The 72089-nt window shown below is 35.0% G+C and overlaps 1 non-coding gene across 1 annotated transcript; it reads left to right on the top strand.

Moving 5' to 3' along the window:
• The first annotated feature begins 45963 nt into the window (after nt 1–45963).
• Nucleotides 45964–46070, top strand: LOC131174279 (small nucleolar RNA R71). The gene has a single exon (XR_009144527.1). It is a non-coding gene; the product is annotated as a small nucleolar RNA R71 (small nucleolar RNA).
• Nucleotides 46071–72089: the final 26019 nt, after the last annotated feature.

Genomic DNA, 72089 nt, shown 5'->3' with positions numbered 1-72089 from the left:
AGAAAAATTAAGCACAAGTGAAGTATGTGAGTTTTAAAAAAAAATTCTCCCCTTAGTGTACTCTCCCTTTCAAAAATAATTGATAACTGAATAAAAAATTAAAGAAAGCACATAAGGGAGGGTTTCGAACAAATGAATGCAATGTTATGATGTCATGAGTCCTAAATAAGTGATAGTGCAAGAAGTATTATTAGATTAAAAAAGTAATCCAAAATATGAACCAATATATCATAAAATAATAGAAAAAAAAGCGATTTCAACATCCACTAGCTATCAACATCAACAAGCTAAAACTATACATCCATTAACTAATCTATCTCCCCCTTTCAGTATCATCAAATACAAATATGAAAAGAGAAGATAACACTATGCTAATGTATAGAAAAAAGTACTATTTAGACAAAAGAAAAACAAGAAACTAAAGAAGTCATTGAAAAAAGGTGGTGGAGTTGATGGAGGGAGCACAGAGGACATGTGCTATAAAGGAGAGAACATCTAAACCATCTGCTCCTCCATACTTTGCTGTCTCTCCTCCATACACATTTGTCTATCCATCTTCTCAAGTTGTCCATCCTCCATCTAAATCTAGCGATCCTCCATCTGGATAAATCAAAGCTCCATGTAAGCCAATGCATCATATAGGTTATGGAAAGATCGAGATGACTCACCTTAATCTACTTCTCCACTCATCCTAGCTACTTTTGTAGCTGTGCCACCCTGATCAATAGGTGTTGGGTCTGTGGCTCTCTGAGTCTATGTCCTTTAAGATGGAGTGGGTCTATTGTTTGCTGATTTCTCAATCCTGCAAGTGCACGGATCGCGAATAAGTAATAAAGTAGTGAGTAGAGTATCGTCCCATGAGGAATTTAACTAGTAATTACAAGACTACACAATGATTTCAGCTATCTAGGCTATCAAATAAAATGGAGAGTGAAATTTGTCTATTTTAAATACTGGGAATAAAAAGGGTAATGAACTTAAAAAGGAATAACCTATTTCAAAATAATTCCAGAATTAAGATTTCATACTTTAACCTTATTATGGATGCAATCTTATCCATTTATTGGATTGAGAATCATTTGCCTTGATGGAAATTAATCTTGAAGTATCTTAAATCCTCCCTCAAGGTATCTAAGGTGTATTTTAATTAGAGCCAAACCCTAATTTCAATGGTGATTAGTCCTAATCAAAACCCTTTAAGATCTATGATTAATTTTGAAACTCCACAAAGGTTACTAGCCTATTTCCAGGTTAGATTTCTTAGGTTCAAAATCTTGATTTTCTAATATTAATCTTCACCTTTCAGTTCTTCAATTAATACCTATAATCAATACTAAGTGGGTACCAACACGTAGCATGCATTAAGATTGTAAGAAATTAAATCAAGGAATAAATCTCAAATCCAATAAATAAATCTCAATATTCGTCCATGATAATGATTACAAGCGTTACTCTCTTAATTCTAGAATATGGAAATTACCCACTCATGGTGAGTTCAGCAAACATAATTAAAATAAAATAAAAGAACAATAAAAGTTTGCTTAAAGAGATAGAATAAAAGAATCGAAGAGAATTTGCAGCTTTGATCTTGTGGAACTTCAGCTGAAGGCTCCTCCTTGATACTGATACACTACTCTTTTAGGCGGCTATGGGAAAATGATAAAGGTATTATCGTTTCGCTCCCATTCTCCCTTTTTGCTTTCTGCTGCTTCTATTTATATTCAGTGCCTAGGCCTAGGTTTTCAGAGTCCCTCGCAGCATTAGAAGTCTCTTCTCTCTATTAAAAACTGGTGTTGGAGCTAAATCAGGAAACTAGCTGTCGAATGGTACACAGCCTGTGTGTCACTACATGGCCCAGGGCTATGTAATTCACTAGAGCTTCAAAAACTACAGCTCATATTGGCATAGGAGATTACCCAGGGTATTGCTAGTTACATGGGTCCAAGTACATGACCCGTGTTCTTTTGCTCTTTAAAGAATTCTTCAATCTGGGCCAGGCAAAGACTTACACGTGTCTTCATGGTTTACATAGGTTGGGGTACACAGCCCGTGTACTTTGTTTCTTCCTTGACTCTTTAGTTTTCTCGTGGCAGTATATTACACAGGTCCGTGGCTTTGCTTACACAACCCGTGTAAAGTGTATCAGCAACACTTCTCTTTCCTTTGGTCTTTCCAAGCTTTATTTTGCACTCATATGCCTTGGAACTTCATCCAAACACTTAAAATGATGCAGAAAACATGGAATTTAGAGCTTGACAATGGAATTTACAAAAGTTGATGAAATTAATGATTATGCACGAGATTACTTTTCTAAATGCTGTGAAATAATATACAAATGTGCTTAAAAACATCTATATAATATAAGTGTATCAAAGACTCTCAAACTCAAACTTTTGCTTGCCCTCAAGCAATTCAAAACCTTGTTATATAACACATTTTAGGGGATAACTTAGGAATATAACCAACAATTCAATATACACATAATTAAACTCCTCTAATCCTTCATACTAATTACCCTCTTTCAAGGCATAAGGGTTCCAATAGCTGCCTGCTTAGAACTTCACCCTCCTTCATGGTGTTTGAACTAGTTATTCCTCAATGTAAGGCTATTGATAAGTGAAAAATGACCTATTTTATCATAATTGATTTGGGAAACACTTACTCTCCCAAATTTTCCTCTATTATGGATAATTGTGATGAAGTACTCAATTCCAGCTCCATAGGCACATCTCAATTCCCTATATCTACTACTATAGCACACACTTTCAAAAGATTAAAAGTTCTTTAGAGAGGTTATATTGGGGTTAAGAGGTGATAATTCGGCTACCAATGAAGGGTCTTAGGAAATGCAAATATGAGGGTAGCTTTTATGCACAAAGTTTTAAGTATACCAAGTTTATTCTGCTAATTTTGTATGGGAAGAGGGGGGTTCTTTAAAGTGCTAAGCATACATCTTTCTTTTCTTTTTTTTTTTTTTTTTTTTGTATCTCTCCTTTCCCCCAAGCTTTTGTTGGGTTAGAAAGGCAAGATTTTCCTTGATGCACACTCACACTCTTTTGGGTTTTTCACACCTTCTTCCTATGTCTTCTTTTACACTTAATATACTTATCTTTTGCGCACTAGGCTTCCTCAAAAAGGGTAAGGTGAGTATTTAGGCTAGGGGCTAGGTGAATTTTTATGGGTAAACAAGGAAATTTTTATGGGTAAAGAATAGGCTCAAATTGGCTACAAGGGATATATATATTTTTTGACTAGGGTTGTTGAGGCTTAATGAGGCTATGTCAAAGAATGCCTTAATCATCTCTTTATTAAGTATATGCAAAGATTTCGCCTCGATAGGTCTAAGAGACATGTTCTAGAGCTGGTGAGACATTTTTAGGTTTGTCTGCATTTTAAAAAACTTCTCCTAACTTTACAAGTTTAATGCGATAAATTAATAATTATGAAGGGGTTTAACTAGTCTAGCTCCACTAAGGTGATTAGGCTTTTCATAGACAACATAGTAAATTCCTTTTTGCCTATCTAGATACGTTCATTCCTCGATCCCATGGAGTCCAATTATTAGCTTACTAGTAATTGTGGTTATAATTCTAAGTTTCACAAGTTCAAGGTTCAAAATTTTCAAAATATTTTAGAATTTTGATGCATAAGTATAGTATGGATATAATTAAGTAATGTAATGATATGCAATGCATGAAATACATCTGTACCCCCAAACACAAATATGACATTGTCCTCAATGTTAACACAATATGCAAAATTAAAAGGTAGCACAAAAATGATGAAAAAGCATATTATGTATTAAGGATTGAAAGTTTGGACAACAAGCAAGTAAAAGAGACCTATGAGTGCAGTTTAGGACTAAGGTATACGAATTTTTACATTAAAGAACCTATCCTACAGTCCTAACTCTAAAAAGTCTTTGATGGTAATGATGGTTCTTCTTCATTAAACCTTTCAATAATTATATCTAGCTTGTTGTAGGCTTCTTGGAGGCTATCTTCGAGCACTTGCATTCTGTTATTGAGTGTAGTCTCCATGCGCTGAAGGTATGCAATGATGGGGTCCATCGGTGGTGACGTGTAGGGAGGCACACGAGCGGGAGACTTGTGATGGAGTAGCTCTTGGGCTTTTCCTTGGGCCTATGAAGGTTCATTGGGGTTTTCTCATGCTTCTTCCCTCCTAGGGATGACATTCCCTTTGACATTGATCAGGTAGTGGGTGTTATCGATCTTCTTACATATCCTCATGAATATGCAAATGGTCTGGTCAATCTTAGAGGTGCCCAAGATGGAGCGTAGCCTATAATGTCCTGGAACAAATCTGAAGTGGAGTGTGATGGCTATGATGAGGCCCCTAAGCACTATATGCCTTGTCGACTGGTGAGATAAGCAGCGAAGGTGGTTGCACAAGAAGAATCCCATGCTACGATGCTGCCCGGTGGCCATACAACAAAGGAAGAAGAGCTCATTGGCGTTCAACATGCTTAAGCTATCATCGTGGCCCATGATGGTGTGGGCGGCTAACTGGTGTTAGTAATATGCCCTAGAGCATATCATTTAGTATGTATCTTGTACGTATTTTTATTAATAAAAGGCATTTTCACTTTTCCATTTACATAATATATTTATGTGTAATAGAAAAGGTCCATTGATATGTTGTTAGAAATTTTATTCTTAAGTTGTTAAGAATATGAGTGATAGTATTTCTAGCACAAAGTATCATAAATAGGTTCATAATCGAGGATACTTCATTATAAGGACATGAATTATCCAGAAAGATTATATTCATGTTTGTTCCCAAGTTATTTATATGAGATGTAAATAAGATGGAATGGTGAGTCTCATGCCATATAACAAACATGATAGGCACTTACAAATGATAAGTAGGCCGAACCAGTGACACTTCTGACAAGCACATGGAGTTTACTCTTGTCAATGCATTGTCATAAATCATATCAGTGCATATAATCTTTAGACCTGAGAGAGCACAATTATTTGTATATAGGTGATTTGAGTTTGATACTGCTTTCATACTTGTACTGTGTATGGGTATATGGGCATGTGTTGGCTCCTACTAGTTATATATGGAGGTAGGTGTTGATCAAGATGGAATCTGTTTCTCTAAGTAAATAGAGATAAAATGCTATGTTCATTTAATTATTCTTAATGTTTCAAGTTCTTTGCCAGGACAGATAGATTTAATCAGAAAAGAGTTTCTGATGAGAAAATCTTTTTAATCAAGAATTGGAATTAAAAGAGAACATAATATTCATAGCAAATAGAATTTGACATAAACCATGACTCCAGCTTGAGTTGGGATTTTGTAACAGAGAGATTCTAGTGCATGGTAACATATGATTATAGGTTCATTTAAGGTAAACCTTATTACTAATTGGGTGGCCATGGCATGCTATGCTAGGTGTTAACCATGGTCTATGAGGTGCATAAAATGATTTAGAGAAATCATTTATGGTAAGAAAGAGTTCTGATGATATTAAGAGTTGATATCATGTCTCATTGCCAATTAGTGATGAGCCTAGTAAGTCACACACATACACAAGTTATCACCTAATTAAATATGATTTAATTATTTAATTAATTAAAGAGTTTAATCGATTAATTAAATAGGTTTGGTTTGCAATTAGATTGCAAAGTTCCTAGCATGACTTGAAACCAAATCTAGGTTATTGGATGTATAGTATAAATTAAATTTATATTTAAAGTGTTTAAATATGAATTTAATTAATGAGAAATTAATTAATAAATTTTAATTAATTGATTTATATTTGATATAAATTGATTAGAAGAAGAGAAATAATTATTTTGGGTTGAAAACTCAAAATTAAGACACAGGGGTATTTTGGTCATTTCACAGGATGACATGTGGCACCATGAGATGGTGACACGTGGCATTATACATAAGCTTGCCAAATGTCTTTTAATCATGTAAGATGATTAAAATCAAGATTAAATATAGGTTTGACACTTGGCACAATGTAATTGGGTCAATTAAACCTAGAACCAATCAAAGGGTGACATGTAGCAAAGGTTTAAGTGGTAACCTAGCTACATAAGTGTCGTTATGAAAAAATAAAACACACAATGTCACACCCTACTCCCCTGTAAGATGTAACATGATCCCGTAGTACACCTAATGAATTATCGTACTTCGCCTACCGATAATCCATTAAATATACTACAAGGGATTTTAAAACAATTTTCATGAAATTTAAATCATCGATTAAAATCTGGTGTTATAAAATTTTTTTCAAAATTTCGGCAAAGTGCCGGTTGTATTTTAAGAAAATAGTTCTTCAAAAACCTGCAAAGAACACACTCCCAATATGTTTTCTCAAATACAACTTCAATAACTTCATTTGAACCCATAATTTAATTCTCAATAATCAAATCAATCTCCTCATAAAAGAAATATTTCATTGATTATAAGACTCAAAATTAATATTACAAAACTATTCAGATAAATGAAATTACAAATTTACATTTACAATAATTTACATTTAATTACATACCAAAATATTTTACAAGAGTTTTTATATAACTGCTTAAATAATTTACATACATATTATTACATGCATACATCAAAACCTATGTACATGGGTATACCTATGATATACCTGGAACTGATCTGAATGTGTCTTCAAAGAAACTTACTCACTGCTCTATGCTATTTTTACCTGCGACAGCATACAAAGTTATCACTGAGTGGTGAACTCAGTGGTGCACAACTATAATTTAAAACATAGTACAATATACATTGACAAAATTTACAGCAAATAATTTGGAAATCTGAATACTCATCAAATTCCAAAACTCAAAATATTCATTGCCAATAATATGAATCATTTGTATAAAATGACTTTGTTCACGAAATTCAATTTATCAAATCATAACTAACCATCTAAGGTAATTCCAACAAAATCAATTATACGTAAATCATAATTGAAATCACAATTCTTTACTATTCAAAAATCATTCTGTATCTCAAAAACCATGTTGTATCTCAAAAACCATGCTGTATCTCAAAAATTATTCTTTATCTCAAAAATCATTCTTTATCTCACTAACTATGCAAGACTAATCCGAACGGGCCATATTCGAAGTGATTCTAACTCCCTATGGTCGGAGAGGTCGAATCAGATTCTAACTCCCTATGATCGGGGAGGTCGAATCATCGTGCACAGTACACACCACAATAATGAATCTTCTGCAAGGGCCATAACAATAAAAAACTTAGATCTAACCTCAAATCAGAGGAAAATCTAAACCTGTGCACATACCATGGTAATCAAAACACAACTAACTCCATTGTCTTCTCAACAAATGAGAGAGACGGGTAATAACCTAGTCAAGCATCTATAGTGAGATATAAAACAATATCACAATCCTTTTAGTGAGCATAAATCACAATATAATTCGATTAAAATTCAATTCCAATATCCAATAATTTTTATGCTCATCACAATTCAAATCATAAATTTGCATTTTTCCATGAAAATTACCATCACAATTCAAAACATGTTCTATCACAATTTTCCAAAACATAATTTATTCAATCCATAACAATGCTTAATACTTGTGGAAATACCATTTCACAAAGCTAAATTCATACATACTATAACAATTTCTATAATCATTGAATTAAATCCAATGCTTGTTAAACATAATACATAAGAAAAATATGTCATTTAATCATGTGAAATATTCAGGACAAAATCAGTTAAAAACTAGTTGTGCACAAACCTCTGATAACTGTCTCTTGGCTCTGACTCAGTGTTTCCTTCCCCTTCCCCGAGTCTTTGCTAACTGAGAAACACAATTTGAAGTGTTTCAGTACCCATTTAAACAGTCTTTAACGATAATGCTTAATAATTAATTCATTGAATTCTATTATTTCCTTAGTCAACCTAAAATGTTAACCCTCGATGCATTCTAGGTGAATTAGGTTTTAATGTTACCAATACTTCACATTTGTAGCCTTTTAGTATTGGTACATGTTACCAAATTCATTTCCATGTATATGGCGTTTTATTGCAATTTGTCGGATCCCGGTATACTAATTTGACCTAGCCGGATGACCTAGTTCCCTCGGCTTTCGGGTTTTGGTCAAAACTACAAACTTGTAGATCTATGTATTATTGCACACGGGGCAAAATTTCAAGTCATTCTGAGTTTCCTAGACCAAGTTATGGTTATTTTACTATTGCTGGTCAGAATGTACCAAAATTGGTCACTTTAGGTCATTTTAGGTGATTTTAGGTTCGGCCAATTTTTGGACCCGAACTTGTGCAAGCTGTTTGACTTGCTTATAGTCATTTTTGGGCTTTGCTATCTTCATAAGAGTTATAGATATATGTCTTAACTATTCATGGTCAAACTTTTAGGTCAATTGGACTTGTTTTGAGTGAGTTATGGCCAAAATACTAACTGCTGCCAATGGTCAATTTTCAGGCCTTAAATGCACTAATCCGGATTTGGTCATTTTTCAAGTTGCCTTACAAGTGGAATTTTGGTAAGCTTCCTTCATGAAAGTTAGCACTTTTTGTGCCTAGTTTTACCTCCAATTGGTCTCATGCCAATTGGAGTCACACACTTAAGGTTCTAGGCCCAAAACATAAACTGCCTTATTGCATTTCATTCATTACTCATCAAGGTCACTTTTAACACTTATCAAACTAAACATTCATGCCAATTCTGGTTTGTACCATAACCTAAACACAATTCACAACATATTGTTGGTCATTTTGGCAGCTTATAATCGCACTCAACATGCACCATATAGTGCAGAATTTTTCAAGCTCAAATTACACACAATTTAACTACACAACCTAGCTCATTTACATGTCCAAACTCACACCTTTATACACATGTACAAGCTACCATAACAAGCACCATAGTTCAACAATAAAATGCCATAAACCAACCCATGAAATACATATTTATGGTTCACTAAATCAAGCTTCTGATTCATACATCATACTCCATAAATTTCCAAGTTTCCAAATTCAAGTACACATTTACATATACTTAATATACATCACCCAAATAAATTCCTACACACATGAACATTTAATCAACCCATTAATCTACCATTTACAAGCAAGAATAAGTTGTTCTCAAGGAGTTTCCATGGCTGCCAAAAATACACCTCTCCCTTTAAACATCAAACCTCAAAAATCTCTCCATAATTCAAGTACCCATAACATTCCTACTAACTTTAATGAAGCAATAACCCAAAAACACAAACTTACCACTTTGGAAACTATTCAAAATCTCTCCAAAACTTGATCTTCTTGCTGCCTACCTACTGCCCAAGTGGTGTAGAACAGTTTTTGTGAAGGAAGCTAGTGAAAAATATGGCTAAATCATGGTCGCATGGCTTGGTTAAGCTTTGGCCAAGGAGTTTCTTCAATGGAGGCTCACGGCTGGTTCTTTAGCAAGGTGAAGAAGAAGATGCAATCTGCCCAAATGAGGAGATAGTGGTCCACTTTGATGGGTGAGTGGAGCACTAAGCTTAATTTAATATTAGTTTGACCTTAACTTTCCTTATTCCCACAATTAACTCCCCATTTTTGCTATTTACATTATGTACCACTAATTTAATTTTTCATTATATTTTCCAAGTGTAATATCATGTGTTTTTAATGGACATTTATGTCAAAAGACAACTCGGGGTATCAAATGACCACAATGCCCCTGTTCGGGTTGCATTCTCGATTTTTCGGTAACACCGGGTTTTGTCTATTTTTCGATTTCTCACTTTTTCTTTGTACTAATTAATTAATTTTTCTTTGATATTTCTAATGATATTTATACTTCAATAGATATTTATTTAAGTCCTAAAAATATTTTACAGGGTTCCCCGCGGTCGAGGGCTAGTGAACGATCCACGCCGAGACTTCCTGGTGCGGTCACCCATCGCTCAGGTTCTCGGCTCGCTTAACTTGGTTACATTTCTTTGCTATTATTTTTCCTTTGTTTTTCTTGTATTTTCTTTTCTTGTATTTCATTATTTTATGCCTCCTCACTCAAATTGAAGTGTAGTTCTAGGCATTCTAGCTGTCCGGACCACACTGGTCACTGGAGCAGTAGAACACACTACCGAACTTAGGGGTGTTACAATTCTCCCCCCCCCCCCCCCCCTTAAATAAATTTAGTCTCGAAATTTTACCTGGCATTAGTCTCTGAACAACTGTGGGTGCTGTCTCCTCATATCCTTTTAACGTTCCCAAGTAGCTTCCTGGGCTGAATGATGGTTCCACAGCACTTTAACCAGGTGTATCTGTTTATTCCTCAGCTGCTTCACCTCATGTGCCAGAATTTCTATGGGTTCTTCTTCATATGAGAGGTCTGGATTTACCTCAATCTCTTCAACTGATAGTACATGAGGTGGGGAAGATCTGTACCTCCTTAACATGGACACATGGAAGACACTGTGTATCATTTCTAGTTCTGGAGGTAATGCCAACCGATATGCCAAAGGACCCACTCTTTCCAGAACCTCATATGGTCCGATGAAACGAGGATTCAATTTCCCCTCTCTGCAAAATCTCATAATCCTCTTCCAAGGAGAAACTTTGAGGAATACTTTATCACCCACTACATATTCAATGTCTCTTCTCTTCAGATCCACATAGGACTTCTGATGGTCTAATGCAGCCTTGAGTCTATCTTTGATCAATCTGATCTTTTCCTCTGTCTGCTGAACAATCTCTGGCCCAATCATCTTTCTTTCACCAACTTCATCCCAACATAGGGGAGTTCTGCACTTCCTGCCATACAAAGCTTCATATGGAGGCATCCCAATGCTTGATTGGTAGCTATTGTCATAAGCAAACTCAATCAAAGGCAAGTGTGTATCCCAACTACTTTCACACTCAATCACACAAGCCCGTAGCATATCCTCCAATATTTGAATTGTTCTTTCGGACTGGCCATCTGTCTGAAGGTGGAATGCTGTGCTGAAGTTCAATCTAGTTCCTAAGGTTCTCTGAAGACTACCCAGAATCTAGAAGTGAACCTAGGATCTCTGTCTGATACAATCAATACTGGCACTCCATGCAGTTTTACAATCTCATTTATGTACAATCTAGCCAATCTTCCCAGGCTATAGTCCATCCGGACTGGCAAAAAGTGAGTAGACTTGGTTAGTCTATCAACTATAACCCATACTGCATCATGATTATTCTGTGTCCTCGGAAGTCTCATCACAAAATCCATAGTTATTTGTTCCCTTACAATATTTCATAGGGTGCCACTTGTATGCTAGCTTGACACTTATTAATGTATACAAATTCTGTTAGTGGGATGTATCTATCCCATCTCCCTCGGATTCAAGGACACAAGTTCTCAGTATATTCTCGAGGGCTTATCACATATTACAGGTTATTATTATCATTTCATTTCATTATTTACAGGAACTGAATGAGTTTCAGAATTTACCTGAATTACTCGTTTCGATTGTCCATCCGTCTGAGGATGATAAGTCGTACCAATATCTCTAAGCTTATAGCAATTACTGTGGTACAGGTAATTCACATTAATGTAACTGAGTCACTAACTCTAGCTACCTTACAAGTGTAGTCGTTTGATAGGCTAGTTCTGAAGTTTTAAATTTCTGACTAAAATTTTTACATTTATTTTCGGTAATAGTACTCTATTCGGGCGTAACTGTATCAATTTATAGATTACTTACAAATATTCTTACTTTATTGTACCACGAGGAAGCACGTAGCTCTACACAATAATCCCGTATCGGTACTGTAATCTGCAGCTTACAATACAAACATCGAGAACATTACATAGTCACTACATTATAACCTCATGGACTAGGTTTTCTAACATCTTATCTTTCTCGAATCCACTAATATCCTAAATCGATTCTGATTACGATACCTCTTGACAATTACTAATAGTAACATCTTTGCCCTCATCTAGAGCAATTCTATTACTGTAACTTACTATTAGGTCCTCTTGCCTTACATTAAGTAGGCTCACCAATTAGCTTTATAATTTATGATGTGTTAGAAAATACTTTTAGCTAACAATTCTTCCAAAATTAATGTCAATCATACTTGTTATTGTAGTTTGATCCTAAAAGACTAGTCACTAACGCATTAGAATTTATTCCCCTGTAAAGGAATAGCAACAAAACATAGAATTCTAACACTAACATAAAAATAAGTTGTGCTAGGATCAAATAATAACTCATTGTTTCCTTCAAAAATTAAGAACTTACCAGTAGCTACATCCGAAGTTTCTGCTCTTTCTCCTTGGCGCATAGTGGATGCTCTGACTGGTGCGCTACTATATTCGGGTTGATTCACTATGTTATAGTGGTGAGGAGTACCAACTCTATTTCTATCTCGACTCTGACTGACGGTCTGTGAACTCCGGAGAGCAGATCAAGGTGCTCTAGTACAATCTTTAGCAAAGTGTCCAAGTTTTCCACAATTGTAGCAGGCTCCAGAGGCTTTACGACAAATACCTCCTTGTAGCTTGCCACAATCATGGCAGAAACGGGCAGAATAGCAACTTCTGATTGTTCGACTAGTAGATCTTGGTGTTTTCTGCCCTAATGATCCACCTCTGTCATATCTCTGAGCTCGGGGTTCCTCAAATTCTTTTCTCTTCCCCAAATTACTGTTCGAGCTCTGACCATAGGTTTCTTCCTCTTCTCCATTTCATGTTGCCCTTGTGGGGGTTGGGTTTGTGCTTGAGTTTGAGCTGACAGAGTATCAGCCATTTATTGAAAGAAAGTGGCCATTTGCTGGGCCATTTGTGCAGTAATTTGTACTGGTAAAACTGGTACAGTCAGGCCTTCGACACTTTGTGGAGCTGGGGCCTCAACTTGTACTTCTGCCATCACGGACTGTTCTATTATCTCATTCTTCTCTTTCATATCTTTTCACAGGTTCCTGTACAACCAACACAAGCAGATTCCTCTCCATTAGTTCATATTTATGATGTAAATGTACTATATGTATCAACATTTGAGCAGTTGTAGTTACCGACAAAAAGATTTCAAATTCACAGTTCGAAATTTACTTTAAAACCATTGCTCTGATACCACAAAGCATGTCACACCCTATCCCCTGTAAGATGTAAGATGATCCCGTAGTACACCTAATGAATTATCGTACTTCGCCTACCGATAATCCATTAAATATACTACAAGGGATTTTAAAACAATTTTCATGAAATTTAAATCATCGATTAAAATCTGGTGTTATAAAATTTTTTTCAAAATTTCGGCAAAGTGCTGGCTGTATTTTGAGAAAATAGTTCTTCAAAACCTGCAAAGAACACACTCCCAATATGTTTTCTCAAATACAACTTCAATAACTTCATTTGAACCCATAATTCAATTCTCAATAATCAAATCAATCTCCTCATAAGAGAAATATTTCATTGATTACAAGACTCAAAATTAATATTACAAAACTATTCAGATAAATGAAATTCCAAATTTACATTTACAATAATTTACATTTAATTACATACCAAAATATTTTATAAGAGTTTTTATACAACTGCTCAAATAATTTACATACATATTATTACATACATACATCAAAACCTATGTACATGGGTATACCTATGATATACCTGGAGCTGATCTGAATGAGTCTTCAAAGAAACTTACTCACTGCTCTATGCTCTTTTTACCTGCAACCGCATACAAAGCTATCGCTGAGTGGTAAGCTCAGTGGTGCACAACTATAATTTAAAACATAGTACAATATACATTGACAAAATTTAAAGCAAATAATTTGAAAATCTGAATACTCATCAAATTCCAAAACTCAAAATATTCATTGCCAATAATATGAATCATTTGTATAAAATGACTTTGTTCACGAAATTCAATTTATCAAATCATAACTAACCATTTAAGGTAATTCCAACAAAATCAATTATACGTAAATCATAATTGAAATCACAATTCTTTACTATTCAAAAATCATTCTGTATCTCAAAAACTATTCTGTATCTCAAAAACCATGCTGTATCTCAAAAATCATTCTTTATCTCAAAAATCATTCTTTATCTCACTAACTATCCAAGACTAATCCGAAAGGGCCATATTCGAAGTGATTCTAACTCCCTATGGTCGGGGAGGTCGAATCAGATTCTAAGTCCCTATGGTCGGGGAGGTCAAATCATCGTGCACAGTACACACCACAATAATGAATCTTCAACAAGGGCCATAACGATAAAAAACTTAGATCTAACCTCAAATCAGAGGAAAATCTAAGCCTGTGCATGTACCATGGTAATCAAAATACAACTAACTCCATTGTCTTCTCAACAAATGAGAGAAACGGGTAATAACCTAGTCAAGCATCTATATTGATATATAAAACAATATCACAATCCTTTTAGTGAGCATAAATCACAATATAATTCGATTCAAAGTTAATTCCAATATCCAATAATTTTTATGCTCATCACAATTCAAATCATAAATTTGCATTTTTCCATGAAAATTACCATCACAATTCAAAACATGTTCTATTGCAATTTTCCAAAACAAAATTTATTCAATCTATAACAATGCTTAATACTTGTGGAAATACCATTTCACAAAGCTAAATTCATACATACTATAACAATTTCAATAATCATTGAATTAAATCCAATGCTTGTTAAACATAATACATAAGAAAAATATGTCATTTAATCATGTGAAATATTCAGGACAAAATCAGTTAAAAACTAGTTGTGCACAAACCTCTGATAATTGTCTCTTGGCTCTGACTCAGTGTTTCCTTCCCCTTCCCCGAGTCTTTGCTAACTGAGAAACACAATTTGAAGTGTTTCAGTACTCATTTAAACGGTCTTTAACGATAATGCTTAATAATTAATTCATTGAATTCTATTATTTCCTTAGTCAACCTAAAATGTTGACCCTCGATGCATTCTAGGTGAATTAGGTTTTAATGTTACCAATATGTCACATTTGTAGCCTTTTAGTATTGGTACATGTTACCAAATTCATTTCCATGTATATGGCGTTTTATTGCAATTTGTCGGATCCCGGTATACTAATTTGACCTAGCAGGATGACCTAGTTCCCTCAGTTTTCGGGTTTTGGTCAAAACTACAAACTTGTAGATCTATGTATTATTGCACGCGGGGAAAAATTTCAGGTCATTCTGAGTTTACTAGACCAAGTTATGGTCATTTTACTATTGCTGGTCAGAATGTACCAAAATTGGTCACTTTAGGTGATTTTAGGTTCGGCCAGTTTTTGGACCCAAATTTGTGCAAGCTGTTTGACTTGCTTATGGTCATTTTTGGGCTTTGATGTCTTCATAAGAGTTATAGATATATGTCTTAACTATTCATGGTCAAACTTTTAGGTCAATTGGACTTGTTTTGAGTGAGTTATAGCCAAAATACTAACTACTGCCAATGGTCAATTTTCAAGCCTTAAATGCACTAATCCGGATTTGGTCATTTTTCAAGTTACTTTATAAGCAGAATTTTGGTAAGCTTCCTTCATGAAAGTTGGCACTTTTTGTGCCTAGTTTTACCTCCAATTGGTCTTATACCAATTGGAGTCACACACTTAAGGTTGTTGGCCCAAAACATAAACTGCCCTATTGCATTTCATTCATTACTCATCAAGGTCACTTTTAACACTTATTAAACTAAACATTCATGCCAATTCTGGTTTGTACCATAACCTAAACACAATTCATAACATATTGTTGGTCATTTTGGCAGCTTATAATCACACTCAACATGCACCATATAGTACAGAATTTTTCAAGCTCAAATTACACACAATTTAACTACACAACCTAGCTCATTTACATGTCCAAACTCACACCTTCATACACATGTACAAGCTACCATAACAAGCACCATAGTTCAACAATAAAATTCCATAAACCAACCCATGAAATACATATTTATGGTTCACCAAATCAAGCTGCTGATTCATACATCACACTCCATAAATTTCCAAGTTTCCAAATTCAAGTACACATTTACATATACTTAATATACATCACCCAAATAAATTCCTACACACATGAACATTTAATCAACCCATTAATCTACCATTTACAAGCAAGAATAAGCTGTCCTCAAGGAGTTTCCATGGCTGCCAAAAATACACCTCTCCCTTTAAACATCAAACCTCAAAAATCTCTCCATAATTCAAGTACCCATAACATTCCTACTAACTTTAATGAAGCAATAACCAAAAAACACAAACTTACGACTTTGGAAACTCTTCAAAATCTCTCCAAAAATTGATCTTCTTACTGCCTACCTACTGCCCAAGTGGTGTAGAATAGTTTTTGTGAAGGAAGCTAGTGAAAAATATGGCTAAATCATGGTCGCATGGCTTGGTTAAGCTTTGGCCAAGGAGTTTCTTCAATGGAGGCTCACGGCTGGTTCTTTAGCAAGGTGAAGAAGAATATGCAATCTGCCCAAATGAGGAGATAGTGGTCCACTTTGATGGGTGAGTGGAGCACTAAGCTTAATTTAATATTAGTTTGACCTTAACTTTCCTTATTCCCACAATTAACTCCCCATTTTTGCTATTTACATTATGTACCACTAATTTAATTTTTCATTATATTTTCCAAGTGTAATATCATGTGTTTTTAATGGACATTTAGGTCAAAAGACAACTAGGGGTATCAAATGATCACAATGCCCCTGTTCGGGTTGCATTCTCGATTTTTCGGTAACACCGGGTTTTGTCCATTTTTTGATTTCTCACTTTTTCTTTGTACTAATTAATTAATTTTTCTTTGATATTTCTAATGATATTTATACTTCAATAGACATTTATTTAAGTCCTAAAAATATTTTACAGGGTTCCCCGCGGTCCAGGGCTAGTCAACGATCCGCGCCGTGACTTCCCAGTGCGATCACCCATCGCTCGGGTTCTCGGCTCGCTTAACTTGGTTATATTTCTTTGCTATTATTTTTCCTTTGTTTTTCTTGTATTTTATTTTCTTGTATTTCATTATTTTATGTCTCCTCACTCATATCAAAGTGTAGTTCTAGGCATTCTAGCTGTCCGGACCACACTGGTCACTGGAGCAGTAGAACGCACTACCGTACTTAGGGGTGTTACACACAAGCTGCTATTCCAAAAGGTGCCGCCACCCCTTGGCTGCCTCTCCCTTTTTTCCTTCTTCATCTCTCATTCATTCCAAGAGATTAGCAAACAATCTCTTGAATTAAAAATACTAGAAATCGTTTTTGGTGTCCTTTTTACATCTTTAATCTCTTAAGAGGCAGAACTTGATTTTCTAAATAATAGAAAAAGCTTTAGAAACTGTTCAAGGGCTACCATAGGTGTTCTTGGTGTGGACAAGCTAGAGGGAAAACATCTGGTGTCCTGAAGATGAATCTCAAAGGCACAAATACACTGCAGTGCATCAAGAGGTTAGTGTGTTTGTTCTTGATTTAATCTAGAGTTCTAAAATTAATCTGATTAATTTTAAAATCTTAAATGGCAAATACAGATCCAAAAACATATTAAAAAAGTTTTAATATGTTTATCATTGAAATCAAATAGATAAAAATAAATTTTGCATGATGCATGTGACCCTAGGTGAAAATTTTTGAATTCAATGGTATAAACTTGTATTTTTCATGCTTTCGCTCCTTCAACCGGTGCATGTACCTCAAAGCAGGGTTGGTGATATCCGTAGATTTTGACTTACTAGAGTTGTAAACCTCTGTGTTCGGGGCTATGGAACGCCAGAAGTCAACACTATTTTAGACCATCTGGTTTTGCAGGATCTCTTAGTGCCTAATGCTATCGAATCCAAAGATGGTGTTAAACTTGTCCATGTTCATTACCTGATTGACACCAAGGAGTCAAAGCTCAATCCTGCCCCTGTCCTCCCTGTCAGTGGGCCATAAAGTGGCCTTGAAACTTCCAAGGAACTCCAGTGCGGTGTCCTAGTAGGCAGGGAATTGGAGTTGGGTTAATCTGGTCCACCCAATGTTGTTAAGGAGCCCATTGATTTCATTTTGCAGCCCTATTTGCTCTAGCAGCCTGAAGTCCATATCTTTCGTGGAGATTATTCTTCGGTTGTTAAGCCAAGCACATAGTTCTCTATGGGTGTTATTGTGGAATCCCCAAGTGATTGAGAATTCCTGTTGTGCTGGCTATTGAGGTTATGGTGGTTAAGGTTATGGGGCAGCTTGTGGTGGGGGTGGTGGAGGTGGGGCTGCTGCCATTCTTGGGAACTGAGGTGATGGCTGAGGAGGTGAGGGTGAGGAGTTGCCTCCTTGCCTTAAGGAGGAGCCCATTCTTCTGGCTGATCTCTTTGCAAGAGCCATTGGTGACTTTGGGAGAGGGAAAACTAGGGTTTCATGAGGGGAGAGGAGATTTGAGAGGTTTTTAAAGGTTGGGAGGCATGGAGAGGAGGATTTTTGAAATAGGAGGCAGTTTAATGGTGAGAGGTGAATTTAAAGGGTTGTTGTGACCCTTGGTTTCACACGTTTCGCACCCCAGGTATCACAACATGATTCACATGTTATGTATCACTACACGGGTCCGGATATGTAGTCCCATGTAACTATCTGTCTAGAATTTCTTACTTCTGCTAATTTACACAACCCGTGTAATTCCATTCAGGGACCTGTGTAACTTCCTATCCCTCAAGTTGCCTCGCTGAATAGGTTATACGACCCATGTAAGTTACTTAGGGGACCCGTGTAACCTTCTATCCCACTTAATTTCAAAAACTTTTCTCTCCCTCTATGATGCACGATGTGTGTAGCTCTACACGGGGTGAACCCATGTAAGTTTCTATAGCCTATGCAGTCATAGTTTCGGGCTCCAGAATGTTACATGGGGTGTGTAAAGTTCTTACATGGCGAGTGTAATCTTCTAGCTTTTCATTTTTCTCTTTTATATGCTTGATTCATGCTAGAGTTTTCCTATTTATATGAATGAGATGAATGCAAGTATTAACAACATAGTTACTTCCCTGGTTTTGTTTAATTTCCTCTTGTGTGGATTTGACTTGACAATTCCTGTCACACCTTATCCCTGGTAAGGCACGACATGTTCCCGTAGCATACCTAATGAATTACCGAACTCCACCTATCGATAACCCATTAGTTATGCTACAAAGGATTTTAAAACAAACCATAGCTTGTTATCTTATCAATTCTTTTGCGAAAAACTGCATGAGAATAGTTAAAATTCCATGTAAACATTCATTGAAAATAATGATAGACTAAATATTGCAAAAGTTACATTTTCATAAATCTCAAAGTAAAATACAAAATAGTTACAAACTCAAAATGTGATAGCAATGCAATGCTTTTAAATACAAAATGCTCAATGTCCGTACATCCATAGATATAGGTACAAAATACATCCAAAGGAATCACAAGGGTATACCTAACATAAATACCCACAAACAATACCAAAATGCTACTTTCAAGTCTCTCACTCGGTAGCCTTCTCCTTTCCCTTACCTGCGATAGCATAAAGAAGCTATCGCTGAGTATATCACTCAGTGGTGCACAACTAATAACTTTAAAACTTAAGGTAAAACACAATTTGTCAAAGCATAATAAATTACATTTTTCTTAAGCAAGAAAACTTCACAATAGTTCTAAGTCTATAAGAGCCATTTATTGGAATAACATTTCAAATGAGAAAATCACACTACATAAATCACAATTCACAAAGCATTAGTGTTGCCAACATCAACACACAGTTTATGCCATGACACAAAATTTCATGATCAGTGCCGTGTTGTACACTACGACAAAGCAATCTCAACCTCACTAACCGTTATTAATGAGGGAAGGGCTAGCTAGCTAATGAGTACTCATGTAGTCTTACCCCACTAACCGTTATTAATGGGAGACATAATCAATATCAATTATCAACCCCAAGTAGTCGTTACTACTAGGGAGTTCCGAAAGGGACTGTCATGCTAACTGTGGTTTCAAAATACTTTTCAAAAAATTTCCCACTTAACAATCACATTTATAAACCAATAAACACATTTAAATTCATCATAATATCCATATAAAGGTGGCACCACCCAAATTTCTTAAATGCAAAAAAAAAAATTATATTTCAGTCAAAGTAAACTTGTTCAAAGCAAACTCATTCAATTTAACACATTCCAAGCAATTTACAAGTTTAAAAACGAAGAAAAGGTTAGTTGTGCACAAACCTTCAATGCTCTCCTTTCTCTTTACTCACTATTCCTTGTCCATTCCAACATCTTTTTCTACTAAAAATACACAAATAAAATACCTCAATACCAATCTCAATTGCTACCAACAACTCATTACATGCATGTCTAATGCATCCCAAGTTAGCTTTGCAAATTTTAGAAAATTTTGGTTTTGGACAACTTGGTGCCCCAATCTTTGAACCCAATTTTTACCTAGCTTCGATTATAATTTGGTGAGGTGTTCTTCATGAAAATTGTTCATCTAAGTCTTAACTTTATTTTCCTTTTTGAATCGCCTAATCTGGAGCTGTGTAGCTCAAGTTATGCTAAAAAAACAATTACTATTCACGTCACTGTTCATACTACAGATTCATTTCTGATAGATTTATTGATCCAATTTCGTTTAGCAATTTGATCAAGTTAAGTCGATAATTTGGTCTAATGTTCTTCATATGAAATGTTCTACTATTTCTTAAGTTTCCATCGGTTCAAGAATAGCCTAAATCGGAGTTTTCTAGAGAGATTTATGGCCATGCAAAGTTTACTATTCATATGGTTAATTTGCAATTCTACACATTCGGTGATTCAAATTTGCTCAATAATTTGATTAGGTTAAGTCCATAATTTGGCCTCAAGTTCTTCATATGAAATGTTCTAATATGTCTTAGGTTTCCATCGGTTCAAGAATCGCCTAAATCGGAGTTTTCTAGAGAGAGTTATGGCCATGCAAAGTTTACTGTTCATATGGTCAAATTCTGCAGGTTCCAGATTTCTGTCTCCAAGTTCAAGGCTCATTTCGGATAGCTTAAGGTCATTTTCAGGGCAGAATATCTTCACAAAAATTCTAGCCCTATGTTTTAAGTTTCGTTTCCAATTGGTTTCACACCAATTGGAGTTGTGTAGCTCAAGTTATGGGCTTCCAAACACACTAAATTCAGTGTACAAAATTCTGCCCTAAGTTAAAATTTTCATTTCTTCAATTACTTCTACTAACCAACCTCAATTCATATTTAATTCACCCAAAATGACTATAATTTAGCATTGACACATCAATGGCACTTCCTAACACAAACCCTACAATTTTCAAACACCAAAGTTTGCAATTTTCCCTAATCCTATCATTTCATTACCTCCATTCATCAACCCAATGTCAATTCAAACTAAATAAACCTCAAATGATCATAATTTAACACTACACACTCCAATTTCACTCTTTAGCACCAAAACCCAATTTGCCCATGAACCCTAATCTTCCATAATTCAATTTATGCAATCCTATGAAATCTTACTACTCCCAATCATGCATACTACTTCAATTTAACTTAGATTGATCATCAATTTAACTAAAATACATCAAAACCCTAATTTTTTTCTAAATTAGCCAAAACCCTAGTTTAGGTTCCATGCATGTTTCCTTTCAATTTCACATGAAATTTCATCATAAATTAACTTCATTCAAAGCTTATACAACTAATCTAACATGAAAAGAAACTTACCTCAAGTGACCACTTCTAATCTTCAATTTCTTCTAACTTTTTTATTCTCTTAGCTTCTAATCTCTCAATGAAAGATAAATTTGATGTTTTCTATCAATTAGATAGAAAACCCATGGAGAAAAAGTGGAGAAAATCAAGGGTTGAGAGAGGTTGTAAGTGGAAGAATGAAGAGAGAAGAAAGAAAAGAGAGGGAGAGGAGGTGTGTGGGGGGGCAACTAAATGAGGGAGGAGGAAGATGGCTTCCTTTTATACTTATCCCAATTTTTTATTTATTTAATTAATTTTAATTGAGTTGTCTAAAGCCCATTTGTCCTAAAATTTTAATTGGGTTAAAATGGACCTAAAATTCTAGATTTTTGTTTCTTTTATTTTCCTTTCACTTTATACTTGAATTCTTTTCCTTAAAAAAAAGTTATTCCATAATTCAATTCATTAATTTCACTTAAATTAATTAACTTTTTGGTCAAAAGTCAACTCTTGAGGTGAATTGACCAAAATGCCCCTCATCGGGTCATAATCTCTCTTTTTCAATATACCTGGTGAGTCCTTATATTTTTGGGTCATTTGAATTTTTATTATGTCTATCTCAATAAATTTTCATTTTATTTTTGGTCCTCAAGGTGTCTTTGAATAGTACTAGTCACGGACCAAAAATGGTACTATTCATAACTCGGAGGTTTGGGGTGTTACAATTCCTCTCCTCTCTTGCCTTCAGTTCCTTACTTTTCCAAAATTGAGATTTGGGGTTCCTACAAAATAAAATACGCATAAACATAAAACAAAAAATAAAATAAGAAAGAAAGTAAAATAAATTTCGAAATTTTGGGTTGCCTTCCAAAAAGCGTTTGTTTATAATCTTTAGCTGAACTTTGCTTTTGTTGTTCATGGTCTGTCTGGAGGGTTGTCGAAGGTGCAGTTGGCTCCCTTCTCTATGAGTTCTCCCTGAAAGTAAGACTTCAACCTTTGCCCTTTGACTTTGAATACACCTGAGGTTTCACACCACACTTCTACCACTCCATGCAGGAAGACTTGGGTTACCTTAAAGAGTCCGAACTATCTTGATCTCAACTTCGCTAGAAAGAGTTTTAATTTGGAATTAAACAGCAGGACAAGATCCAGTTCTTTGATTTCTTTCTTCGATATGCGCCTGTCATGTTATCTTTTGGTCTTATCCTTAAAGATCCTGACATTCTCATAGGCATCCTGTCTGATTTCTTCTAGCTCATTGAGCTGTAAAAGCCTTTTTTTGCCAGTAGCCTTTAGGTCAAAGTTTAGGGTTTGGATAGCCTAATAGGCTTTGTATTCAAGTTCGACGGGTAGGTGGTAGGATTTTCCATAGACTAAGCGGAAGGGTGTTGTTCCAATGGTAGTTTTATATGCAGTGCGGTATGCCGGCAATGCATCATCTAACTTCATGGACCAGTTTTGTAACACCCTCCCTATAGTAATTCCGTACATTCTATTGTTACGGTGATTAGTGTCGGTTCGAACAGCTAAAACGTCTAGAAAAATATTTGAACTAAAGTGAGGAACCACAATTAACTCGAATATTAATAAGAAAAATTTAGGAAAATTTTAGAAATAAAATACAACAAAGTTAAATGAGCCGGTGCCCTAGCGATGGGTAACCTAGTGGGAAGTTGCGGTTCTCGCAATTAGGAGCCCTAGACCTAGGGAAAAATTCATAAAATAATTGTTGAGACTCCAGAGAAGGGTCATTGAGGTTTCTATGGCATTAGAATGCCAAGAAAATACTTAGAAAAATTTTTCAATCGGTACAGACAATTTTGATTTGTTAAGCCAAACAGAGGGCATTTTGGTCATTTCGCCTTCGGAGGTGATTTTTGGCCGACTTGTCCAGTTAAGTAATTAATTATTATGACATAAAATATGAATAAATATTGCTACAAATTAAATTGAAATTGAGTAGAAAAAAAATAAATTATATAAGAAATTATGACATCACATGATGTCATTAGTGTGCCTCCACCCAATCACATGGTGACACATGGCTATAACTCACTTAAAATGAGTTAAATGGGCAGAAATGAAAGAAAAAAAATCATATTTCTTTTTCCTTTCTTCTTCCATCCGTAGCTCTCCTAACCCTTACTACTATTAAAGCTTATCCAGGCTTTATAACCCACCCAAATCTCACTTAAAACCCTAAGTCCACTTCAACAAAATTTGTCTCCACATCTTGAGCAAGTGTTTGGCTGCCAAGAAAGCCAAAGAAAGTGAAGGAATTTTGAGTGGAAAATTTCTACTCAAGGTTAGTGACCAATCTCTCTTCCTTTTCTTTCAATATATGTTTAAGGACTTGATTGAGCTTAAAAAATTATAAGGAATTGGAAAGAAAACTATAAGTATGCACTCTTTAAAATTTTGGCAGGCTTAGAGTATGTTAGGATTTTATTGATTAGATTAATTTATAATTGTCCATGGCTGCCATTGAATATGAATTAGATGTCTTAACTCATTGCTTGCATGTATATGAAGAATTGAAGTTAATGGAGTTAGGGTTTGGGTAAAACCTAGGGTTTTGCTCATGTGTTGGTGAATGAAAGTTTAAATGGTCAATTAGTGACCATATGGCTATGTATGATGAGGAAATGAAGTGAGTTGAGGCTTGGCAATTGAGTGTGGGTGAGCTGCCTTGGCTGACCTGGAGGACTGAGCATGAGTCTAGCAGGTTTGGGCAGCAATAACTAGAGTTGTAGAGGTTTAATTGGTGCAAGGCCAATTGGACATGAAACTAGACACATAATGGCACAATTTTGGTGAAGAAACCTTGCCAGAAAACCAAACTAAGTTGACCTAAAAATTGCCCTAATCTGGGTGGCCTGCATTCTGCCTGGGCAAAATGACCAAATGAACAGTGTTTATTCATTTCATCATAAATCAGCGTATAAAGGTCCAATTGACCTAAAATGTTACCAGAAGAAAGCTGAGACATAGGCCTAAAACTTTCATGAAGAACACAAATCCAAATTCTGACCATAATCTAGTTAAATTACCAACCAAACTTAGGTTACCAAATCTGGCAGAACTAGTTTTGCCCAGAATTTTGGATTCTGTCCAATCTGGCCAGTTATGGTTTTTAGGCCATAACTTGAGTTACAAAACTCCAAATGGAGTGATTCAGAAAAGAAAATGTAACTAAACAAAATAAGGAACAACGTTCATGAAGACAATTTTTCCAAATTCCTACTATAAAAATGACCAATGGAATAGTAAACACAAGGTTTGAAATCTAAAAATTTTGAACAACTAGCACTAAGCTTAGAAATGGTATTGGCAATCAATACCAATAACTTTAAAATGCAAAATGTGGTATGTTGAGAGTATTAGAACCAATGTACTTATTATCTATGCAAAAGTCAACATTTTAATTGACTAATGAAATGAATAGTAACACCTAAACTTAAATTTCAAGAATTGTAAAGTTTAAAAGTGTAACATGCCCTAGTACACGTAGCAAGATTGGTTTGGATAGGTTGGCATGCCAATAGGGTTCAGTTAGTAGTACTACACATGGCATTATGCCATTCTGTGATTTCTTGGCTTTTAGCCATTCTGACATTGTGTTGATGCTTGGCCTTGTGCCTAATGTTATTACAGCTTATTAGCTATTCTGTTGCACACCGGGAGATGCATATGTGACCGATGGTGTGACAGCCCGAGGTACTAGATACCCAGTGCCAGTTTACCCGTTTATCTAGTCTAGTCATCCAGTATAGGTTACTTGGGCAACCAAAATTGTAAGTAAATAAATTTAATGAAATTATGAATATAACAAGTAAAAAATAAATAAGATTACCAATAATGATCGAAAAATTGTCTGCATAAGACATCAGAACATGCACTGCATATTTATTTTATGCTATTTTTTTTTATTTTATTATTGGCACCACTAAGTATTATTGCTTAGTGCGTTGCTTTTTGTCACGCGTAGGTTCTGGAGAGACAGACAGAGAGCCCAGCAGACCACAGACTGGGTGAGGTCACAGATCTGCCTAGAGTCAGAGTCACTTCTCATCTATAGTGCATCAGTGGTAGGACCTTTAGGTCCCTTTTAAAATTATGTTTTTGCATTTTGTAATAGGTAGTAGTTTGTGATTTGTAAATTATGAACTTATGTAAATAGTAAATTTATGTAATCGTATGTTGATGTACATATTTTGAAGAATTTTGTTAATTAATATAATTTGAGAATATCTTCATGGAATTTTAGTTGATTTTGAATTTGAATGAAATTGTGGATTAATGTTGAGAACTTGAAATGATTGCTAATGTTGAGACCATGTTGATGGTTATTGGAGTTTGAGAATGATTAGAAATGATTATTGGAAGTGTTTTTCACAGGTTCCGAAGAATTGTTTTCTCCATTTTTAGCCGGTACTCTGCCGAATTTCCTATAAAATTTGCGGAACCTCAAATAAATTTAGGATTTCAATAAATGACTGAAATGAATTATATTTCACAAATTGTACTTCATAACTATGGAAAAAATAAATTAGGAAGAATAAAAATGATTGAATTAAAATAGGTTGTTCCAGTACACTGCGTGGCATATCTTGCTCGACTACTCTGTAGACGGGTAAGGGGTGTCACATTTAGTGGTATCAAAGCACTTTTTAGATGTTTCTGGGCCTAGATCGAGTCCATACCATGCATTGCATTTGTAAGAGTCGAGGTGACAATAATGCAGATCTATTTGTCTTTATTATTTTGAATAGGATATGGACCCTACATCATAGAGGGTTGTTGAGGAGGAAGTGGAGAGTCATGCTCCATCTGTAGTAGCTGAGATGGGGGTAGGGGAGAACTGTAACACCCCTCACCCGACTACAGTGTAGCCGAGCGAAGTGTGTCACACTCGGTGCCGGAGCACCGATTTTATCTTATTTCATTTTTATCATAGTTTTGAAAATAACTTGTGAAATATAATTTATTTAAGCCATTTATCAAAATTATTATTTATTTGAGGTTCCGAAAATTTTAAAGAAAATCCGGCGGAGTACCGGTTAAAAATGGAGAAAACAGTTCTTCGGAACCTGTGAAAAACACTTCCAATATTTATATCTCATCACTCTCAAACTCCAATATCAAATCTCAACATTTTGTAATTTCATTTCTCAATCATTCATCTCATAATTTTCTCATATTTCAAATCTCATTCATACATTTCAATTTCATAATCATTTCCATGCATACTCAATTCATATGTAAACATTCTCAAATTACATAAGCAAAATTTTCAAATTTCCTTAATTTACATAATTTACAAAATAATTACAAAATTTCATAATTTACATCATAATGCAATATCTAGCATTTTATACAAAATACAAAATAGGATCTATATGGGCCCTATCTACATGCATTGCTGAGGAGGTGACAACCTTGAATACTTCAGATACTTCCGCAGATCAAAACTCCCAAAATTCCCAGTCAAACGTCAATTGGGTTCTAGCTTCAGTACCTGCACGAAGGAAACAATTCCATCGCGCTAAGCATTGCTGCTTAGTGGTGCAATAATATAACAAGGAAATAATATACAAATAAAGATAGAAATAAAACATAATTCAAATAATCAAGATTTATTTATATTTCACATGCGGTTTCTAAAATTTAATGTGTTATATCCTAATTTAGTCTTCTTTGAAAGTGTTTATTTGCCAATGTACAGTAATAATGTACAAAGAAAAATGATTTGAAAAAAATAAATTTATGCTTATATTGTTATATAAGCACATTTGCAATATTTATTTATGTTATAATTTTTTTTGCTAATCTTTTAGCATTTTCTCTATACTTGCTAGGTTGTCTCAGATTATTTCATAATAAGTAAATTTTGATATTTGTCCAGTTCATTTCGATTCTTTCTAATAAATAACTATCCTAATTTATTTTAGGTCATCTTACTCATTTATTTTATTTAATTTCTAATATTTTTAATTGCTAATATTCTTAACTTATCTCAATAAATTACACTGCCCAAGTAACCTACGACAGGCTGACTAAACTGGATAACGGGTCATTGGCACTGGACACCGCGGTGCCTCTGGCCGTCATACCATGGGACGCAGAACGTCAACCACGTATGCATTCAGTATGGCTAAAAAGCCATGATAACACATAATCGGGCATAAAAGCCAACATACTGGATAACGGGTCGTTGGCACTGGACACCGCGCTGCCTCTGGCCGTCATACCATGGGACGCAGAACGTCAACCACGTATGCAGTCAGTATGGCTAAAAAGCCATGATAACACATAATCGGGCATAAAGCCATGAATACGGGCATAAAGCTATGAATACAGGCATAAAGCCTTTCGCAGTACTGCTAAAATAATACCCTATTGGCATGCCAATCTATCCAATCTGACACACGTGTCTAGGCAATACAAGGGCACATAATATCATTAAATATTAATATATTGTGTTTTATGAATTCATTATTTCATGAGAAATTTCAATTATAATTCATACATTCATTTGATCATTTATATGATCACAATTCACATCAATTATCCTTTTATACCATTGTACTCAAAATATTTCTCCTTTCTATAATAATGAGAACTAATGTCTCATTCATACATTAATATAGTTCATTTATTCATTCATTATGTTATTCTTATTGATCACAATTCTAAACAATGGTTCACATGTACCATTGTATTCAAAACATTTTCCTTTCTCATTTATACATTCAAGAATCTACTTATGTAATTACAAATTTTATATTTCAAGTTGAGTTACTAATATTTCATGAATTCCATTTGTGATGGGCATATAAGCCCTAACTATCTATTCACATCAATTAGGTGACTTATTTTTCATGTTTCAAGTAATCCATAAACATTTCATGGATTTCAAATTTATGGCCTTAATTCCTTTTTAACAATTTTGACTAGGATGCATAGTTCACATTTGTCATAAAATTCTAAGCATTTAAGCTTAGAATTGGTTCTAGGTTTTCATCTTAATTTACTAATCATTTTGATTACTATTCACCTTACTAGTCAACCAAAATGTTGACTTTTTCATACTTAGTGGATATATTAATTCTAATTACACCAAGATCCCACATTTTGAGTTTTACATTTACTAGTATTAATTGCCAATTGCAATTTAAAGTCCCCTAGATGCATTTCTAATTTCAAATTTTGAATTTCAAGTTTTGGTGTCACTATTCACCTCATTGGTCAACAAAAATGTTGACTTTTGCATAGACAATAGGTACATTGGTTTTAACACTCCCGATGTACCACATTTTGCATTTAAAACTTGTTGGAATCAATTACCAAATCCATTTCCAAGCTTATTTCAAGTTTTCATGTCACTATTCACTTCATTAGTCAACTAAAATGTTGACTTTTGCATAGAAAATATGTACAATGACTTTGGCACTTCAAACATACTACATTTTTCATTTAAAACTTGTTGGTTTTGGTCACTTTCTCAAAGCTTAGGTCATTTTGGCAAAATTGCCAATTTTCGGTTTTGGTGCTCCGAAGTTGCACTGTTTCATTGGTCGATTTACTGTTGGAATTTGACAAAACTTCCTTCATAGAAAATGTTCCTTATTTTGTCTAGTTGAATTTCGTTTTTTGAATCACTTCATTTGGAGTTTTGTAGCTCAAGTTATGGCCAAAATAAGTTTACTGTTCACGTGTACTGTTCCTGCTAAAATTTTGGGTTTTGGCAGATTTTGGTCCAACTTTGGTCAGTAATTTTACCAAGTTAAGTTCATAATTTGGTCTAACTTTCTTCATATGAAATGTTCTACTATGCCTTAGGTTTCCATCGGTTCAAGAATCGCCTAAATCCGAGTTTTCTAGAGAGAGTTATAGCCATCCAAACATTACTGCTCAAATGAAAATTCTGGAAATCTCAGTACAGTAAACTTCACTTTGCTCAATGATTTGATTTGGTTCTGGTCATAATTTGGGGTAGGTTTCTTCATGAAAATTTTTTGTCTATGTCTTAACTTATTACTGTAAAAATTTCAGGTCAATTGACCATATCTACAGTGAGTTATGGCTAAATGAACAGTTACTGTTCATTTGGTCATTTCTGCAGGTGCTGTTGCAGGGTGTCCGGATTGGGGCCAACTTTTGGCCCTCTTGCTTTGGTCTTTTGGGCATGGTTTCTTCAGAAAAAAAGTGCCATTATAGGCCTAGTTTCATTTCCAATTGGCCAAACACCAATTGAACCAACACAGCCAAAGATATGGCAGTCCAAGTGGACTGAAATTTCAGTCACCCTGCTGCACTCATTGGGCAGCCTTCCATTTCAGTTTTGCCATGCATTAACTCACTTCAAATTATGATTAACTTGCCTTAAATGGTCACTAATTGACCACTAGAATGTCCATTAATCATTTAAACACAATATCTCCAATTTTCATACTAACCCTAATTGATCAAATCTCATTCTCATACAAACTCAAAAAATTCAACTCCATTAAACTCCAATTCATATATATGCATTAATTGACATTAATATACCAACTTAATTGCAATTAAACCATCAATACCCTAACCCTCTCTTGGCTGCCACCATTCATACATACTCCTACATAAGTGTTTTATTCAATTTCTTAACAATTTCTTATTCACTTGAACTTCCTAACATGGAATAAAAAGAAAAATGTAAGAGTTAGCACTAACCTTTTTTTTTTTTAGCAGAATTTTCCCAAGCAATTCCTTCAATTTCTTGGCTTTTCTTGGCTGCCAAACATTCCTACAAGGTGTGGGGGTAATTTTTATTGAAGGGATCTAGGGTTTTTGGTGCAAGATAAGCAAGGTTTCCAAGCTTGGAAGCTTGAACTATGGTGGAAACCCTCTCCTCTTTCTTTCTACGCTTTGGCTGCCCAAGGATGAAGATGGGAGTGCAGATTTGGTCTTTCATTTTGTCTCTTTTAATTAGTTTTTATCTCTTTTAATTTGGCTTGTTGGGTTGTGATTGGTGGAAGTTTTCCAAATGACATCATGTGATGTCATATTTAGGTTTTTCTTTCATTTTCTTTTCTTCTTTTCTACTCATTGTCACTTAAATTTTTAGTAATATTTATTCATATTTTAGATCATAATAATTATTTACTTAACTGGACAAGTCGGTCAAAAATTGTCTCTGAAGGCGAAATGACCAAAATGCCCTCCGTTTGGCTTAACGGGTCAAAATTGTCTGTACCGATTGAAAAATTTTTCTAAATATTTTCTTGGCATTCTAATGCCATAGGAACCTCAATGACCCTTCTCTGGAGTCCCAACAATTATTTTATAATTTTTCTCCCGGGTCTAGGGCTCCTCGTTGCGAGAACCGCAACTTCCCTCTGGGTTACCCATCGCTTGGGCACCGGCTCATTTGACTTAGTTGTATTTCATTTCTAAAATTTTTACTAAATTTTTCTTATTAGTATTTGAGTTAATTATGGTTCTTCACTTTAGTTTAAATATTTTTCCGGACGTTCTAGCTGTCCGGACCGACACTGGTCACTGGAACAGTAGAATGTACGGAATTGCTACCGGGAGGATGTTACAACTCTTCCCCTCTTATTTAAATTTCGTCCTCGAAATTTACCCAATGTAAATAGCCAAGGAGCTAATACCTCTTTATTTCTTCACCTTTCCGTGTTATCCTACTTCACTTTCTCCTTAGTCTCAATCCTATCCTCAAACAGTTATGTACTCATCCTATTTCATCTTAAATACAGTCTCCTTCTCATCTCCATTCGCTATCTCATTGTCTCTTCACTCTCTTATTCCATACCTTAACCTAAAATAAATAGGAAATACAGATCTGCATTAGTGTCACCTCGACTCTTATGAATGCAATGCATGATATGCAATCTATCTAGGTCCAGAAACGCCTAAACCAGGCTCTGATACCACTAAATGTAACACCCCTCACCCGACTACAGTGTAGCCGAGCGAAGTGTGTCATACTCGGTGCCGGAGCACTGATTTTATCTTATTTCATTTTTATCATAGTTTTGAAAATAACTTGTGAAATATAATTTATTTAAGCCATTTATCAAAATTATTATTTATTTGAGGTTCCGAAAATTTTAAAGAAAATCCGGCGGAGTACCGGTTAAAAATGGAGAAAACAGTTCTTCGGAACCTGTGAAAAACACTTCCAATATTTATATCTCATCACTCTCAAACTCCAATATCAAATCTCAACATTTTTCAATTTCATTTCTCAATCATTCATCTCATAATTTTCTCATATTTCAAATCTCATTCATACATTTCAATTTCATAATCATTTCCATGCATACTCAATTCATATGTAAACATTCTCAAATTACATAAGCAAAATTTTCAAATTTCCTTAATTTACATAATTTACAAAATAATTACAAAATTTCATAATTTACATCATAATGCAATATCTAGCATTTTATACAAAATACAAAATAGGATCTATATGGGCCCTATCTACATGCATTGCTGAGGAGGTGACAACCTTGAATACTTCAGATACTTCCGTAGATCAAAACTCCCAAAATTCCCAGTCAAACGTCCATTGGGTTCTAGCTTCAGTACCTGCGTGAAGGAAACAATTCCATCGCGCTAAGCATTGCTGCTTAGTGGTGCAATAATATAACAAGGAAATAATATACAATAAAGATAGAAATAAAACATAATTCAAATAATCAAGATTTATTTATATTTCACATGCGGTTTCTAAAATTTAATGTGTTATATCCTAATTTAGTCTTCTTTGAAAGTGTTTATTTGCCAATGTACAGTAATAATGTACAAAGAAAAATGATTTGAAAAAAATAAATTTATGCTTATATTGTTATATAAGCACATTTGCAATATTTATTTATGTTATAATTTTCTTTGCTAATCTTTTAGCATTTTCTCTATACTTGCTAGGTTGTCTCAGATTATTTCATAATAAGTAAATTTTGATATCTGTCCAGTTCATTTCGATTCTTTCTAATAAATAACTATCCTAATTTATTTTAGGTCATCTTACTCATTTATTTTATTTAATTTCTAATATTTTTAATTGCTAATATTCTTAACTTATCTCAATAAATTACACTGCCCAAGTAACCTACGACAGGCTGACTAAACTGGATAACGGGTCGTTGGCACTGGACACCGCGGTGCCTCTGGCCGTCATACCATGGGACGCAGAACATCAACCACGTATGCAGTCAGTATGGCTAAAAAGCCATGATAACACATAATCGGGCATAAAAGCCATGAATGTTGGCATAAAGCCATGAATACGGGCATAAAGCTATGAATACAAGCATAAAGCCTTTCGCAGTACTGCTAAAATAATACCCTATTGGCATGCCAATCTATCCAATCTGACACATGTGTCTAGGCAATACAAGGGCACATAATATCATTAAATATTAATATATTGTGTTTTATGAATTCATTATTTCATGAGAAATTTCAATTATAATTCATACATTCATTTGATCATTTATATGATCACAATTCACATCAATTATCCTTTTATATCATTGTACTCAAAATACTTCTCCTTTCTATAATAATGAGAACTAATGTCTCATTCATACATTAATATAGTTCATTTATTCATTCATTATGTTATTCTTATTGATCACAATTCTAAACAATGGTTCACATGTACCATTGTATTCAAAACATTTTCCTTTCTCATTTATACATTCAAGAATCTACTTATGTAATTACAAATTTTATATTTCAAGTTGAGTTACTAATATTTCATGAATTCCATTTGTGATGGGCATATAAGCCCTAACTATCTATTCACATTAATTAGGTGACTTATTTTTCATGTTTCAAGTAATCCATAAACATTTCATGGATTTCAAATTTATGGCCTTAATTCCTTTTTAACAATTTTGACTAGGATGCATAGTCTACATTTGTCATACAATTCTAAGCATTTAAGCTTAGAATTGGTTCTAGGTTTTCATCTTAATTTACTAATCATTTTGATTACTATTCACCTTACTAGTCAACCAAAATGTTGACTTTTTCATACTTAGTGGATATATTAATTCTAATTACACCAAGATCCCACATTTTGAGTTTTACATTTACTAGTATTAATTGCCAATTGCAATTTAAAGTCCCCTAGATGCATTTCTAATTTCAAATTTTGAATTTCAAGTTTTGGTGTCACTATTCACCTCATTGGTCAACAAAAATGTTGACTTTTGCATAGACAATAGGTACATTGGTTTTAACACTCCCGATGTACCACATTTTGCATTTAAAACTTGTTGGAATCAATTACCAAATCCATTTCCAAGCTTATTTCAAGTTTTCATGTCACTATTCACTTCATTAGTCAACTAAAATGTTGACTTTTGCATAGAAAATATGTACATTGACTTTGGCACTTCAAACATACTACATTTCTCATTTAAAACTTGTTGGTTTTGGTCACTTTCTCAAAGCTTAGGTCATTTTGGCAAAATTGCCAATTTTCGGTTTTGGTGCTCCGAAGTTGCACTGTTTCATTGGTCAATTTACTGTTGGAATTTGACAAAACTTCCTTCATAGAAAATGTTCCTTATTTTGTCTAGTTGAATTTCTTTTTTTGAATCACTTCATTTGGAGTTTTGTAGCTCAAGTTATGGCCAAAATAAGTTTACTGTTCACGTGTACTGTTCCTGCTGAAATTTTGGATTTTGTCAGATTTTGGTCCAACTTTGGTCAGTAATTTGACCAAGTTAAGTTCATAATTTGGTCTAACTTTCTTCATATGAAATGTTCTACTATGCCTTAGGTTTCCATCGGTTCAAGAATCGCCTAAATCCGAGTTTTTTAGAGAGAGTTATAGCCATCCAAACATTACTGCTCAAATGAAAATTCTGGAAATCTCAAGACTGATAAACTTCACTTTGCTCAATGATTTGATTTGGTTCTGGTCATAATTTGGGGTAGGTTTCTTCATGAAAATTGTTTGTCTATGTCTTAACTTGTTGCTGTAAACATTTCAGGTCAATTGACCATATCTACAGTGAGTTATGGCCAAATGAACAGTTCTGCAGGTGTTGTTGCAGGGTGTCCGGATTGGAGCCAACTTTTGGTCCTCTTGCTTTGGTCTTTTGGGCATGGTTTCTTCAGCAAAAATGTGCCATTATAGGCCTAGTTTCATGTCCAATTGGCCAAACACCAATTGGACCAACACAGCCAAAGATATGGCAGTCCAAGTGGACTGAAATTTTAGTCACCCTGCTGCACTCATTGGGCAGCCTTCCATTTCAGTTTTGCCATGCATTAACTCACTTCAAATTATGATTAACTTGCCTTAAATGGTCACTAATTGACCACTAGAATGTCCATTAATCATTTAAACACAATATCTCCAATTTTCATACTAACCCTAATTGATCAAATCTCATTCTCATACAAACTCAAAAAATTCAACTCCATTAAACTCCAATTCATATATATGCATTAATTGACATTAATATACCAACTTAATTGCAATTAAACCATCAATACCCTAACCCTCTCCTGGCTGCCACCATTCATACATACTCCTACATAAATGTTTTATTCAATTTCTTAACAATTTCTTATTCACTTGAACTTCCTAACATGGAATAAAAAGAAAAATGTAAGAGTTAGCACTAACCTTTTTTTTTTAGCAGAATTTTCCCAAGCAATTCCTTCACTTTCTTGGCTTTTCTTGGCTGCCAAACACTCCTACAAGGTGTGGGGGTAATTTTTATTGAAGGGATCTAGGGTTTTTGGTGCAAGATAAGCAAGGTTTCCAAGCTTGGAAGCTTGAACTATGGTGGAAACCCTCTCCTCTCTTTCTCTACGTTTTGGCTGCCCAAGGATGAAGATGGGAGTGCAGATTTGGTCTTTCATTTTGTCTCTTTTTAATTAGTTTTTATCTCTTTTAATTTGGCTTGTTGGGTTGTGATTGGTGGAAGCCTTCCAAATGACATCATGTGATGTCATATTTAGGTTTTTCTTTCATTTTCTTTTCTTCTTTTCTCTACTCATTTTCACTTTATTTTTTAGTAATATTTATTCATATTTTAGATCATAATAATTATTTACTTAACTGGACAAGTCGGTCAAAAATTGTCTCTGAAGGCGAAATGACCAAAATGCCCTCCGTTTGGCTTAACGGGTCAAAATTGTCTGTACCGATTGAAAAATTTTTCTAAATATTTTATTGGCATTCTAATGCCATAGGAACCTCAATGACCCTTCTCTGGAGTCCCAACAATTATTTTATAATTTTTCCCCCGGGTTTAGGGCTCCTCGTTGCGAGAACCGCAACTTCCCTCTGGGTTACCCATCGCTTGGACACCGGCTCATTTGACTTAGTTGTATTTCATTTCTAAAATTTTTACTAAATTTTTCTTATTAGTATTTGAGTTAATTATGGTTCTTCACTTTAGTTTAAATATTTTTTTGGACGTTCTAGCTGTCCGGACCGACACTGGTCACTGGAACAGTAGAATGTACGGAATTGCTTCCGGGAGGATGTTACAAGAACCTACTCCGCCAGCCCAAGCGGAGCCTACTCAGCCTCCACAGGCTATGTTCCAGCAAATGGCCGAATTCTTCAGACAAATGGTTGGGGTAATGCCACCACCACCACCACCACCTCCACAGCAGAAATCACACCTGGAAAGACTGAGAAAATTTGGAGCAGTGGATTTCTTTGGCAAGAGAGAAGATAATTCTATTGCAGCCAAAAATTGGTTGAACAGAACAGGAAGGGTTTTAAAACAACTCCATTGCACTCCAGAACAAAATCTAGAAGCTGCTGTATCTCTGTTGCAAGATGATGCTTACCAATGGTGGGATACGGTGTCTAGTGAAGTGCAGCCAGAAGTAATAACTTGGGACTTCTTCCTTTCAGAATTCAAGAAGAAGTATGTGGGTAGTGTATACTTGGAAGAGAGAAGAAGAGAGTTCATTAATCTGAGGCAGAGACAGCTGACAGTGACAGAGTATGAAAAGGAATTTGTCAGACTAAGCCGCTACGGAAGGGAGATAGTCCCTAATGAAGCTGAGAGGTGTAAGAGATTTGAAAAGGGATTAAATGACAATATAAAAATCATAATCACTGCCTTGGGAATCACAGACTTCACCAAGTTAGTGGAAGCAACAATAAAAGTTAAAAAAGTAAGAATAAGTGAGCAGACCAGAAGAGAGAGACAGCAGAAGAGGGCCCCGTGTCAGTCTAGCTCATCTCCTACAATAGGAAAAAAGTTCAAAGGTCCACCTGCACAGAGTTCAGGTCAACCATAAAGTCAGGGTCAGACCCAGGGGCCCAGGCCACAGTTCACCCCTAGGAGAGGTCAGTCCACACCATCAGTGGGCAGCTCTCCAGGGACGAGGTTTAGGAGACCATCCCCAGCATCTTCTGTGTGTCCACATTGCCTGAAGTGGCATAAGGGGAGTGTTTGAGAGTGACTGGTGCCTACTTAAGGTGTGGGTCAACAGAGCATCAGTTGAGGAACTGTCAACGTAGAACTGCTACAGCTGCTCCAACACAAGTAGACAGACCTGCTCCTGCACCACAAAAGGGTAGGAAATTTGGCAAATCTGAGGCAGTGGGACCACCACAAAGGCTTGCATCTAAGCCAACAGAGAGTCCTAAGGGCAGACCACCTGCCAGAGCCTATGCCATGAGAGCTCAGGAGGAGCAAGATGCCCTGGACGTTATCAGGGGTACGTTCTCCCTCTACAATACATCTGTGCATGCGTTGGTGGATCCAGGATCCACTCATTCATACATCTGCATCAACTTACTCGTGGAAAGGGGGATATTGGTAGGGGAGAGTGACCAAGACATTCTGGTCACTAATACATTGGGCCATAGTGTAATGGTGAACAAAGTGTATAAAAGTTGCCCGTTAAGGATTCAGGGGTATGAATTCTTGGCAAACCTGATTGAGTTGCCTTTCCATGAGTTTGACATGATTTTGGGAATAGACTGGTTGTCACGTCATCAGGCAATGGTTGATTGTAAATTGAAGAGAATTTCCTTAAAAACTCCTCAGGGTAATGAGATCACAGTTATGGGGGAAAGGACAAATTTCTTGTCCAATGTCATCTCAGCCACAGTTGCAAGAAAACTTATGAGAAAAGGCTGTGAAGCCTACCTAGCACATGTGGTAGATACTAGGTAGGCTAAGCCAGATCTGTGTGACATACCCATAGTAAAAGACTTCCCAGATGTGTTCCCTGAAGAATTGCTTGGCTTGCCACCAAAAAGGGAAGTCGAATTTGGTATTGAGATACTGCCGGGTACAACACCAATCTCTATTGCTCCTTATAGGATGGCACCCACAGAATTAAAAGAACTGAAAATCCAGTTACAGGAGTTACTGGATAAGGGGTTCATACACCCCAGTGTGTCACCATGGGAAGCTCTAGTGCTGTTTGTAAAGAAGAAGGATGGGACTTTGAGGTATTGATTACTGGCAGTTTAATAAAGTGACTGTGAAGAATAAATATCCGTTGCCTAGAATTGATGATCTGTTTGATCAGTTGAAGGGAGCAGGAGTATATTCTAAAATTGATCTCAGATCAGGGTATCATCAGCTGAGGGTAAAGGATGCAGATGTGCCAAAGACTGCATTCAGGACCCGGTATGGGCATTATGAGTTTCTGGTGATGCCCTTTTGCCTAACAAATGCACCAGCGGCATTCATGGACCTTATGAACCGTATCTTCCATCCATACCTAGATCGGTTCGTAGTGGTCTTTATTGATGATATTTTGGTGTATTCCAAGACCAGGGAAGAACATGATGAGCATTTGAGGATTGTTCTGCAAACCCTGAGAGAAAAGAAGCTGTATGCTAAGTTGTCCAAGTGTGACTTCTGGTTGAATGAGATTGCATTCCTTGGACACATAGTGTCAGCTGATGGGATTAGAGTGGATCCCAAGAAATTAGAAGCAGTGATGGAATGGAAGCCTCCTAGGAATACAACTGAGGTCAGAAGTTTCTTGGGCTAGTTGGGTATTATAGAAGATTTGTGAAGGGATTTTCCTTAATAGCTGCTCCAATGACCAAGTTGTTACACAAGAATGTCAGATTTGACTGGAATGACAAGTGTCAGACCAGTTTTGGGAAGTTGAAGGCTATATTGACAGAGGCACCAGTGTTAACACAGCCATTGTCAGGAAAGGACTTTGAGCTCTATAGTGATGCCTCGCATAATGGGTCAGGGTGTGTATTGATGCAAGAGGGGAAGGTGGTTGCCTATGCTTCTAGGCAGTTAAGGCCACATGAACAGAATTATCCTACCCATGATCTAGAACTTGCAGCAATTATCTTCGCACTGAAGATATGGAGGCATTACTTGTATGGTGAAAAGTGCTACATTTACACAGACCACAAAAGTCTGAAATACTTGCCAACCCAGAAGGAGCTCAACCTCAGATAGAGGCGATGGATTGAGTTCCTGAAGGACTATGATTGTGTGATTGACTATCATCCTGGGAAGGGAAATGTAGTTGCTGATGCTTTGAGCAGAAAATCCATCATAGCTTTGAGATCATTGAATGCCCGTTTATCTTTGGCTCGAGATGGAGCTATTTTGGCTGAGTTGCAAGTGAGGCCAAACTTGTTACAGCAGATTTTAGATGGACAGAAGGTAGATGAGAAGTTAAAGGCTATTATGAGTAAAATCCTAAAAGGGAAAGAAACTGACTATGAAGTGAAAACAGATGGGTGTCTGTACTACAAAAGAAGACAATTTGTACCAGATGATGGGGAATTGAAGGCCAGTATTCTAAAAGAGGCACACACCAGTGTTTATGCTATGCACCCAGGAAGTACAAAAATGTATCATGATCTGAAGCTTCAGTATTGGTAGCCTGGTATGAAGAAGGACATAGTTGACTATGTGACTAAATGCTTGACTTGTCAGTAAGTCAAGGCAGAACATCAAGTTCCATTGGGTTTGCTACAGCCTATACGCATACTTGAATGGAAATGGGATCAGGTCACCATGGATTTTGTAAGTGGTCTACCTCTCACCCAGAAGAAGCATGATGCAGTATGGGTGATAGTAGATAGATTGACAAAGTCAGCACGCTTTTTGCCAGTTAGGACTGACTACTCTTGGAGAAGTTAGCAGAACTGTATATCAGTGACATAGTTAGACTGCATGGAATTCCACTTTCCATCATATCTGATCGAGACCCAAGGTTTACATCGAGATTTTAGAAGAAGTTGCATGAATCCTTGGGTACACAACTCCACTTCAGCACAACTTTCCATCCTCAGACAGATGGGCAATCAGAAAGAGTAATCCATGTAAGCAATTGAAACCAATTGAACTAACACAAATATTGAACTGAAATGATAATAATAATATGAAATATATGTCAGGTCCTTGAGGATATGCTGAGGAGTTATGTCATTGAATTTGAGGGAAGTTGGGATAGTTACCTCCCACTGGCAGAATTTACATACAATAATAGCTACCAAGCTAGCATCCAAATGGCCCCATATGAAGCGCTGTATGGGAGGAAATGTAGAACTCCAGTGTGCTGGACTGAATTAGGTGAAGATAAATTGGTAGGGCCAAACCTGATGAAATAGACTGAGGAGAAGGTAAAACTAATCAAAGCCAATATGAAGGTTGCTTCAGATAGACAAAAATCTTATGCCGACCAGAAGAGAAAAGAAATAGAATATGCGGTTGGTGACAAAGTATTCCTCAAGGTGTCACCGTGGAAGAAGGTACTGAGGTTTGGAAGAAAAGGTAAGTTAAGCCCTAGGTTCATTGGCCCATATGAAGTTATTGAATGTGTGGGTCCAGTGGCCTACAGGCTAGCTTTACCACCAGAGCTGGACAAGATCCACAATGTGTTCCACGTGTCTATGCTAAGAAGATATCGCTCAGATCCTTCACATGTCATCTCAATGGAAGAAATTGAAGTATAATTAGATTTGACATATGAAGAAGAACCCATACGGATCCTAGCCCGGGAAGTGAAAGAGTTAAGGAATAAGCAGATTTCACTGGTGAAAGTGCTTTGGAGGCACCACAACACCGAGGAGGTAACTTGGGAAAGTGAAGAGACAATGAGGCAACAGTTTCCTCAACTGTTTGCATTAGGTAAATTTCGAGGAAGAAATTTAAATTAGAGGGGAAGAGTTGTAACACCCTCCCTATAGCAATTCCGTACATTCTACCGTTCCGGTGACCGATGTCGGTCTGGACAGCTAGAACGTCTGGAAAAATATTTAAACTAAAGTGAGGAACAATAATTAACTCAAATATTAATAAGAAAAATTTATGAAAAATTTTAGAAATAAAATACAATCAAGTTAAATGAGCCAGTGCCCTAGCGATGGGTAACCTAATGGGAAGTTGCGGTTCTCGCAACTTGGAGCCCTAGACCTGGGGGAAAATTCATAAAATAATTTTTGAGACTCTAGAGAAGGGTCATTGAGGTTTCTATGGCATTAGAATGCCAAGAAAATACTTAGAAAAATTTTTCAATCGGTACAGATAATTTTGATCTGTTAAGCCAAACAGAGGGCATTTTGGTCATTTCGCCTTCGGAGGTGATTTTTGGCCGACTTGTCCAGTTAAGTAATTAATTATTATGACATAAACTATGAATAAATATTGCAACAAATTAAATTGAAATTGAGTAGAAAAGAAAAAAAATGAATTAAATAAGAAATTATGACATCACATGATGTCATTAGTGTGCCTCCACCCAATCACATGGTGACACATGGCTATAACTCACATAAAATGAGTTAAATGGGCAGAAATGAAAGAACCTTTCTTCTTCCATCCGTAGCTCTCCTAACCCTTACCACCATTAAAGCTTATCCAAGCTTTATAACCCACCCAAATCTCACTTGAAACCCTAAGTCCACTTCAATAAAATTTGTCTCTACATCTTAAGCAAGTGTTTAGCTGCTAAGAAAGCCGAAGAAACTGAAGGAATTTTGAGTGGAAAAATTCTGCTCAAAAGGTTAGTGACCAATCTCTCTTCCTTTCTTTTAATATATGTTTAAGGACTTGATTGAGCGATTGACTATTTTCTCAAGGATATGTTTCAGCTCCCGGTTTGAAACTTTTACTTGGCCACTGGTCTGAGGATGGTAAGGGGTTGCCACCTTGTGAGTCACTATATATTTCTTCAATAAAATTTTAAATTGTTGATTGAAGAAGTGACTTCCTTCATCGCTGATTTCTGCTCTTGGTGTGCCAAATCTTGTGAAGATGTTATTTTTGAGGAATTTTGTTACCATTCTGGCATCATTTGTTAGTGTGGCTACTGCTTCTACCCATTTTGACACATAGTCAACACCAACTAGGATATACTCATTTCTAAAGGAAGTTGGGAATGGACCTATGAAGTCTATTCCCCACACATCAAATAATTCAATTTCAAGTATACCATCTAGTGGCATCTCATTCCTTCTTGAAATGTTTCCTGTTCTTTGGCATTGATTACAAGCTAGCACAAATGATCTTACATCCTTGAATAGATGTAGCCAGTAAAACCCTACTTAGAAAACCTTAGCTGCTATTTTTGTGGTGCCAAAGTGTCCTCTATATAATGATGAATGGCAATGCTATAGAATGCTCTCTATTTCCTCTTTCAGTATGCATCTTCTTATTAGCCCATCATTACATCTCTTGTACAGCAGGGGTTCCTCTCATGTGTAGAACCGCACATCATGCTGAAATTTCTTCTTTTACTGATAATACATGTTTGGAGGCAATACTCTGCACACATGAAAATTAACAAAGTCAGCATACTGTGGAGCTTGGGAAAATGCTAGTAATTATTCATCAGGAAATGAATCATCAATTGGCAAATCCTCAATGTCCCTTATGTCTTCCAATTTCAGTTTAAAGAGGTAGTCAGCTACTACATTTTCGGATCCCTTTTTGTCCTTTATTTCATGGTCAAATTCTTGCAGGAGTAAAATCCATCGAATCAGCCTTGGTTTTGCTTCCTTCTTATTCGAAAGGTATCAGATGGCAGCATGGTCTGTGAATACAATGACTTTCGATCCAATGAGGTAGGATCTAAACTTATCATTTGCAAACACTACCATTAGGAATTCCTTTTTTGTGGTAGCATAATTGATTTGTGCGTCGTCAAGTGTATTGCTAGCGTAATAAATGGCGTGGAGTTTTTTTTATCCTTTCTTTGCCTGAGTATTGCTGTAACTGCATAGTCACTTGCATTGCACATCACCTCAAATGGTAGCTCCCAATCTAGTAGCTACATTATTGGTGCTGAAATCAAGGCTTCTTTGATCCTGTTAAAGGAGACAAGGTAATTTTCATCAAAATAGAAGGAAACATCTTGACTTAACAAGTTGGTAAGTGGCTTAGCTATTTTAGAGAAGTCTTTAATGAATCTTCTATAAAAGCCTGCATGTCTCAAAAACTTCGCACTCCTTTGACTGATGTTGGTGGTGGCATTTTTTTTATTGATTTCAATTTTTGCCTTGTCAACTTTAATTCCTCTTTCTGATATCAAGTGTCTAAGAACTATACCTTCCTTTACCATGAAGTGGCATTTTTCCCAATTTAGGACCAGGTTTGATTCTTTACATCGTTGCAACACTTTGGAAAAGTTAGCTAGGTAATCATAAAAAATAGTTCCATAAACAGAAAAATCATCCATAAAAACCTCCATAATATTTTCAATATAATCAGAAAAAATGGCCATCATGCACCTTTGGAAAGTAGCAGAGGCATTAAAAAGACCAAAAGGCATTCTTATATATGCAAAGGTTCCATAAGGGCATGTGAATGTGGTCTTTTCCTGGTCTTCTAGGCGAATAGGTATTTGGAAAAATCCTGAATACCCATCTTGATAACAAAAGTAGGAATGTTTTACTAGCTTTTCTAACATTTAATCTATGAAAGGAAGAGGAAAATAGTCTTTTCTTGTGGCACTATTCAATTTCCTATAATATATGCATATGCGCCAACCAGTGACTACCCTAGTAGGGATCAATTCATTATTTGCATTTTGAATAACAGTTGTCCCATCTTTCTTAGGCACTACATGTACTGGACTAACCCATTTACTATAAAAAATTAGGTATATAATACTGGCATCTAATAATTTCAGAATTTCATTCTTAACTACTTCTTTCATGTTTGGGTTAAGCCTTCTTTAGTGTTCAATAGTGGGTTTACTATTTTTCTCCATAGGTATCCGATGCATGCAAATGGAAAGATTAATCCCTTTCAGGTCTTCTATTTTATACCCTATAGCTTTGCTATGGGTCCTAAGTACCCTTAATAATTTTTTTCTCTTCTATTTTAGATAGGCTGGCATTGATAATAATAGAATATTCAGAATTTGAGTCCAAAAATGCGTACCTTAGCATAGAGGGGAGAGGTTTTAGTTCTGCCTATTTGGTGTTTTCTTAAGGCTTGCCTTTGGGCTATTCTTCCTTTAACTCTTCTACCGTGAAAACTTGAGCCAATGGTAGGGGTGCATTAGCTGTCAAGGATTGTGCATAAACTGTAATTTCTGTGTTCTCATTCTCTATTATGTGGTTGTGCATGATGCATGCTTCAAGAGGATCTTCAGGGTGTGCCTTATGGAATTCCTCTTCAATTTGCTTGTCAATTATATCAACCTTAAAGCATTCGTCAGGTTCAAGTTTTTGCTTCATTGCACTGAACAGGTTGAACTCCACTTCTTGATCTCCTACCTTGAGGGTTAACTGCCCGTTCTTAACATATATGATAGCTGTGGCAGTTACTAAGAAAGGTTTTCCCAGGATGATAGGAATTTGGATGTCCACTTCCATTTCCACTACAACAAAATCAACTGGGATAAAGAACTTTCCCATCTTGATAGGGATGTTTTCTAGGAAGCCCATAGGGTATTTTACAGATCGATCAGCTAGTTGCAATAAAATTGTTATATTTTTAAGCTCCACTACATCCAGCTTCTTACATATTGACAGAGGCATCAAACTTACACTAGCACCTAGGTCATAAAGGGCTTTGTCTATATTTATGTTACCGATAAGCCAAGGTTTGGAAAAGCTTCCTGGGTCCTCGAGTTTTGATGGCAGCTTGTTTTGTATAATGGCACTGCATTCCTCTATAAGAGCAACAGTCTCATAATCCTTCAGCTTTCTTTATTTTGATAAAATGTCTTTAAGGAACTTGGCATAAGATGGCATTTGAAAGAGTGCTTCTGTAAAAGGAATGTTTATATAGAGTTTTTTAAAACTTTTAGAAACTTTCCAAACTGCTGGTCCAATTTAGCTTTCTGGATTCTTTGAGGAAAAGGTAGAGGACGCTAATATGGTTCTGGTAACTTCTTTTTCATCCTTGCTTCCTCTTCTTGATCCTCTTTAGCTTCTTCCTTTTTCTCCTCTGTTTGGTTTTCAGATTTATCAGAAGTTCTCTTAGTTGGTTCTTCCTCTGACTATTCTAGAACTCTTCCACTCTTTAATGTAACTACCTTACAGTGCTCCCTTGGGTTCATCTCTGGTTGATTAGGCAGCTTATCAGCAGTCTTACTTGAAGAACTTACTTGCTAAGCAATTTGATTTTCAAGCATCTTATTATGGGTGGCAAGTTGGTCCATCCTGAAAGCTAGCTATTTGATCATTTCATTCTGCTATTGCTGGGCTACTAGGAAGCCTTCCATATGGATTCCATAGTCGACTTTGGTTCAGGCTATTAGTTCTGAGGAGGTGGCGGTGGCTGTGTAGGATTTTGTCCCCTATTCTAAAATCCTAGGGGTGTTGGTGGTTTGTATCCTTGCTGTTTGTTCATTGACTGATTCTGTGAATTGGACCATGAGAAATTAGGTTGGTTCTTCTATTCAGGGTTGTATGTATTTGAATATGGATTGTTGAGCTGCCTCTGGTTGAAGTTTCCTCCGTTATTCACATAGTTCATATATTCTGTGGAGAGTTCATTGAAGTTGTTACATTCTGAAGTCATATATCCTTCTCCACAACTATCATAGTGTTGGTTGTTCATCCCTATAGCATTGGCTTACATTCTATCAAGCCTTATTGTGAGCTAGTCAAATTGAGCATTTATCATGCTTAGGGAATCCACTTGTAGGATCCCTGCTATTCACCTTATATTCCCCCTTTCATTTAACCACTCATAGTTGTGATACGCAACCCTCTCCAGAAGTTCAAGTTCTTGGTCCACTATTTTCTCCATTTGGTCACCTTCTGCAGCTGAATCTATTGTGCTCCTTGTAGAGGGCAGTAGCCCATTATAAAAGTTCTAAACCAATAGCCAATTCTCTATGCCATGGTGTGGACATTATCTTTGTAAGTATTTATATCTCTCCCATGCATCATAGAGTGATTCACCTTCCTTTTGCCTAAAGGTGTTGAGTTCAAACCTCAACTTTGCAGTCTTTGTAGGTGGAAAATACCTTGCTAGAAAAGCTTATGAGAGGTCTTCCCAAGTGGTGAATGTTCTAACTGGTTGAGAGAGTAACAACTTCCTTGTTCTATCTCAAAGGGAGAATTGGAATGCTCTGAGTCTTATAGCTTGATCAGAGACTCCATTCATCTTGAATGTGTCACATAGGGCAAGAAAGCATTGGAGGTGGTAATGTAGATCTTCTATTGGTGAACCACCAAACTGGGTCTATTGGATCATCTAGAGCTGTACCGATTTTAATTCAAAATTATTGGCAGCCACTGTGGGTCTTGTAACACTAGGTTGGAATCCTTGTATAGATGGAGCTCCGTAATCCTTCAAGAGTCTTGGCCTGTTGTTGTTGTTGTTGTTGTCGGCCATGATTGGGGTTTCTGGATTTCCTTGATCTTATTCTTGGCATTTCCTTTCCCTCCTGATGGTTCTTAGGGTCCTACCTATCTCTGGATCCAAATCAAAAACTTCCTCCTCTGGCTTTATTCTGGTCATACACCAAACCTATCACCTGAGAGAGAAAAAAAAGAATAAAATGAATTAAACAAAATTAAATAGTAGATGAAAATGCCTAAATCAGCTAAATTACCTATTGCCTAATATTATTACAATTAAATTCCTCGACAATAGCACCAAAAACTTGTTTGCTAGTTTCTCAACCCCGCAAGTGCACAGATCGCGAACAAGTAATAATGTAGTGAGTAAAGTATCATCCCACGAGGAATTTAACTAACAAGTACTAGACTATCTAGGCTATCGAATAAAGTGGAGAGTGAAATTTGTCGATTTTGAATACTAGGAATAAAAAGGGTAATGAACTTAAAAAGGAATAACCTATTTCGAAATAATTCCAGAATTAAGATTTCACATTTTAACCTTAATATGAATTTAATCTTATCCATTTATTGGATTGAGAGTCATTTGCTTTGATAGAAATTAATCCTGAAGTATCTTAGATCCTCTCTCAAGGTATCTAAGGTGTATTTCAATTAGAGCCAAACTCTACTTTCGTTAATGATTAATCCTAATCAAAACCCTTTAAGATCTGTGATTAATTTTGGAACTCCACAAAGGTTACCAACCTATCTCTAGGTCAGATTTCCTAGGTTCAAAATCTTGATTTTCTAATATTAATCTTCACCTTTCAGTTCCTCAATTAATACCTACAATTGATATTAAGTGGGTACCAACACATAGCATGCATTAAGATCGCAAGAAATTAAATCAAAGAATAAATCTCAAATCCAATTAATAAATCTCAATATTCATCCATGATAATGATTACAAGCGTTGCTCTCCTAATTGTAGAATATGGAAATTACTCACTCATGGTGTGTTCAGCAAATATAATAAAAATAAAATAAAAGAACAATAAAAGTATGCTTAAAGAGATAGAACAAAAGAACCTAAGAGAATCTGCAGCTTTGATCTTGTGGAACTTCAGCTGAAGGCTCCTCTTTGATATTGATACACTACTCTTCTAAGCGGCTATAGGAAAATGATGAAAGTGTTATCATTTGGCTCTCATTCTCCCTTTCTGCTTTCTATTGCTTCTATTTATATTTAGTGCCTAGGGTTAGGTTTTCAGAGTCCCCCATAGCATTAGAAGTCTCTTCTCTCTGTTAAAAATTGGAGCTAAATTAGGAAATTAGCTGACAGCTGATACACAGCCCATGTGCCACTATAAGGCCCAGGGCCATGTAATTCACTGGAGCTTTGAAGACTACATCTCATATTGGCACAGGAGATTACACGGGGTATTGCTAGTTACATGGGTCCAAGTACACTACCCTTATTCCTTTGCTCTTCAGAGAATTCTTCAATCCGAGCTAAGCAGAGACTTATACGCGTCTTCATGGTTTACACGGGTTAGGGTACATAGCCCGTGTACTTCGTTTCTTCCTTGACTCTTTAGTTTTCTCCTGGAAGTATATTATATGGGTCCATGGCTTTGCTTACACAACCCATGTAAAGTGTATTAGCAACACTTCTCTTTCCTTTGGTCTTTCCAAGCTTTCTTTTGCACTCTTATGCCTTGGAACTTCATCCAAACACCTAAAATGATGTAGAAAACATGAAATTTAGAACTTGACAATGGAATTTACAAAAGTTGATGAAATTAATGATTATGCATGAGATTACTTATCTAAATGTTGTGAAATAATATGCAAATGTGCTTAAAAACATCCATATAATACAAGTGTATCATCTATCTCACTTGGGGTGCTCATAGATATCCTGATATACATTGAGCCCTATGTGTGGTAGGGTTTCCATAGTGTGGAAACCATAATTTCTAGGGATGGTTATGGGTGCCTTAGTACCAGGGTTGATTCTAAAGGCTCAAAGAAATCTTATGATTAAACAACCATTGTAACGGCCCGACCCACTAGTGATATTGTCCGCTCTGGGTCGAAGCCCTCATGGTTTTAAAACGCGTCACTAGGGGTTACGAACCACCAACTTATAAACCCAGCATCTCTCCCGTGTTTTGCCAATGTGGGATCTGCCTAGGGTGTTACAATCCACCCCCCTTATGGGACTCAGCGTCCTCGTTTAGGTTTGCACCACCATCGCTCAAGGTTGCACGCGGAGCGGCTCTGATACCACAAATGTAATGGCCCAGCCCACTAGTGATATTGTTTGCTCTGGGCCGAAGCCCTCATGGTTTTAAAATGCGTCACTAGGGGTTACGAACCACCAACTTATAAACCCAGCATCTCTCCCGTGTTTTGCCGATGTCGGATTTGCCTAGGGTGTTACAAATGTGACACCCCTTACCCATCTACCGTATAGCAGAGCAAAAAGTGCCACATTCGGTATCGGAGCACCCTATCTTGTTTTATCATATCTATTGTAAACTTTTGATGTCATTTAAAACATATATTCTATGTGTAGAAATATTTTTTTTTTCGGTGGAGACCCGGACAGAGCCTCCCTTATTTTATTAGCATCTGGCGAGTTTCACTAATCACCTATTAACATGTCCATATTCATTTCACACATTTTCATATCATATTCTCATGTATCATATCATTCACAACTATTTATGAGATCTCAAAATGAAGTGTCATCTATTGCATTCATATGGAAATTCATAGATAATAAATTATAAGTTTTCATTTCGAGTCCAAAATGAAATACATCATAAACTAGTAATTACATCATGACTAGACATAATGAACCAAAATACTAGTCTACATATGGGCCCTACCAAAATACAAAAGACTGGTAAGGTGACGTTGATCGGTGGCAGATCTGGTCGGAACTTTGTCCGAATACTACTGTGGCGACTGCTGATCTTCAGTACCTACACGATGGAAAAACAACACGCTAAGCATAACGCTTAGTGGTGCATAATTTATAATAACAATAATTAAAGAATTGAATTAATATTTACAAATCATAAATTCTGGGTCTTTTACATTTTTTTATTACACTTTGGAAACAATTAAAATTATTGGGATCTTTCCTGTTTACTTATTGTATATTTAGTATTAATTAATTATTATCAATGCCCAAGAAACCTATAACAAATTATAAAAGCTAGATACATGGGAGTATACGGGTTAGATAGTCATATGTCTACCCTGTATACATCTGTCAGGCACGAGGCCAGTTGTCGGGCACGAGACCAGCTGTCAGGCTTGTAAAGCCAGAAATAAAGTAGGCACAATGGCCAGTAAGTAGGCATATAGCCTGTAGAACAATCATACCAGACATATATTGTCAGTTCATGATTTGCTTTGTAAGCAGTACTGCTATCTGTGGTCCCTAATTGATATACCAATTTATCCAAACTAAATAAATAAGTCTAGGTATACTATGGGTAATTAAACATTTTTAATTATTTTAGCACTATTCACTGTTATTATTTTCTGGTACTGTTCATTGGTACCATTAATTTCATATTAATGGGACATTAGTCCCAATTTATATATTCAAATCATTTTTAATATTTAATTATCCTTATGAGTATTTTAATTATCATATATAGCATTTTTCCCATGAACCTTTCTTTAGGTTCATGTTGATGTGTTATCTTTATCTAGGAATTTGACTAGGTTAGGATGTCTATTTAGTCACACTTTCTCCATAACAATTGCTCCTCTATGTTTAAACTCGAATTTTAGTATTTGAATAACTGAATTTGGGGTTATAGAACTCGACTTATGGTCAAAATACCATAACTGGTCCGTTTGCCTCTAAGCTGTCCAGAATTTACAATTCCTGGTTAATAAATTTTGACCAAACATTTGATCATTTTATGGTCATTTTTTGACTTAGGTTCCTTCACAAGATATGTTCCTCTATGTCTTAGGGACTCTCAGGTACAATTTCATAATTTTTCAAGCTTGGTATAGTAAGTTATGGTCAATGTATTAACCTGGACTCTCAGTCCTATAAGGGCAAAAACTAACTTCAGGGCAGTATGTTTGACCCTCTTTTTAGGGTCTTTACACTTAGAATTTGGCAAAGGTGTCTAAATCAATGTTGTAGCCCTAAGTATCATGTTTCCAGATCATATTGGCACATCTTAAATGGAATTTCCTAGTGGGAGTTATGGCCAAATGAACACATGGGTATCAGATGGCATTCTGGGTTCAACTTAACATTTTCCAGATTTCAATTCCTAACTTTGGCTAATATTTTCCCTAGGATGCAATAGTTTCTAGAGCTTGGTCAAAACATAAAAATTGTTGTTCTATGTCTTATAAAACTTTTGGCACTAGTTTCACTCAATTTACAGCTTTGGAGACCAAGTTATGGTATTTTTGCCAAAACTGGTCAAGCATACCAAAGGAACATTATTTTTGGACAATTTCTGGGTTGACAGTTTTAGTGACTCAACTTGTGCTAACAATTTGATTTAGTTAAAAGCAAAACTGGGTCAATTAGTCTTCATAAAAAGTGTAGCCCTATGTCTAAGCTTTCCATTGATGCAATTTCAGGTCATTTAGACCAGTATAGAGAGAGTTATGACCAAATGAACACGTACTGTTCATTTGGTCATTTTCTAGGTTGGCAGTTTTAGTGATCCAATTTATGCTAACAATTTGAATTGGTTAAAGGCAAAATTGGGTTAAGTGGTCCTCATAAAAAGTGTATCCCTATGTCTAAAATTTCCATTGGTGAAGTTTCAGGTCATTTGGACCAGTATAGAGAGAGTTATGACCAAATGAACACGTACTGTTCATTTGGTCATTTTCTGGGTTGGGTGCAGGGTAATCCGAATATCGGCAGTATTTCGGTCAAGTTTTGGATAGAATTTGGGCATGGTTTCTTCATAGAATATGGGCTATTTTGGGTCTAGTTTCACCCCCAATTGGCCTCATACCAATTGGGGTCATACAATTTCATTTATGGCCTAAAATGTGTACTACCCTCAACAAACACAACCTGCAAAAAATAGCACTTCCAATAATTCATTTCTCCTCCAACTTCCTTGCTTCAATTTGACATTCAAGGCACTTCTAAATATCATCAACACATCTCAACAATCCCAATTGCATGGTATAATACAAAAATAACAAAGTTAGGCCAAACCCTAACTCACAATTCCAACCTCATAAAATCTCAATGTAAATAAACTTCTAATACTTATAATGCATCAACCAACATCATTAAATCACTTTATATACATCATAGTCATCAAAAACCATCACTCACCATGGGTACCAAAAATTCACTCCCCCCATAACGCACCTATTTCTTTTAGTTTCTTACAAATTTCACTTCATTTTAACCTTAACTCAAGGATTAATAAAGGAAGAAAGGAAGATTAAGCACTAACCTCTTGGGTAACTTGTTAAACTTCAACTTTTCTTCTTCTTTTCACTATCAATGGCTTCCTTATGGAGTGGGCTAACTTTTTAATGAAGGGGTCTATGGGTTTTGGTGAGGAGAAAGCTTGGAAAATCAAGCTTTAGGGAAGACAAAAATGGAGGGAGAGAGCTCCCATGGTGGACGGCTCAAAGAGAGGGAGAGAGAGAAGAGGGAAGAAGAAGATGGAGGCTTGGGGTTGGTGGGATTTTGTCTCTTATCTCATATATATATATATATATATATATATATATATATATATATATATATATATATATATATATATATATATATATATTAAATTGTCATAACTCTTATTTTCCTTTCTTTTCTTTTCTTTCCTTTTCTTTTCTTTCTCTTCCCATTTTCCAAATTCAAATTCATAAAATTAATTTATGTTAATTATTCTATTTCCAAATTTTAATTTGACATTTAAGTCAAAATTCACCTCTAGGGGTAAAATGACCAAAATGCCTTTCATGGTGCTCATCGGGTTATTTTTATTATTTTATACCAATTTATAAATTCTCTAAACTTTAATTTATTTTTCTCAAGATTTTTCTTATATTTTTTTTAATATTTATTTCATTAATTTATGTCTTCTCACTATAGTATAAGTGTATTTCCAGACATCTTGACTGTCCGAACAGACATTAGTCGTCAGAACAGTAAAATGTACGGACTACCTACGGTGAGGGAGTTACAACCATAGGGGAAACAAGTGATCATATAACTAAGAGCCAAGGACATGGTATGTATCATGAGGGTAGGAAGGTTTAGGGTACATTGTTTTAGGACATAGTGAAGGAACGGAAGTGTGAAAAACACAAGTTTATACCATTAAATTGAAAATTTTTCACCTAGGGTCACATGCATTATGAAGATTTATTTTTAACTATTTGATTTCAATGATAAACAACATATTAAAAATCTTTTAATATGTTTTTGGATCTGTATTTGCCATTTACGATTTTAAAATTAATCAGATTAATTTTAGAACCCTAGATTAAATCAAGAACGATTACACTAACCTCTTGATGCACTGCAGCGTGTCTGCGCCTTTGAGATGCATCTTCAGGACACCAGATGTTGTCCCTCTAGCTTGTCCACACCAAGAACACCTATGACAGCCCTTGAACAGCTTCTAAAGCTTTTTCTATTGATTAGAAAGTCAAGTTCTACCTTTTAAGAGATTAGAGATGTAAACAGGACACTAGAACTAATTTCTAGTGTTCTTAATTCAAGAGACTGATGGCTAATCTCTTTGAATTGATGAGAGATGAAGAAGAATAGATGGAGAGCCTCAAAATGGAGTGAAAAAGGAGGAGTGGATGCTGGTTGTCTTTTTCTTTTTCATAACAACACTTATATAGCTAGGTTAAGACATTAAATCCTTGCCACATGTCACCCTTTCATTAGCTCTAGGTTTAAGTGACCCAATCACATTGTGCCAAGTATCAAAACTATATTTAATCTTGATTTTAATCATCTTACATGATTAAAAAACATTTGGCAATCTTATGTGTAATCCCATGTGTCACCATCTCATGGTGCCACGTGTCATACTGTGAAATGACCAAAATGCCCCTGTGTCTTAATTTTGAGTTCTCAACCCAAAATAATTATTTTTCTTCTTCTAATTAATTTATATCAAATATAAATTAATTAATTAATCTCTATTAATTAATTTTTCATTAATTAAATTCATATTTAAATACTTTAAATATAAATTTAACTTATACTATACATCCAATAATCTAGATTTGGTTTCAAGTCATGCCAGAGACTTTGCAGTCTAATTGCAAACCAAACCTATTTAATTAATCAATTAAACTCTTTAATTAATTAATTAATTCATATTTAAATAGGTGATAACTTGTATATGTGTGTGACTTACTAGGCTCTTCACTAATTGGCAATGAGACATGATATCAACTCTTAATATCATCAAAACTCTTTCTTACCATAAATGATTTCTCTAAATCATTTTATATAACTCATAGACCATGGTTAACACCTAGCACAACATGCCATGGACACCCAATTAGTAATAAGGTTTACCTTAAATGAACCTATAATCATATGTTACCATACACTAGAATCTCTCTGTTACAAAATCCCAACTCAACTGGAGTCATAGTTTATGTCAAACTCCATTCGCTATGAATATTATGTTCTCTTTTAATTCCAGTTCTTGATTAAAAAGATTTTTCTCATCAGAAACTCTTTTCTGAATAAATCTATATGTCCTGGCCAGGAACTTGAAACATCAAGAACAATTAAATGAACATAGGATTTTATCTCTATTTACTTAGAGGAACAGATTCCATCTTGATCAACACCTACCTCCATATATAACTAGTAGGAGCCAACACCTGCCCATATACCCATACATAGTACAAGTATGAAAGCAGTATTAAACTCAAACCACCTATATACAAGATAACTGTGCTATCTCAGGTCTAAAGATTATATGCACTGATATGATTTATGACAAAACATTGATAAGAGTAAACTCCATGTGCTTGTCATAAGTGTCACTGGTTCGGCCTACATATCATTTATAAGTGCCTATCATGTTTGCTATATGGCATAGGACTCGCCACTCCATCTTATTTATATCTCATATAAATAACTTGGTAACAAACATGAATACAATATTTCTGGATAAGTCATGTCCTTATTATAAAGTATCTTCGATTGTGAACCTATTTATGATACTTTGTGCTAGAAATATTATCACTCATATTCTTAACAACTTAAGAATAATATTTCTAACAAAATATCAATTGACCTTTTCTATTACACATAAATATATTATGTAAATGGAAAAGTGGAAATGCCTTTTATTAAAAAAATATGTACAAGATACATACTAAATGATATGCTCTAGGGCATACTACTAACAATCACCCACTAGCACTAGAGCCATTAATTATAATATCTTAGACCTATCTTCTCAAGATGTCGGTCTAGCTGAGTCTGTGACATAGGCTTAGTGAATGGATTAGATGGATTTTTCAGCTGATGTTATTTTTCTGCATGGCTATATCACCTTGTCCAACTATATCTCTGATAATATGGTAGTGCCTTTCTATGTGTTTGGATTTTTGGTGAAACCTTAGTTCCTTAGCTTGTATGACTGCTCCATTGCTGTCACAGTGCAGTGGAACTGCTGACTCAATGGAAGGAACTACTATAAGTTCTGTCACGAACTTCTTTATCTGAACAGCTTCCTTTGCCGCATCTGATGCAGTAATATACTCAGCCTCTGTAGTGGAATCTACAGTCTTGCTCTGTTTGGAACTCTTCCAACTGACTGCACCTCCATTACAAATGAACACATATCTAGAGGTAGACTTTCTATCATCGATATCTGAATGAAATCAGAATCAGTATAATCATCCAAGTGCAAGTCTCCACCTCCATAGATTAAGAATAAATCCTTAGTTCTTCTCAAGTACTTAAGGATATTCTTGACAGCTATCCAGTCTTCCAAACCTGGATTTGATTGATACCTACTAGTCAAACTAACAGCATATGCGATATCCGGCCTAGTACACAACATTGCATACATTAAACTTCCAATAGCCAAAGCATATGGAATCCTGGCCATCTTATCTCTTTCTTCAGGTGTCTTTGGAAACATCTCTTTAGAAAGGTGGATACCATGTCTCACTGGTAACAATCCTCTCTTGGAATCAAGTATGTTAAACCTCTTTAACACTTTTTCCAAGTATAGACTTTGGGATAAACCAATTATTCTTTTCACTCTATCTCTATAGATGCGAATCCCAAGAATATAGGTTGCCTCCCCTAAGTCTTTCATGGAGAATGTATTTGATAACCATACCTTTATAGTTGTCAACATAATTGTGTCATTACCCATCAACAGTATGTCATCCACATATAAGACAAGGAAAGTGATAGCACTGTCACTAACCTTCTTATATACACATGGCTCATCCTCATTTTTGATAAAACCAATTATTCTTTTCACTCTATCTCTATAGATGCGAATCCCAAGAATATAGGTTGCCTCCCCTAAGTCTTTCATGGAGAATGTATTTGACAACCATACCTTTATAGTTGTCAACATACCTGTGTCATTACCCATCAACAGTATGTCATCCACATATAAGACAAGGAAAGTGATAGCACTGTCACTAACCTTCTTATATACACATGGCTCATCCTCATTTTTGATAAAACCAAAGGATTTAATGGCTTCATCAAAACGGATGTTCCAACTCCGCGAAGCTTGTTTCAACCCATAAATGGATCGCTTTAGCTTGCATACCTTGGAACCATCTTGGGATTCAAAACCCCTACGTTGTTCCATGAAAATGTTTTCTTCAATGTATCCATTGAGAAAAGCTGTTTTGACATCCATCTGCCAAATCTCATAATCATAGTATGCAGCTATTGCTAATAAAATCCTAATTGATTTAAGCATGGCAACAGGCGAGAAAGTCTCCTCATAGTCGACTCCTTGCCTTTGGCGAAACCCTTTCGCTACTAGCCTTGCCTTATAGGTCTCTACCTTTCCATCAGAACTAATTTTTTGCTTGAAAACCCATTTGTTCCCTATAGGTACAATACCTTCAGGTGGGTCAACAAGATCCCAAACTTGATTCTTATACATGGAATCAATCTCGGATTTCATAGCATTAATCCATTTTGAAGAGTTTATATCTGATATAGCTTCTTCATAGGTAAGTGGATCATCTCCATGATCTACTTCTTCATGAGTAGACAACTCTTGTTCTTCTTCATGAAGGAAACCATATCTCACTGGTGGGTGAGATACCCTGGCTGTTCTACGAGGAATAGCTGTAGATGTTTCATCAACGGGTCTAGGTTGACTAGATGGATCTATGTCCATCTGATCTATTGGTTGGTTAGAATTCTCCAATTCTAACTCTATTTGCCTTCCTTTGCCTCCTTCTTGAACAAACTGTTGTTCAAGAAATGTGGCATCTCTACTTATCACAACCTTTTGTGAAGTAGGCAAATAAAAATAATATCCAAAACTATCTTTTGGATATCCAATAAATCGAACCTTTTCTGATCTGGTCTCCAATTTATCAGTGTTCAGCTTTTTAATATAAGCTGGACAACCCCAAATCTTAACATGCTTAAGACTTGGTTTTCTTCCATGCCATATCTCATAAGGTGTGGAAGAAACTGATTTGGATGGAATCCTATTCAGAATATACAAAGCTGATTCTAATGCAAATCCCCAAAAGGTGATTGGCATATTAGTATAGCTCATCATACTGCATACCATATCCAATAGGGTACGATTCTCCTTTCAGATACACCATTCAGCTGTGGCGTTCTTGGAGGAGTCAGTTGGGAAACAATGCCGTGCTCTCTCAAGTATTCATCAAATTCAGTACTCAAATATTCACCTCCACGATCTGACCGAAGAGCTTTAATACTCTTTTCTGTTTGATTTTCTACTTCAGATTTAAATTTTTTGAACTTTTCAAAGGATTCATGTTTGTATTTCATCAAATACAAATACCCAAACCTTGATTTATCATCAGTAAAGGTAATAAAATAATGAAAGCCCCCTCTAGCCATTTCTTTAAATGGACCACATACATCACTATGTATTAGCTCCAAAATATTTTCAACTCTTAGCCCTTGTCCAACAAAGGGTGATCTAGTAATTTTACCCTGAAGGGAAGATTCACAAGTTGGAGTAGGCTCAGAGCCCAATGAGGATAAACTCCCCATTTTCTCCAGTTTTGCAATCCTATCTTCTGCAACATGACATAACCTTAAGTGCCAAATATATTTTGAACTTGAGTTGGTTTTCACTATGGCATTGCATTCTTTTAGATCACTTGCATTCAATTTGTGTTTGTCATTATTACCCAAATAATAAAGACCATCATTCATACAACTCGAACCAACATATTTATTTCTAAAAATAAATGTTGCAAACATCATCTGTGAACTGAAATTCAAAATCATTTCCAGTCAAACTAGATATAGAAATGATGTTCTTAAAAGCATCAGGTACATATAAAATATTATCAAAACACAAAACATATCCAAACATGTAAAAAGATTTAGATCCTATGGCTAAAGCTTCAACAGTTGAGCCATTGCCAATCCGGACTCTTACATATTGAGAACGCAAGCTGCTGCTATTTGCTAGTTCCTGCATATCATTAGAAATGTGAGAACTGGCACCAGTATCTAAAACCCAAGCTGCAGATGAACTATGAGTATCATCAGAATCTAAATAACAAGATATGGACATACCTTCAGAAGGTTTATCCTTCTTGTCCTTCAGAGAAGCAAGATACTCTGGGCAGTTCCTTTTCCAGTGCCCATCCTTTTGGTAGTGGAAACACTTTCCTTTGCCTCCATCAGCTTTAGTCTTCCTTTTCTGTTTAGCTATTTTCTTGGAAGGACCAGGAATCTGAGGTTTCTTTTTCTTATTGCCCTTCTTCTTGTTGGACTTTCCAGCAAAAGAAGATGCAATCAAAGCTACCTCTTTTCCTTTATTGCCTGGCATATTCTTTTGGGCAATAACCAGCATGTTGAGTAAACCAGCTAAGGTGCATTCTTATTGAGTCATATGAAAATTCGTCACAAAATTCCCAAAAGACTCAGGAAGGGACTGAAGGATCAAATCTGTCTATAGCTGGAAATCCATGTTGAAGTCAAGATGTTCCAACTGCTCAATCAGCTGAATCTTCTTATCGACATGATCCCCAACATTCTGTCCCTCAGACATCCTCATATGGAATAGCTGTCTAGATATCTCATACCTAGCATTCCTGCTATGCTCACCATACAACTCTTATAGGTGAAGGAGGATCTCACTCGCACTCAACATGTTCTCATGCTGCTTCTGTAACTCATTACTCATGGAAGTAAGCATGTAACACTTAGCTCTCATATCATGCTCCTTCCACTTGTCCAAAGTATCAAGTTCCTCTTATGTGGCCTCTGGAGGTAAGGGACCAGGAACATTCGAATCTAGAACATATCCTATATGTTCAAGGTTTAGGACAAGTTTCAAATTTCTTAGCCAATCAGACAGATTAGGTCCTATCAACCTATTGCGATCAAGTATGCTTGCAAGGATATTGGATGGTGGTGGTTGTTCTATGCTCATTTTTATCAGAAAATTAACTGTAGAAAATAACCAGATTAATTAGTAAATGTATCATGTAATTAACCAAAATGATTATGGTCTTTTAATCAAATTGGTCCTCCCACTAACTTAGTGAATCCTACACTTCCAAAGTAGAAAAAGGAAATCCTAGTTGGATGGATTTCTAGTGGGTGATTGAATTCTTATAATTCTATTGATCATCCTTAGGTACATCCATTATTGGAATTACAATAAACTATGAGTGAGCAACTCCTTGCCTATCACATCTCATTTGAGGTTCAATCCTTTACCTAGCCCCTAATGCTCAAAATCTCAGGTACATCCATTATTGACCTATCTTGCATTAGTTAAGTTGATCCCACTGAGCTAGTAATTATGCAAATAATTTTAATGTCCTCAGGTACATCCAATATTGGCCACCAAACCACTTACATATTTACAACATCTCATGCTTAACAATTATTCTCAAGAAAATCTCTTAAATTAATTGCATCTTATGCAACTATTTAAAATTTCTTAAAATAATTGCCCCAATTGAGAGCCTATGTTATAATTACTTTAATTATAGCATTTCCAACTTAATAATTTGTTTGGAAGATTTTATGGTCATCCTAATTGCTATTTAGGTCTCACTTTGCACATTATCCATTTAGCATGCATATATCATATAATTGCATACATTCTCATACATCTCATGCATTCATGGATAAGCAGTAAATATGGTATGATCATGGACTTTCTAAGGGATTCAATTCTGAGCCACCAAGAATTGAATCAGTGCATTCCTAGGTGCATTTCATTCATTTATTTTACAAGAGTTGCTGAAGGAGTACGTAATCAACACTTGATCTTGAATTCCTCCCACTGGTCCCACCAATGCTCTTGACCTCCTTGAACTTCTTGCAATCTAATATTACATATTAATCCTTGGCATATCAAGGTGAATTTACAAGAACTTAAATAAATGAAATTACAACCCAAAAATTATTACAAACTTAATAATACATGCCTAAAATAAATTAAAATTAATTAATTAATTTACAATCCCAAAGAAACACAAAAGAAATAAATCCAATCATATTGGTCTTTTATAGTTCATGATCATCCACCATGCATATCACTATTTAACAATTAAATAAAACATACATACTTAAATTAAATTGAATATGTCATATTCAACTTAAAAATCCAGATTTGAATATGATTCAAATAAATTTAAAAATTCATATTTGAATCTCATTCAAACGAATTTAAAAATTCAGATTTGAATCACATTCAAACAACCTTAAAAAATTCAGATTTGAATCACATTCAAACATTTTTTAAAAAATCAGATTTGAATCACATTCAAACATTTTTTTAAAAAATCAGATCTGAATTTTATTCAATCAACTTTAAAAAATCAGATTTAAATATGATTCAAACAACTTCAAAAATTCAGATTTGAATCACATTCAAACAACTTTTAAAATTCAGATTTGAATCACATTCAAACAATTTTTAAAATTCTGATTTGAATCATAATTTAATTGTGTGATAAAAATTCTAATTAAACAATTTAATTAGACATAAAATGAATCTTAGATCATACAACAATTGTACATTCACCATCCATTTACCTTTGCACACCATTGTGATGCATCAACCATGCGCACCATGGTGTTCATCAAATATACCGCCACCTTTGCTTTGCAACCAGCAATGAACTTTTGATCTCATGATCAAACACACAATTAAATCATATAATCAACAATCTAAATTGAAAATATAGTGGCTTTGATACCAATTGAAGGAATGGAAACGTGAAAAACACAAGTTTATACCATTGAATTCAAAAATTTTCACTTAGGGTCACATGCATCATGCAAGATTTATTTTTATCTATTTGATTTCAATGATAAACAACATATTAAAACTCTTTTAATATGTTTTTTGATATGTATTTGCCATTTAAGATTTTAAAATTAATCAGATTAAGTTTAGAACTCTAGATTAAATAAAGAACGATTACACTAACCTCTTGATGCATTGCAGTGTGTCTACGCCTTTGAGATGCGTCTTCAGGACACCAGATGTTGTCCCTCTAACTTGTCCACACCAAGAACACCTATGGCAGCCCTTGAACAGCTTCTAAAGCTTTTTCTATTAATTAGAAATTCAAGCTCTACCTTTTAAGAGATTAGAGATGTAAACAGGACACTAGAACTAATTTCTAGTGTTCTTAATTCAAGAGACTGATGGCTAATCTCTTTGAATTGATGAGAGATGAAGAAGAATAGATGGAGAGCCTCAAAATGGCGTGACAAAGGAGGAGTGGCTGCTGGTTGTCTTTTTCTTTTTCATAACAACACTTATATAGCTAGGTTAACACATTAAACCCTTGCCACATGTCACCCTTCGATTAGCTCTAGGTTTAAGTGACCCAATAACATTGTGCCAAGTGTCAAACCAATATTTGATCTTGATTTTAATCTTCTTACATGATTAAAAAACATTTGGCAAGCTTATGTGTAATCCCATGTGCCACCATCTCATGGTGCCACGTGTCATACTGTGAAATGACCAAAATGCCCCTGTGTCTTAATTTTGAGTTCTCAACCCAAAATAATTATTTTTCTTCTTCTAATTAATTTTTATCAAATATAAATTAATTAATTAATCTCTATTAATTAATTTCTCATTAATTAAATTCATATTTAAATACTTTAAATATAAATTTAACTTATACCATACATCCAATAATCTAGATTTGATTTCAAGTCATGCTAGGGACTTTGCAATCTAATTGCAAACCAAACCTATTTAATTAATCAATTAAACTCTTTAATTAATTAATTAAATCATATTTAAATAGGTGATAACTTGTGTATGTGTGTGACTTACGAGGCTCATCACTAATTGGCAATGAGACATGATATCACCTCTTAATATCATCAGAACTCTTTCTTACCATAAATGATTTCTCTAAATCATTTTATGCAACTCATAGACCATGGTTAACACCTAGCATAGCATGCCATGGACACCAAATTAGTAATGAGGTTTACCTTAAATGAACCTATAATCATATGTTACCATGCACTAGAATTTCTCTGTTACAAAATCCCAACTCAAGCTGGAGTCATGGTTTATGTCAAACTCCATTTGCTATGAATATTATGTTCTCTTTTAATTCCAGTTCTTGAATAAAAAGATTTTTCTCATCAGAAACTCTTTTCTGAATAAATCTATCTGTCCTAGCCAGGAACTTGAAACATCAAGAATAATTAAATGAACATAGGATTTTATCTCTATTTACTTAGAGGAATAGATTCCATCTTGATCAACACCTACCTCCATATGTAACTAGTAGGAGCCAACACATGCCCATATACCCATACATAGTACAAGTATGAAAGTAGTATCTAACTCAAACCACCTATATACAAGATAACTGTGCTATCTCAGGTCTAAAGATTATATGCACTGATATGATTTATGACAAAATATTGACAAGAGTAAACTCCATGTGCTTGTCATAAGTGTCACTGGTTCGGCCTACTTATCATTTATAAGTGCCTATCATGTTTGCTATATGGCATAAGAGTCACCACTCCATCTTATTTATATCTCATATAAATAACTTGGTAACAAACATGAATACAATCTTTCTGGATATGTCATGTCCTTATTATGAAGTATCCTCGATTGTGAACCTATTTATGATACTTTGTGCTAGAAATATTGTCACTCATATTCTTTAAAACTTAAGAATAATATTTCTAACAAAATATCAATAGACCTTTTCTATTACACATAAATATATTATGTAAACAGAAAAGTGGAAATGCGTTTTATTAATAAAATATGTACAAGATACATACTAAATGATATGCTCTAGGGCATGCTACTAACACATAGGTCATAAGGAACATGTCAAAGTAGGTGAGGTCATGCCTGTGACCAAATTTATGGATGACCTCATTTGTTGCAATGTGATAAATAACTTTAGGAATAATAGCCCTAAGTTGAGTAGCAGGCAGAAGAACTCAATCTCTAGTGTGGTCACTTTAAGATGTAATCCTAATTTGATTTTCAGAGGAAAAAGGTTAAGTGACCCATTGGTGAGTGATAGTGACAACCTCACTAGAGTTTGGATCCCTAGATGTTCGGCTAGAACAGCAGGAGTGATGTGAATCCCGTGATGGTTTACATTACTAACAAGAATGGGAGGGTTTGAGTGACATAATGAGTGAAGATTAGCTTAAAAGTCTTTAACAAGGTTCTCACGGGTAGGTCCAAGTGTGGCAATAAGGGAGTCCCAACCTTAGGCTATCAAGGGTTGAGGAAACCTATGTGTTGTGAAGTGGGTACTAACTCTAGATCAATAGAGCGATCAGGTGCACAAAACATCTAGGAAAAGGAGCAAATTGCTCAGAGTTCCTAGTGATAATTAGATAATCAAAACTAGAGGGTTTTGGTCAGACTGGGGATCTCTACTAGACTCTTCCCTATGGCATTTGATACTAGCCCTCTTTTGACCCATAAGATAAAAGTTTACAGTAAGGGAAGGAAGAGAAATAAAATATGGGGCACAACATTATCCAAACACAAAGAGAGATGCACAACAAAGTAAAAAGGAGGACATGGACATACCAGATCCAAATTAATCATATGAGTAGTTTAAAAATAAAAAGAGATTAGTAATAGAGATATCTAATTACAAGCAGCACCGCTAAGTTCTTAAAGTAGTCAATTTTCATGGCATAATTTTATAGAGCATAGAAGGTGGCAATACACAATTATGGTAGATGCATATGTGAGAGAAAACATATGGCTACAAGACATTGATTTACTTTTGTCAAAAAAACAACCACTAAGATGCTGTAAATATAAGATCTAGTTATGAGAACTCAAAACTGTTAGTAGTATGCCCTAGAGCATATTATTTAGTATGTATTTGTACATATTTTATTAATCAAAGGCATTTTAACTTTTTCGTTTACAGAATATATTTATGTGTAATAGAAAAGGTCCATTGATATTTTGTTTGAAATTCTATTCTTAAGTTGTTAAGAATATGAGTGACAGTATTTCTAGCACAAAGTATCATAAAATAGTTCACAATCGAGGATACTTCACAATAAGGACATGACTTATCCAGAAAGATTGTAATCATGTTTGTTCCCAAGTTATTTATATGAGAGGTAAATAAGATGGAATGGTGAGTCTCTTGCCATATAACAAACATGATAAGCACTTATGCATGATAAGTAGGCAGAACCAGTGACATTTATGATAAGCACATGGAGTTTACTCTTGTCAATGCATTGTCATAAATCATATCAGTGCATATAATCTTTAGACCTAAGATAGCACAGTTATCTTGTATACAGGTGGTTTGAATTTGATACTGCTTTCATACTTGTACTGTGTATGAGTATATGGGCATGTGCTCCTACTATTTATATATGGAGGTAGGTGTTGATCAATATGGAATATGTTACCCTAAGTAAATAGGGATAAAATTCTATGTTCTTTTAATTATTCTTGATGTTTCAAGTTCCTGGCTAGGACAGACAGATTTAATCAAAAAAGAGTTTCTGATGAGAAAATCTTTTTAATCAAGAATTGGAATTAAAAGAGAACATAATATTCATAGCAAATGGGGTTTGACATAAACTATGACTCTAGCTCGAATTGGTATTTTGTAATAGAGAGATTCTATTGCATGGTAACATATGATAAAAGGTTCATTTAAGATATTCCTTATTACTAATTGGATGGCCATGGCATGCTATGCTAGGTGTTAACCATGGTCTATGAGATGCCTAAAAAGACTTAGAGAAATCATTTATGGTAACAAAGAGTTCTGATGATATTAAGAGTTAATATCATATCTCATTGCTAATTAGTGATGAACCTAATGAGTCACACACATACACAAGTAATCACCAAGTTAAATGTGATTTAATTAATTAATTAAAGAGTTTAATTGATTAATTAAATAGGTTTGATTTGCAACAAGATTGCAAAGTCCCTAGCATGGCTTGAAACTAAATCTAGGTTATTGGATGTATAATATAAGTTAAATTTATATTTAAAGTGTTTAAATATGAATTTAATTATGAGAAATTAATTAATAGAGATTAATTAATTAATTATAAGAAGAGAAATAATTATTTTGGGTTGAGAACTCAAAATTACAACACAAGGGTAATTTGGTCATTTCATAAGGTGACATGTGGCACTATGAGATTGTAACACCCCTATGTTCGGTAGTGCGTTCTACTGTTTCCGTGACCAGTGTCTGTCCAGACAGCTAGGATGCCTAGAACTACACTTAAATATTAGTGAGGAGACATAAAATAATGAAATACAAGAAAAGAAAATACAAGAAAAATAAAGGAAAAATAATAACAATGAAATGAAACCAAGTTAAACGAGCCAACACCGCAGTGATGGGTGACTGCACGGGGAAGTTACAGCGCAGGCAATAGCCGACCCCAGGACTGCAGGAAACCCTCAGAATTTAGTTTTGAGATATATTGAAGTATAAATGTCATTAGAAATATCAAAAAAAAAATTAATTAATTAGTACAAAGAAAAACAAGAAATCGAGAAAAAGACAAAACTCGGTGTTATCGAAAAATTGGAATGCAACCCAAATAGGGGCATTGTGGTCATTTGACATCCCGAGTTTCCTTTTGACCTAAATTTCTATTAAAAATAAATGATATTAAACCTTTAAAATATCATGAAAACTAAAATGGTGGTCCATAATTCAAATAGTAAAAGAAATGAGGCTAAATGTGGGAATTGTGAAACTTTTGATTTAAACAAATACTATAACTTCATTAGTGCTCCACTAACATCACTTAAGTGGACTTTTAATCAGCATATGGATAGAAAATTCTGTCATCTTCAACCTTGAGCCAACCAGCCAAAACATCCTTAGGAGAAACCTCCATGGCCGATTGAGAGAAAGCTTCATGCAATCCATTTTGAGCCACCATTTCCACTAGGTTCCTTCATTAAAGTTAATCCTCACATTGCAAGGAATAGTTTGATAGCTATTTTAAGAAGTTTAGTGAGGTTTTGATCAAGCTTCAAAAGTAGTAAGTGAGTATTTTCCATTCTTGTTTCATTAAACTTTGAGTGAATGTTGTGGGTAGTTGATTTATGGAAGAATTTTTTATGTTTGATGAATTGTTGGAGTTGAGCCATTTTGGCAGCCATGGAACCTCACCATGAATAGCTTGTCCTTGCATGTAAATGGTTGTTTGGATGTTGATTTAAATGTTTAATTGTATTGAAGTTGAATTCCATGTGTAAAGTTTGATTTGTAAGCTTGAAAAGTGAAAATGGAAGTTGATGGGTATGTGTAAACTTGTGGCAGCCTCATGAAGAAGATTGAAGTGTTTAAGTACATGAAATATTGTTGAATTATGTTGCTTATGGTGGCAGCATATGTATGTGAATAATTGTTTGGATTTGGACATGTAAATGAGGTATGTTCATGCGGTTAAATTATTATAATTGGACTTTGAAAATTCTGAGTTATAATGTGTATGTTGAGAGTGGTTACAAGCTGCCCAAAATGACCAAAATGTGATGTAAAGTTTGTTAATGTTATGGTACCAAATTAGAATTGGCATGAAAGGTAAACTTGATAAGTATTGAATGTGTAATTGGTAAGTGTTAAATAATGTGTAATAGGGCAGTGTACACTTTAGCTTAGAACCTTAAGTGTGTGACTCCAATTCATATGAGACCAATTGGAGGTGAAACTAGGTACAAAATGTGCCAACTTTCATGAAGGAAACTTACATAAATTCTGCCTAGAAGGTGACTTGAAAAATGAAAGTGACTTGAAAGCCTAAAAATTGACTATTTGAGCAGCAGTTAGTGTTTTGATCATAACTTACTCAAAACATGTCCAAATGACCTGAAATTTTTACCATGAATAGTTTAGACATAGATCTACAATTCTTATGAAGACACCAAAGCCTAGAAATGGACAGAACCAAGCCAAATACCTTGCACAAATTCAGGTACCAAAACTAGCCGAACCAAAAGTGACCTAAAAATGACCTAAGCCTCCCATTTTAGTGCATTCTGTCCAGCATTGGTAAATTGACCATATCTTGGTCTATAAAACTCAGAATGACCTGAAATTTTGCCCCGCTTGCAATAAGACATAGACCTACAAGTTTGTGGTTTGGACCGAAACTCGAAAACTGAGGGAACTAGGTCGTCCGGCTAGGTCAAAATAGTACACCAAAATCCGGTAAATTGAAATAAAATGCAATACACTTGGAAATGAAATTGGTAACATATACCAACACTAAAGGGCTATAAAATGTGACATATTGGTAACATTAAACCTAATTCACCTAGAGTGCATCGAGGGTCAACATTTTAGGTTAACTAAGGAAAATAATAGAATTCAATAAATTAATTATTAAGCATTATTGTTAGAGATAATTTAAATGAGTACTGAAACACTTCAAGTTGTGTGTTTCAGTTAGCAAAGACTCAGGGAAGGGGAAGGAAACACTGAGTCAAGGCTAAGAGATATTTATCAGAGGTTTGTGCATAACAGTTATTTCTTTTGAATTTTTCAATTGAAATAAATTATGACTATTTGTATGTTATTATTTTAAATTGTGAAAAATTGTTTGAATGGATATTTGATGGATACTTATTGCTTGAAAAGCATTGCAAATGGTTTGAAACCACAACTATCATATATATTGATTGAATTCCTCACTAGCTTGTCTAGTGGGACGAATTGACTTTGAATTCCCTCTCTAGCTGAAGTGTTGAGGTGTGTGCCTGTTGAGGATGAATAGAATGAGTACTCATATTATTTGCTAGCTAGCTATGTTATTCCTCACAAGCCATCAGCTTTTGGGACGAATTGAACTTTGAAACATGATAAAGCTGTGTGTGTGATTTATTGATATTTATTGTGATATTGTGAAAAGGAGTTTAAATTCTTTATGACATTCACTGTCTTTTGAATTTAACTATGATTTTTAAGTATCCACTCTTTATATGATTTATGGCTTATGGTTTTAAATTGCATTTTCTTAATGTTGTGCACCACTGAGACATTGGCTCAGCAATAGCTTTTTCATTGCTGTCGCAGGTAGACAGATGGATAGAGCAGCAGAGTAGGCTGCTTGTGCCACATTTTGAGATTTCGCCGGGTATATAGAATATATCATTTTGTGTAGTTTTTGTTGTAATGCATGTGCATTCTATGTATATATTATACTTGGTCTTGAGCAGTTGTAAATTAAAATTGTAAATTATTTTGGCTTGTAAAAATATTGTGACATATTTCTTTTATCTCATCTTTTGGAAATACTGGAAAATTGATTGTTGAATTGTGTTGACAATTGTTGAGGAAATTATTATGTTGAACTGTTATTGGAGTTTGAGATTGAGAAAAATATTAGAAGTGTTTTTCACAGGTTTTTGAAGAACTGTTTTATTCAAAATACAGATGGCACTCTGACAAAATTTTTATAGAAATTATTGATACTAAGATTTGTTATTTGGTTTCACTTCAGTAAAAGAAAATTTTTAACACCTGTCAATAGTGCTCACCACTGTAAAAAGAAGTAAGAAAAGGTTTAAAATCCCTTGTAGTGTAGTTAATGGGTTATCAGTAGCCGAAGTTTGGTAATTCATTAGGTATACTACGGGATCATGTTATGCCTTACAGAGGGGTAGGGTGTGACAAAGATGGTGATACATGGCACCATATAAGCTTGCCATTTGTCTTCTAATCATATAAGATGATCAAAATCAAGATTAAATCTAGTTTTGACACTTGGCTTAATGTAATTAGGTCAATTAAAATTAAGGTACAATCAGAAGATGACATGTAATGTGATGTTATGAAAGAATAACATAATATTCTGATTTTTATCAAAAGGTGCTGCCACCCATAGCCTCTTCTCTTCCTCTCTTCTTCTTCATTTCTTATCAATTCAAAGAGAGTTTCCCATATTCTCTTAAATTAAAATTGCTAGAAATTGTTTCTAGTGTCTAATATACATCTACAACCTCTCTAAAGGCAAATCCCTATTTTCTAATTGGTTGGCAAGGCTTTAGAAGCTATTCAAGGGGCTGCCACTAGTGATCTTGGTGTGGACAAACTAAAGGGACAACATTTGGGGTCCTAGGTGCTTCCCAAAAGGTACCAAACACATCTACAGTGCATCAAAAGGTTAGTGCACATGTTCTTGAATTAATCTAGGGTTCTAATGTATTAATTTGTTAATTCTAAAATCTTAAGTGGCAAATGTTGATCCAAATACATATTAAAAGTGTTTAATATGCAATTGAACATTGAAATCAATAGGTAAATAATGAATCTTACATGATGCATGAGACCCTAGAAGAAAATTTTTGAATTCAATGTTCTAATCTAATAATTTTCATGCTTCCGCTCCTTCAATTGGTATCAGAGCCACTATATTTTCCATTTAGATTGTTTAATATGAAATTTAATTGTGTGAATTGATCAAAAAATTGATTGATCATTACTGGTTGGATGTCCATGTGTGGCGGCACACATGGTGGAGTCACCATAGGTGGCGGATTCAAGAGCACCTCAATGGTGTGCATGGTATGGACTTCAATTGTGCAATTGTTGTATGTTTGATGACCATAATTATGTCCATGTCTAATTAAATTGTTTAATTAGAATTATAATCACACAATTAAATTTGTTTGAATATGATTCAAATCTAAATTTTTAAATTTGTTTGAATGTGATTCAAATATGAATTTTTAAATTTGTTTGAATGAGATTCAAATATGGATTTTTAAGTTGAATATGAGATATTCAATTTAATTTTAGTATATATATTTTATTTAATTATTAAATAGTGATATGCATGATGGATGATCATGGACAATAAAAGACCAATGTGATTGGATTAATTTCTTTTATGTTTCTTTGGGTTATAAATTAATTAATTTATTTTAGTGGCATGTATTATAATGGTTGCAGTATTTTTAGGTTGTAATTTCATTTATTTAGTTCTTGTAAATTCACCTTGGAATGCCAAGGATTACTATGTAATTGGATTGCAAGAAGATCAAGGTGGTCAAGAGCATTGGTGGGACCAGTGGGAGGCATTCAAGATCAAGTATTGATTATGTACTCCTTCAGTAACTCTTGTAATATGAATGAATAAAATGCACCTAGGAATGCCCTGATTCAATTCTTGGTGGCTCAGAATTGAATCCCTTAGAAAGTCCATGATCATACTGAAGGAACGGAAGTGTGAAAAACACAAGTTTATACCATTGAATTCAAAAATTTTCACCTAGGGTCACATGCATCATGCAAAATTTATTTTTATCTATTTGATTTCAATGATAAACAATATATTAAAACTCTTTTAATATGTTTTTGGATCTGTATTTGCCATTTAAGATTTTAAAATTAATCAAATTAATTTTAGAACCCTAGATTAAATCAAGAACGATTACACTAACCTCTTGATGCACTGCAACTTGTCTGCGCCTTTGAGATTCGTCTTCAGGACACCAGATGTTGTCCCTCTAGCATGTCCACACCAAGAACACCTATGGAAGCCCTTGAACAGCTTCTAAAGCTTTTTCTATTAATTAGAAATTCAAGTTCTGCCTTTTAAGAGATTAGAGATGTAAACAGGACACTAGAAACAATTTCTAGTGTTCTTAATTCAAGAGATTGATGGCTAATCTCTTTGAATTGATGAGAGATGAAGAAGAATAGATGAAAAGCCTCAAAGTGGCGTGACCAAGGAGAGGAGTGGCTGCTGGTTATTTTTTCTTTTCATAACCACATTTAAATAGCTAGGTTAACACATTAAACCCTTGCCACATGTCACCCTTTGATTAGCTCTAGGTTTACGTGACCCAATCACATTGTGCCAAGTGTCAAACCTATATTTAATCTTGATTTTAATCATCTTACATGATTAAAAAAAATATTTGGCAAGTTTATGTGTAATCCCATGTGTCACCATCTCATGGTGCCACGTGTCACACTGTGAAATGACAAAAATGCTCCTATGTCTTAATTTTGAGTTCTTAACCCAAAATAATTGTTTTTCTTCTTCTAATTAATTTATATCAAATATAAATTAATTAATTAATCTCTATTAATTAATTTCTCATTAATTAAATTCATATTTAAACACTTTAAATATAAATTTAATTTATACTACACATCCAATAATCTAGATTTGGTTTCAAGTCATGCTAGGGACTTTGCAATTTAATTGCAAACCAAACCTATTTAATTAATCAATTAAACTCTTTAATTAATTAATTAAATCATATTTAAATAGGTGATAACTTGTGTATGTGTGTGACTTACTAGGCTCATCACTAATTGGCAATGAGACATGATATCAACTCTTAATATCATCAGAACTCTTTCTTACCATAAATGATTTCTCTAAATCATTTTATGCACCTCATGGACCATGTTTAACACCTAGCATAGCATGCCATGGCCACCCAATTAGTAATAAGGTTTACCTTAAGTGAACCTATAATCATATGTTACCATGCACTAGAATCTCTCTACATAAAATCCCAACTCAAGCCGAGTCATGGTTTATGTCAAACTCCATTTGCTATGAATATTATGTTCTCTTTTAATTCCAGTTCTTGATTAAAAGATTTTCTCATCGTAAACTCTTTCTCAATAAATCTATCCTGTCTGCCAGGAACTTGAAACATCAAGAACAATTAAATGAACATAGGATTTTATCTCTATTTACTTAGAGGAACAGATTCCATCTTGATCAACAACTACCTCCATATATAACTAGTAGGAGCCAACACATGCCCATATACCCATACATAATACAAGTATGAAAGCAGTATCAAACTCAAACTACCTATATACAAGATAACTGTGCTATCTCAGGTCTAAAGATTATATGCACTGATATGATTCATGACAAAACATTGACAAGAGTAAACTCCATGTGCTTGTCATAAGTGTCACTGGTTCGACCTACTCATCA

Source organism: Hevea brasiliensis, chromosome 15 (genome assembly GCF_030052815.1).
Source record: "Hevea brasiliensis isolate MT/VB/25A 57/8 chromosome 15, ASM3005281v1, whole genome shotgun sequence".
NCBI lineage: Eukaryota > Viridiplantae > Streptophyta > Magnoliopsida > Malpighiales > Euphorbiaceae > Hevea > Hevea brasiliensis.
Note: the sequence above shows the minus strand (reverse complement) of the source record. Positions and strands in the feature narration are given on the sequence as shown.